The sequence below is a fragment of the Castanea sativa genome, chromosome 8, assembly GCF_040712315.1.
Source record: "Castanea sativa cultivar Marrone di Chiusa Pesio chromosome 8, ASM4071231v1".
Taxonomy (NCBI): Eukaryota; Viridiplantae; Streptophyta; class Magnoliopsida; order Fagales; family Fagaceae; genus Castanea; species Castanea sativa.
Window position 1 is genome coordinate 47327454 of NC_134020.1, and position 71327 is coordinate 47398780.

The window sequence follows — 71327 nt, forward strand, 5'->3', positions numbered from 1 at the left end:
ACTGAGATTGATTCAGAGTTAAAAAAATTAATTAATTAATTAAAAAAGAGAGAGAGAGAGAGAGAGAGAAGGAACTTTCAATCTCAAGAATTGGATAATGAAAATAAGAAAAAGTTAAAAAAAATTAAAGTGGTAAAAATATTTTGTAAGTAGAGGAGGGATAATTGCATTGAATCCTATTTTCACTTCTATAATTTCTGTCTTCTTTTTTAAATTTACCCAATCTTTGCACTCGGACAATACAGATTGTCCTATCTGCTTCGAACCTCGAGGGCTGATAAAGTAATCCATTAATCAAAGAAGAAGGTTTCTTGCGAATATGACATATGTATATCCCACTAAACGTGAAGTCTACATCGAGAGAGATTATGTATATCAGTATATGCCAAATGTATGATAATGGGAAAAACTTTTTAGGTGCAATATATTATGTTTCCTTGTTGTATTCAAATAAATGGTTTATTATACTATATCATTTTACAAATACAGTTAACATTTCAAATTTTATTTTACTATACAATACATTAAAATAATATATCTACATAATAAAATGATATAACCCAATACCTAAATAAAACTCAAAACCCAAATAAAAACCTAACAAAATATTATTTAGAGAAAATACCATCTTGCTTCAAAACCATCATAAGAGTAAGATGGTATTGTAGCTCAATTGTAAAACTATTTATAATCGGAAGTGATGCAAACTTCACGGGGTTTGATGCTAAATTTTAGTATATTTGAAGTTTTAGCATGCCGATGCTTGCTCCCCACCATACATATGTAAATCTCAACGAAAAAGACAATCACCTTTGTTTAATTGTTTCCTTACAAGCCGATCCCTTTCTTTATGTTGTGTGCACGCTAAATGTTGATGGCAAGGTATTGCTAATTACTATTCAACTTTTGGGAAAAAAACAAATGTTTGCATGATCCATCAACAAATGGCCAAAACGGAAAAGGAATAAAGCAAAGACTCATGCTGGGAATCAAAATTCAAAGTGACCTACTGAGATAGTGAAGAATATTCATTCTTCAGAAAGTGGGTTCCAAAAAGTAGTTGTGCAGGAATGTGTATTTTAATATAGCAGGGATTAAAGAATGTTTTTACACTAACAAAAACCACAGGAAAATCCCTATTGCAAATTGAAAATTGAAAAGCTCATCTTTCACTTTCCTGTTGAAGTAGAAATTACAGGAAAAATCCTATTGCATTTTGCAAGTTGGAAAGTTCATCCCCCACTTTCCTGTTGACGTTGAAAACAGCAGGAAAACTCATAATGCATTTTGGCAAGTTAAAAAGTTCATCCAGCACTTTCCTGATAAAGTAGAAGCAAAATTTATTCCCCATATAATGCAAACATCAAAGACAAGGCTGTGCTTATAGCTGGCGAAAAGCAAATTTGAGCTAATATTTTCATAAAAAGTTTCCCCTATTCCTATGTTTACAGAACACAAACTGTGAGATTAAGAAAAAAAAATTAGAGCACAAACGGATTATTTATGAGTGGAATATTTCCATAGTTCTTCAAAATCAATGAAAGTGGTTTCATCCTCAAAAAAAGAAAAGAAAAAAAGGAAGTGGTTTCAATATGATGATTCACTCTGAGAAGCTGGTTAAACACACATAAAGAAACCATAACCAAGATTACATTTTACTAGCATATATAGTAACAGCAGTTAATCCTTCTCCTCATTTCATTTTCCATAGAAATGAAATGAAAGTTAACTTACATTATGGAGAAGGACACATTACACACCTATAAAGCACACGCATTTGTGAACTGACATACTTGAGCTTTGCTTTAGGAGATAAGGCCAAGCAAGGAAGGCTGGTAGGATATGAGAAATAAAAGCAATAGGAGTACAAAGGCCACACCCCAAGGTGAGCCCCCAGCTCGGTGAATGGCACCTGGCTCAGACCCTGGAATTGGGAGGTTAAAATGGCTGCCCGTAGAGAGCCAGTGAACAGCAATGACCAGCAACAGAGGAGAAATCACCAGCAAACGTTGCAATAGCTCAGATGCTGTGGCCATAATTGCATCATAAATTACATAACCCACAAACCCACAGATAAATATAATGGCTGCCATTAGGAGCCACATCTCTGAGAGGCTGAGACTTGATGCTCTTGATCTTGAGGCTGAAGTCATGAGGAAAAAAGGTTAGTGAGCGATTCTTAGGGAGTGAAAAACTGAAAGGGTCAGGACTCAGAAGCTATCAAAAGACATACATATGCAGGGATAAATGGCCACAAAATAATAAAAATAATAGAGGTGTCCTATTGTATTTATCTGGTGGACCTATGGACTTATGCACTCTAATTTCACTAGGATAAATTATTCTGTAGTTTGAAACTTTTGTCAGGCTTTTTACCAAAGGGAATCAATTCAGTGATTCACTGAGCCTTTAACCTTAGTTTTAACTCATTCTTTTGAAAATCCCCAAAAAAAAAAAAAAACTCATTCATTTGAAGGCATGTGGTCATGGAATTCTGCACAGTCACACTAGCATCTCTATGGTTCAATCAGTTACCAATCATATAATTTATTAACTTGCAAGGGCAATGCTGGAATTTCATAAGAATCCGATAATTACTTTGCCTAAATAAGAAAAGGCAACTCTATGATATGCACAACAAAGACATAAGAAAATGTTACTCCTAGAAAGCTTCTATAGTTGCTTTGAAAATTATCATGTGAGCATGTAATGAGATGCTTCACAAGTTTAAAAATATTGTCTTGAAGTAAAAGTAACACCTCTGGGTATTAACAGCTCATAAGATGTGTTATTCCAGGTGCAACCTATGCCTATAAGCACCACTTCTAGTGATTCCAGCAAACCATCACTTGCTCTTGGCAGAAAATGAACAAAAATGGCAACTTTGTGTTCTAGGATTTTACCTGATTTTATATACATCATGATGACTCAGCCAATCTCCACTAGTGCAACAACTTCAAATATCCATAACACGAAAGTTATGCAGCTCAAATTAGAACAAATCTCCGGTTATTGCTTGCAGGAAAGGTGACTGTTGAGAAATTTAACATTTATTTCTTGCACATTTGTCAGGTCTCAGTTCTCACATCCTGGTTCATTCATCAAATAACGGAAAAATTACACTCCTAGGCAAGCTGAAATTTCATTTTACAGTAGCATGCAAGCTGCGTTTGCGTATATTTATGCAGACTGTTAAGCTCCCCAAATAGCCCCCAAAACTCAATTCCATATATACCTTTTAGTCTAAGACTTATTATTGCACCAAGTTCAAAGGAAATAGTCTTTGCACTTCATGTTGGGAATCTTATTTCACATGCTAATAGTGCAGCTGTCAACAAGAAAAAAAATCCTGGAAAGCTCAAGCACTTTGTTACAAAAGATTTCATCTCTCTTTCAGTCTACCACTACGCCTCTTTAACTTCCAAAACTATGTTCTTCATCCCTGAATTCTAAGCAAAATACAGAAATTCAGATAGATTATGACTCTTAATTAGCCAAGATCAAAAGTTACCGTACAGTCTCTTTGATGATTAGTACAACCACTATTTACTCCAACCAACTGTACCCAGGAGCCTTCTTCAATCCCTTGTGTTGCATGGCTACTCTCAGGTCAGCTGCATCATTCCAGAAACCAGATAAAGTAGATACATTAGCTGCAAGTACATAGTTTGCTCCAAGTTCAGGCTCTAATTTAAGTAATAGTTTCCTAAGGTTATCATCTAAACAAAAGTTCCAGCCATAGGTCCTACATGCTCCCAGGAAGCTCCTTATTATTACTGAGTTAGGCTCTATTGGCATGTTCTTGATAATCGCATAAGCTTCATTGATCAATCCAGCTCTTCCAAGTAAATCTACCATGCATCCATAATGCTCCATTGTTGGCTTGATATCATAAATTCTTACCATCTGATCAAAATACTTTTGACCCTCTTCAACAAAGCCCAAGTGGCTACAAGCTGACAAGATCCCAGCAAATGACATACTGTCTGGTTTCAGCCCAGTTCTTTCCATCTCAGTAAACAATGAAATAGCATCTCCCCCATGGCCATGATCTGCAAGACCAGATATCATGATTGTCCACGACTGCAAATTCTTCTCGCCCATTGAATTGAAAACTTGGAAAGCTTTGTTAATATGTCCACACTTAGAGTACATTTCAAGGAGAGCTGTCCCTAAAGCAACATCCAATTCCATAAGGTTTATGATAATGTAGGAATGAATGGACTCCCCTGTGTTGATATCAAGAAGATGAGTACAAGCAGACAGCAAGCTCACCAAAGTGACTGAGTTTGGTGTTACATTTGCTAGTTTCATGTGTCGGAACACCTTAAAGGCATCTGATGGACAGTTGCTGTATAAACATAAAAGTAAGAAAGGAATAATTTAACTGGGGTTAAGGTGAATCTGTATTATATATATGACATGAAAATTACAGAATAAGGGAAATGGCCATCTTGGTAGCAAAGACATAATAAAAGTCAATCTGACTAATTTGGTCATTTTTCTTAACCTGACAATGATTTTAAATTATGATTGGAGGTGAAGCTTTCTGCAGTTCCATGATGCAAGAATAACACTTGAAGCTTAGCCATGATTAAGGCAACTTTTATGAATTTTAATATAAAGCAAAGTCTAAGAGAGGGAGAGCAAAAGCTAAAATAAAAATTAAAACAAATAGTAACTAATTCATATGACAATAACAAAAAGAAGGTTTTCATACTAAAATCTCTCATCATGAGGACACCAAATTAACTAAGAGTAATAGTTAACTTTCTTTTTCTAGAGGATTCACAGTTTTAAGTTTTAACATGTCAAACAAATGAAAGGAACAGAGAAATTTTCTTAAGCAGGGATTATGAGGAAATAGAATGTATGAAGCACATTGCTACATTGGACAAGCATACAAGCCTTAAACCTGAAAACACATGCCTCTAGGAACTTAATCTCCAAATCCCATGGCCCAAGTTAGTTGTAGGAAGTACCCAATCTATAAAGCTTGACTAGTTTATCAATTCTCTACTCTGTTATTGTAAAATTCTAATATGTGGAGTAATTCTAGAGCTCTTTCTGAATGTCAAAGCAATTGAAATCATGAGTTCACAGCTATAAAGAACATGTTTATTTTTCATGAGAACATGTTGGATACCAAGAGTTGAGAAATCACCATGGATAGGTCAGAGAAACTTCTTTTTTTTTTTTTTTTGTGACCAAAAGTTAAGAAAGCACCATGAATATTAAATGCATCTTCATATACGAAAAGTTAGCATACTTGATGAACAAAAGGAGCATATATTAATCCATGGTCGGCATGGAAGTTTAAGAAAATAATTAACAAAGGAACTCTATGTGATTATTATCAGGATTTTATGGTCAGAAGAGGAAGTTTAGTAACCTGGATCTTTTTCATTACATTCAAAAACAACTATAACTCTATGTTATAATTTGGGAAGGTAAACGATAAAATTACTAATCAATTTTTACTGGGTGAAAAAACCGAAAACACTAAATAGCAAGTGCTGCTGATGACAAATCATCTGAAAGCTTTTATAATGCTCTTAATGAAAACACACCCAGCAGTCAGTCCAAACTCCAAACAAGGTTTGCATGAGAGCAGAAGCATTAAAGGGGCATACCAAGCAACATATCCTGCAATCATGGAACTCCAAGAAACCACATCTCTCACAGTCATTTCATCGAACACCTGCCTCGCAAGCCAAACAGCACCACAAGCTGCATACATTCTCAAAAGGGTATTCCCTATATACCGATCCAGATCAAAACCCGCCTTCATAATCATCGAATGCACCGCCCCACCTTCTCCGACCAACGAACACTGGCCGCAGGCTTTCAAAACAAAAGGGTATGTGAAATTGTCTGGTTTGAGCCCAACACTTTGGAGCTGAGAGAACAGCCTCACTGATTGTATTGGAGTTGAGCTCTTGGTAAATGCTCTGATAATTGTGTTCCAAGCAAAGAGCGGTGGAGTAATGGGCAAGCTATCGAATACTAATTTTGCAAAATGGACTGAAACCGAGCACCCAGAAAGGACGAACTGAGAGATGAATTCGGCGTCGTGATCTAGAGCGGTTTTGAAGATCAGAGACTGGAATTGGAGAAGATGGGAGGTAGTTTTTGACCGTTGGATCAGGTTTTGAATTTGGCGGGAAACCATGACACTGACATTAACATATAAGACTTAAAAGTTAAAACACAAAGACTCCGAACTAAAACAGCAGGTTTTGGGTAGCTCCTAAAACAGTCCTCTTTTAATCATTCAAAACATCCAAATTACACTATCGACAATTACAATGAAATGGCCTCTTAAAAAAAAAATGATAGGTTAAAACATGTTGGAATTTGGGACTCATCTCACGCGCTGACTTATGATTAGTTTTTTGCATGCATTTTATGCCTCTATTTCAACGACACTTTGACAAATTTTTGTTGGTTTCTAAATAGTGATAGAAAACTTAATAGCAATACGTGGCATTTTGTAATTAACAATATTTTATAAACTTGATAGTATAATCTATTAATTTGTGATAAATCATGAATTTTCCCTCTCTACAAGAGGTTACCAACATCGGGATTAAAACATTAATTCTACATCCTCTCCCCTACTATTATTTATCTCAAACATAGATCGTAGTTCTATTTTTACTCCATTAAATTTCTTCAAATTACATTAACTTTTTAATATGTCACGTCAACATTTCATTTTCATATAAATAAATACTCAAACATAGGATAAAGTTCTATTTTTATTATATTAAATTTCTTCTAAATCACGTTAACTTTTTGACGTGTCACATCAACATTTTCTTTTTTCACATAAATAATTGCTTGAGTGAGATATTAATAGTTGGACAAAATATTAACACCTCTTGAATTCTTAAGGACTAAATAACAACCTTTTAAATTTTAATAACAAAAAATATATTTAATCAAATTAGAAGGGTAATTTTTGTACCTTTATTCTTTTTTTCTTGTTTCCATTTGTTTTAGATTTTAGTTTGAAATTCCTTCTAGTGTGCGTTTAGATCTTAATTATAAGTCAATTTATTGTTTTTTTATTGTATCATTTGTAAGTCTCAAATAAACTCTCTACTTATTTTATTTAGTATTTATTTTTTGTCCAAATTTATTTAAAAATGAAGCCGTATCAACCTTATTTTTTTAAATAATACTTATCACACAATTAATTCTATCAAATTTATATTAACCAAAAAAATGTTTAAATTTTTTTATACAAGATAGAATTTTACTCTAGCCTAATCTAAGTATATATGTGTGTGAAGCTCCCTCCTGGAGACTTGAACTCCGGCCCTTGCCCCTCACACCCCACAAGCACTTATACTTGTAAAGTGACCATCGCACCAAGAGTGTGGTAAAAAAAAAATGTTTAAACTTTAAACAGCTTGACTGCTGACAGAATTGGACTCTGAAAAGGCGAGGACTAAATTGACCAAAGTTTAATCTTAGGGTCAAATTTTTCAATCGAAGTAAAAACCAATGCACTAAATTGAATTTTAGACTAAATTTTGTATCACACAGTTACAAGACGCCGTCGTTTCTCTCTTCTTTCCGTCTTCTCTTGTGAAAGCAATAGAGAGTAGAGACTACTCAGAAGAGAGAGAGAGAGAGAGAGAGAGAGCTAGGTAACAATGAAAGTTTCAGAGATTTCAATGAAATCCAACAACAACAATGGGCAAAGCAGTTCAGAGAAGCCTAGCAAACCCCATTTTAGACCTGCTCAAGATGACACCAAGCCTGTCCTTCAAGACCCAGTACTCTCTCTCTCTCTCTCTCTCTCTCTCTCTCTCTAAATTTTTATGTGAATATTTGGCCTGTAGTAGTTTTCATTTGACATGGATTTTTCATATTTTGTGTTTTTTGATATCGTTATTCTATGTGTATGTGGTACCATTCATTTTGCTATATATATCAATATAGAAAATTTTCAATATTGTAGAGGCTTTTGGAGATATAATTCTGTCCTCCAAGACCAACTACTCTCTCTTTAAAAATTTTATATGGGTTTTCCATTTTATGTTTTTTGATATATCATTATGTGTATCTAGTTCAATTCATTTTCTTTTTTTTGATAATTGTTGCAAGTGGGAGAGGGTAATTTGAACCTAAGGAGATCAGGTATAGCTGAGCTACAACGTTCTTGGCTACAATTCACTTTCTTATATCAATATACAGATGGAATTTGTTATGGGGTTACTTTTGTTGATTTAAGTCTGTCCTCCAAGACCCACTGGGCCACTACTCTCTCTTTAAATTGTTATTTGGATTTTTGCATTTTGTGTTTTTTGATCTCTTTGAGTGTAGTTCTACTCATTTTTTGTGAGTGGTACAATTCATTTTTGTTAAACTAACATACATTTTTCAATTTAGAGATGGATTTTTATTGATATAAGGGTGTTCATTTATGCTTTGCTTTTTTGTTTTTTGGGTAGATACTCAGGTCAGACCCAATTGAGACGGAAGAAGCAGTGCTCAGATTGCCTCCTTTCCCAGTTACTGGCAGATCAAATCCCAGTTCAAAATGAGTTCAATTGCCAATATATTGTTTTATTGTATCTTTTACCGTGTTTTGGGAATTTTATGTAGAATATGAATTCAGAGCAAATGTGCTTAACTGAAATAAAATTGTTGGAGTTCTGCTTCTATATGTGTATTGCATGGCCATGTATGACTTCTATAATAGCCATGAATGTGTTGGACTTCTTTTCGGTGGCCCACAATGTTCTTCAATTCAAAAAATTGAAAACGAGCTTTTGAATATAGGAGTTTTTGGTTTGCATTTCTCTGGCAAAAATAATGACTAAATGGTGTACTATTCAATTTTTTGAAGATTTATGTGTGTGTGTGTGTAATTGTGAGAAGTTAAAAAAATTTAGTTCTGTAGAGCTTCACCTGTACTTTCCACGTTTGATTCGTTTGAATGCCAAAAAACCAAATGCTTACTCTAGAATGGTTATTCACTCCTGTGTGTTCTGTGGAAACGATTTGTATTTAGAGCAGCACACATTGCTGAAGCCAGGCACAGAGCCAATCTGATCTTTACATTGGGGTCCTGCTCCATGAACAGCACGCGAGTTCTCTCTATCTCTCTAACTTTTCTAATCAAATTGTTTATCTTGGTTTGACAGATCCTCGTATCTTTCTGGCAAAGCATGTTCTTTTAATATGATTTTGATCTGGAAAATAAATAGATCCCCTAAAGCACAACAGTCTATGAGTGCTGTATGTTTTCCGTCATTGCCTGAACAACCTGAAAACTAACAGATTTAACATTTAAGAGATAAATTAGAAATAGCAATTAGCATCAATCCATGAGTGGCCATGCACAGATTTGCTTGAAATTCTAGGTCTGTTTAATGTTTTTACTTTTTGGTTCGATTTTGATTTGTATTAATCAGAATCCTGTTGTGTGTTTGTCAATTTTTTTTTCCCAATTAGATTAATTATATTGGAACCATTTCATAGTTAATTGGTCCAAACAATCATTTGGTAAATTATACAATTGTTTGGAAAGTATGCCCGTATGGATTGGCAGGTGCTTTTGTTCTTAGCCTAACACAATTGCTGGTTTGTTTTAAAAAAAATGAATGAGATATTTTATTAATACCAAATAGAACATATACTATCAAAGAACACCCCCACCTGAGACCAAAAGCCAGCACATATCTAGCAAAAACACCAAAGAAACAGAGGCTACAAGGACAACAGAGCAAACCCAATTCAAGACTCAAAACTGAATGAAAAATTCCACATACAGCCCAAACCTCTGTTAATGATTGAGTGACACTTTCTTACAACAATTCAACTCTACAACTCGCATAAATAACATTGGATTCAACCTTGAAGAATTGCATTCTCGGATCTTATTCTCCCATTGCACAATCTAGCATTACAATCTAACCACAAATGATAAAGAGTGGCAGCCCAAGCTAACCTACAAACAAGATAATCCAACGTGTTTGATTTTTTTTCTTTTGATAAATATGATAGGATTTGAACTTATGACATCCGTTTCATGATAATTGCTTTTTATTATCAAGCCAAGACACCACTTGACTCTTTATTAAGAGAGAGAGGTGAAGATTAGTTGTGTATTTATGTATGATTTGAGGGGTGTTGATTTGTCTGCAATTTTGGATTGTCATCTGTCTAAGGAATTATGATGATGAGATTTTTCCTGGAACTTCTTGCAGAGCTGTGAGCAGGAGAGTTGACTTATAAGGTTGATTTAAAAAGAAAATTACATGTTCTCATGGGTTATTTGCCACATGAGTCGAGGCACAATGAAGTGTAATTATATAGATCTTAGGTCTGTGTATAAAGCTTTCACTCCTCAAATTCAGGCATTTGTGCTCCCTTTTATAAATGTCTTTCCAAACTTGGTGTTGGTTTCATTTCCATAATTAATTGAAGAGTGGATCCTAGCAGTTGTAACGGTTGAAGAAATGCTGAAACAAGGTAAGAAATTAAGAATATGCAGCCCAGATAAGAGAGAGAGGATCTTTTAATCTGCTACAAGTAGAGATTGTGACAAAGATAAGCAGTTGTTCATGAGAAGGGTTGTGTTCAATGAGGGAATTGTGGAATATTAGCCATCTTTACTGGCATTAGATTAGAAGTGGATGCACTTTTCTTTTTTGAATGGTTTAGCAGCTAAATTCTTGTTTGGAAACCAGATGGGAATTCAATTTTGACTCTATTCAAAGATGCGTTTATCAATCTTATTAAAAACACTTCTATTGACAAACTGCTAGCATTTTACACACCAAAGGTAGCACATTCACCTCAAACATAAACTGGAAAATTATTATTTATAAGCAGATTTCGAATATTTATAACTGCTCCATATCTTATTTCACCACATGCACAGCACGAAACAGAATACAGACTAGTAATGCCAACCAATTGATGTAGCCTGTGTAGGTTAGTGAAATTCAGTCTTAATGTTCTTCAAATAAACAAAATTTGAAGCACTTAATAAAATAAAATAAAACAATCCAAATCTGAAGCAATAAACACCACCCCCTCCTCAAAAAAAAAAATTAAAATTAAAATCTTTCTTCATTTTAAGTTGGCTTCTGATTGTGAACATCAATTACTTATATAAATACATAATGACCTAAAATTTAATATAAAAATATTTCCTTATGGTAAATTTCGCATAAAAATTACTTATTTTCTATAAAAACATAATAAAAAAAATCATTTGACCCCACATACGTTAATTTTATGTTTTTCCCGTCTTTTTAATAGGCACCGTGTGTAAGTGCACAATTGCACCTGGACCCAAAGACAACTACGGGCTCAGGCCCAATGAGCCTTAAACAATGAAATTTATAGAGTGTGGGCTTGAAACCTAGGTTAGAAGTACTGAGAACTTGATAACAGGCTAAAAGTTACAAACACTTGTAAATAATAAACAATAATTGCAAATAGACCTCCTCAGACGTAAGCCGAGGATCCTCTCTATATTATTTCTCTTTCTTTCTCAAAGATTACAATTCTTAATTTCTTTCTTTCTTTCTTGTCCCCCCCTCCTTTCCTTTGGCGTTTAAATACTTCTTTTCCTGATACTTTATCCATATGTTGCTCAAACCTCCTCCCCCCTAAATATTTCTCTTCTTAGTGCCTTTGAATAGTGACCAGAAGTTTCAATTCTACTGTTTAGAAGTCACTTCCTCATTAATGCGGCCAGGGAGGTAGGTGCAGAGTCTTTAATGTGGAGGTGGCAGCTCTGGCTCATGATACCTTTCTAACATCGATGTATCCAGGAGGTTCAGAGCTTCCCCCTCTTAACCAACAGTCTTTCCAGAGTTCTGCCTTGACCTTCGTACTGAATCTACGAGTTTTCTTGAGTCTGTCCGAGGAAAAACTCACCCTCGGATGTGTCCTCGGACCCTCGGCGTATGGGCCGATCCGCAGTACTAACAAGTTCTTAACCCAAGAACAGATTGACCCTCCTAGCTAGAGCCCAAAAGGCCCAAATGCCCACTTGGGTTCCTTTACACCCCACACCGTGCAGTGCCAATTAAGCATAAAATTTTTTTACTTATTCTTGACACAATTTTTGTCTTTTTATCAATTTATATCAATTTTTCAGTTTTGTAGTACTGAGATTTTTTTTTGACTTTTTCAGAAAAATTTTGTCTTTTCTGCACTTAACCAGCACCAAGCAGTGCTGGTTAACATTCTCCATTGATAATTCACCTTCCATGCATTTAGGATACTCAAAACATACAAGATCTTTGTTAGCTGGAAAATCTGCTGTCAATGAATCAATCTGCAAGGACAAACTGTCAACTTTAGCCATTCCATGTGAAGATAAAATGTTTGATTTGTTATGGAATAGTTGAGACTTGAGAGAATACAAGACACATTGCAAACCTACTCATTTCAAACAGAACACCAAAATAACAATCACAATAAAGCAACATTTTTACCTAAATGGTGAGAGGCAATTCAATTAATTCATCTAATAATATTGCGAATCAGAGTGACAAAAATACACAAAAATAACCCAATTAGGGCAATTTACAATTCCCATGATAGAATTAATAATATTCAAATATAATGTATCTCTTCCAAAGAAAGAATCAAGCATCATCCTCAGATGCTGCAGAAGAACACACTCCTGAAATATTTGGAAATTTTGGAGGCAATCTAAGCACAGGTTCATTAACACCACTAGAACCTTGAAATGCTGAACCTAATGCATAGCCCAAGGCTCGAGCAACAGGAACCGCAACGGCATTCCCAACTTGAATGTATCTGAAACAATATCAAAGAAATAGACTTAAAATCAACAACTGTATCAATAATTCCAACACAATTAAGCATTACAAATTCATAAAACCAAAAAACCAAATTTTATCTATCAAATATATTCCAAAGGAATGGCGAAGAAACTAAAATTCACTTTTTCTTGCTACAAATAGGTAGAAACACTGGACTTGTCATAAGCATCAAACTAATCAAGAACATCACTTCACATTTGTTTGACAGAAACCTTAAAAAGGTTGACAACTCAGCATGAGATGCAATACAATACCAGCAACACAATGCATTAGAATTGTTCTATTCAAATGATACTACATAACTACGTAGCATGGCAAACCACATCATGTATAACCACAACTGACAGAAACATTAAAAGGGCATCTCCTTCCCCTTTCCCTAATCACTCAAATTCTCTCTCTAAGTTTTGGCCCCAAGGGAAGATGAGAATTGAACCAACAATCTAAGCTTCATAAGGCATGGTCCAGAGCCAATTGTGGAACCCTTCAGGTTTAATCTCTTGTATAGTTTACATATTTACCAAATCAACAAAATTCACTCATGAAATGGTCCTCTTCTATTAACAACTTTAATTTCTCTATTGTAAAGTAACAATTCTGTTTGAAAAAGATGCCAAGTAGAATAAAGTGCCATTTGGGCACCACAAACTCATGAGATTCACTAGTAGAAACATGTATTTGCAGTATTTTCTTCAACCAAGAGTAGGAAAATGAAAGGTACCTCTCTTTTACTGGACCACAAAGCTTGTAACAATCAGGAAAACCCTGAAGTCTGGCATTCTCACGTATTGTGAGTACCCTGTTCTGTACTGGATGTAAAATTGCCTGTAATAGAGAGACATGTTAACCATCAAGAAACACCACATATCCTTTTAAGCTATAACAATTTAAACAAGGAGATGACCTGATTGTGAGGCTCAGCTCGTGTAACAACAGTTGGCACAGTCTCATCCCACCATAAACGTGCAAAAGGTCTACAAGAATTTGAAAGGAGAATATATGAAAAGCAAATCAACAACAAAAATCAACAACAAAAAAATCAGCCAAAAGAAATACTTACTTAGATGACGTCCCTTTGACAAAACTCATTGCATAATCTGGTACCTACAAGGAAATAGGACTTATCAGCCCAAATTGCTGAAAATAGTATATATAAATATATCCATAACCACCACCATTTTAAAAAAAAACAATAGTAGAAAAAAAAAATTACCAAGGGTTTCCCTGACTTCAAATAGACTCTCTCTACATCTGGATCCCATTCTACTTTATTTTTATTCGAATCCGAACAGATCCGAACACCAGGTAGATCTCTGAAATTTGCACCCTAACCAAACATTCAAACAAAGTAAAAATAAGAAAACAATGCACACATAGAAAATATTAATACTTCAATCTAGTTGCATGTCTCCTCCCTGGTTATCTGTTCGCTATTCTTCATATTCTGCTTTAAACATTCAGTCCACTGAAATGCTATTAAGATGAATGAGACCAAACCCTAGGAAGAATCCTCAAGCAAGGGAACCTCAACCGAAGTCCTTGACTCTCAGTGTGGGAACAGAACATAGGCTCTCAACAGAACTTCACTCAATTAGGAGGACAGGCATTCCCTGTGCTAGTCAAAATATAAATACATATTGCATGATATGAAAAATCACCTTTTTCTGAGGGATCTCACAAACACGCTCATAATCATCATTATTCAATGCCAATGGACGATGATCATAAAGGACGCATTCTAATTGTTCTTGCTTTGGAAGACCCAGCAATTCTGCCCAAAAAAAACACCCACCAAAATATAAATTTAGACCTTCAACAATACCTACCAAATTTATTATGAAAGTTGATTGACTTGAAACACCATTCAAAGAAAGAAAAAAAATAAAGAAAATAAAGTACATCATATGATTCATTGAAAATTTTCGTTATTAGATTCTATGAATTAATATTGACCTGAAAAAGGGAGGAAAACCATCATACACATAATTCTATATTTAATAGAACAGTAAATTAGTACACTTGCTAGTTGCTATAAACACAAATTTAATATATGATAACAACACAAAAACTGCATTACTAATCAAAAAGAGTTACTCATTCAATGTCAGTGTATTAAAAACGTTTTCAAACTCACAACATGTAATGAAACAGTTGCATATACGGGTATATGGGAATAGTATCGAAATACGCATCTCCAAATAAATTTTCTTTCAATGATGCACACGCATTGAAAAAGACACTGATAAACAAATTAATTTGAAACATTCTCAAGTTCCTCCTTTCAACAAATTGACACTTCAGAAATGAACATCACACAGGATATAACTCCATGGATTTAGAAAATTTTATGCAACAAACACAGAAGCATACCATCTCTGCCTAATCTAATAAGCTTCTGGAACTCTGTCTGGGGAGGCTCACTGTAGGGCATTTCATCTCTGCATTCATTATTCTCAACCTGAATAAAACATGAATAAATTATATTACAATAGATTGCAAACATATGTAAAAAGACACAAGTAATGATAAAACATACAGCTGGAAGGTCAGAAATTGCATCTTCAAGCAAAAGCTTTTCTTCTAATTTAAGATTATGACCTTCATCATGAGCAACTGTATTCTTCTGCATCAGTACATAAATAAACTTATAAGAAAACCATCGGCAAGGAAGATAGAATTTCTACTATAAAGCAACGTAACCCTCTTATACCTCAAACTCTAATGGAATAACCCCCCTTACAACAACATCATGGGTGGGGAGTGGGAACTGAGGCAGATTCTGCCAAAGGAAAACAACTAATTAGCACAAAAATGCTTCAAGATAGTCATACCAAATAAAAAAACATAACTATTTACAGACCTCAGTAGGCTGTGCCCCCCATAAGAAAACACGCATGCGAAATTGTGGAAGTCCATATGCACCTGCTGCCATCATCCCCATCCGGACTTGATAGTTCATGCCAATAAGACGACCCAATGCATAACGTCCAAGAAAGCCATTTGCAAATTTAACAAGATCAACCACATTTTCCATTAAAACATATCTTGGCTTCAAGTGTTGAACTAAGTTCATATAAACAATTAGTTGTTTGTTTTTGTCATCATCCAATGGATTTTCTTTATTCCTAAACCGATTAAAACCACTTATGCCTTGACAAGGAGGTCCACCACATATCACATCAACATCACCCTACATTATTAAAAATATATATATAAAGTCACATTCAAGTTAGACATAACTTGCATACTAATTCAAGTTACAACAAACATACCGGTAAAGGTAAAATCTTTGATTTGTAACCATTGGTGACGAATTCTTTTATTGTCTTAACACAATTCCTGTAAAATAAACCATAATTAGAAAAATATATAACAAAATAACATATCCATAAAAATGTAACAAAATTCCATGCAATACCCCAATCCCATAATTGGTTCCCATGTGTCTTCATCAGCTCCGTAGCCTTTCCAACGAACCTAAATACAAGAGATGACATAACCCTTGTCAAAAAGAGGCACATTCTAAAAAACTTCAAATTTTAAACCTTAGTACTGCCTTTAAAATTTTACAATATTACATTTTTAGGACCGTTGAACTTAATAGTTAATTACTTTTTTAGAGAGCAAATGTTTGTATTTATTTTAGCTTCTCCATGTAAATATTCTAACATGATAATAGACTTCAGTTTCTTACTCAACTGCATGAATTGGTTTGAAATATCTATAATTATATCTTAAGGTAAAATAATAACTAAAATTAAAATTAAAACAAAAAATGACTAATTCATATGAACTAATTCAAATACCTTAAGATATAATTCCCGTTGTTTTGTCTCGTTAGGGTCACCATAACATATGCCCAATATCTTTTCAACTTCAAAGACCTCCCCATCTTCATCATCAGCCTCATCATTATCATTGTCCTCGCCACTACCATCACCATCATCGGCAACAAACAAATCCACATACACTTGTGGAACAGCATCACTTTTAAGTAAGGAAAAATAGCAGCATAATTTTTCCCACTCCTCTAGCAACAATAAAAAATCCTCAGCGGATTCATTTCTAACCTGATTTGCCAAGGATAAACAAATATTAGAGCTTTGCACTTAAGCATGAAAGTGCCTATATATCAATAAAAGAAAAGAGACCAGAAAATCTACCTCCGTCTCTGGATGGTTTAACCTGAGACTTTCACAAGCATACCGGTTTAAGTCAACAGCCCATCTCTACAACAACATACAAAGGAAACAAATTAGTTCCCAGACATAATGATGATGATATGCTGACATCTAATTCAGGTTTGAATATATTTTGGCTTAAAGAATAGAACTTACGGTAACAAGTTGTAAACCAAACAAATTAGCTCCAAGACATAACCCAGTCGACATAGCACCACAACCGGAGTAGAGGTCTAGCAATGTCACCTCTGTCTTAGAGTGATCTTGAACTTTAAAAACTTCTTCTTGTTCAATCCCATTCATATCACACTCACAAGAAATAGTGGATGATGCCTCACAGCTACTATGCCTCTCTTCTGCAAGTTTATAAGAAGGAAAAAATAAGACAAATAAAAATAAAGTCTTTCATATTTAAAAACACAGATACGATTTAATGCAAATAACACAAAATTCCAACCTGTTGGTAACTTAACAAACGTAGAATATGGCAATAAATACAGCATGTCACAATAATAATCACAATTAGGAATTGTTCTATTTGCCGGATCAACCTGAAAAAGAAATTTTAATTACCACATTATATAAAAATCAGAGAACATATATAAGAACTTATAAAATTCAAAGAATGTATATAATAATTTGAAATCGTACCTCCAAAGGAATCCTAGCAATTGTTAATTTTTCAATTAGACAGTCCAATGGGTTATCATTCTGGATTTCCGAATAGAACACACGCTTATTGTCAATAAGATTGTGACAGTTTTGTACAACCTATGGAAAAAAAAATTAAAAATTTAATTAGAGCTAGGCATTAGCAAGCTAAATACTGAGGACCAAAATCAAGAGAAAGTGTTAAGATGATACTTACCGTATCCTCAGCCCTATAATACCATTGGGCAGTAAAATAAAAACCTCCATCCACTGCCTCAAACATTTCAACAATCTTTCCAATATAACTAGGCACTCCTTCAGGAGCCTAAACATAACAAACATACGAACAAAAACACAAGTTAGACCATCAAAATAATATATACAATAAACAACATAGCATTTCAAATAAAAACTTACCTTAACATGAGCATCATCATAAAGATTATAGAGAATTTGACCATCAACCTCTGCTTGAGTGTAATGGCGTCGAGCCAAAATAATTTCATCAGATTCATCCTTACTTCTTATGACCTAACAACATCATCGCATCACTTATCAAGAAGATTTATAATATTTCATTTCATAACAGTAGGTCTAACCATCTAAGAAATATCTCATTACATTACAAGCCTACATCTATAATTAAAATATATTACATTACTCATCAATGAAACAAAAAGGACCAATTTAAAACAACATAATTTTATTTTAACTCACAACATTACTATTAATTAACGATGATTTGAAATAGAGCTTGATGGCCATCTTCCATCTTTATTCATAAAAAGTCCATATCCATAAGTGGCAGGTCAAGCTTCATGAAACACGATTTTCACTACTCAAGTAAAAAACCAACATAAAAACAGAAGTATTTCTTGTTTTTATTCAAAAAAACCAAAACACATAACAAGCAATATTAACATTTTATAGTTTTGTATTTCAAAACTACTTTTAATATATAAAACATTAATGTCGACGCAATCACAAAAGTAACTTTACAATTTGATGATATAAAAATTTCCCCAACAACCAAATAGAAACTCCCAAGCATAATGTCTCAAAATGATTACACTTCTGATTTGACAATATGGTTTCTGCTCAATAAAACATTTATATCTACCCAACAAAGCTCAAATCTTTACATTAATTTAACTTAATTCAAGTCAGCTCATGACACAAACAAATACATCATAGACCAATTTGTTTTTCAAACTGATTTTTTAAACCAAGCAAAAATTGCATACATAGACATAAAGCCCAACTATTTTGCTTACTCAAAATAAGCTCATTGTCCTCTTTTTTCCATTTCACATTCCTAGCAATCAGACTCCTCCATATTTGGTAATAGAAAGAATCTCGAACTCTACAATTTAATAATAGACTAATTTTCTAGAAAACCAAACAAAAACCCCACACAGAATTGAGTTCAATAAAACAAAAAGTAAACTAATCCTAGACAAATAAAAATATCATATACCTATTGGTCCTTTTTAAAAAAAATTTACATTCTCAGCAATCAAACAGCTCTATCTGGATGTAGACAAAACTCTCAATATACAATGATTTTTTTACCATCCAAATAAAAACTTCATACATAACAAAACTCAACACAACAAAAAGCACACTTATCTCACACAAACCAAATCACCTTTATTTGATTATTGCAAACAAACAAACCCACAAACCCTCCAACTTCACAGTTTACAAATATACTAGTTATACCAAACGAAAGCTTTACACATAACCAAACTCATTACAACAAAAGTAAGCTCATCTCACATCGCTACCCAACCAAAAGCCACATTTTACTAGTACATTGATTTTCTGACTAACCAAACAGAAACTCTACACAAAAATTATCACATCTCACTACAGCTACTGTTCGAGCAAACACAGAAAACTCAAAAAGACAGCAAAAAAAAAAAAGAGTATACCTTTCCCTTTTGCTCGTACCGCTTAGGCCAGCGTTGGCGAGCCTCTTGGTCCGGAACTGGCTCTCCGACGAACTTAGAATCATCCTCATCGTCGTCATCCTCTTTCTTTACCGCCCTCCTCGGCGAACTGCTCTCCTCCTCCTCCTCCTTCGGAGCCGCCGCCTGCGGCTGCTTTTCCACTCTCTGCTTTTTCTTGGTCGCCGACTTTGACCTTAACTTGCGCTTCGCCATTTCCGAGTCTTCCTCTACCGCCCTACGCTTCCTCGGCGAACTGCTCTCCTCCTCCTCCTCCTCTTCCTCCTCCTCCTGCGGCTGCGCTTCCACTTCCTGCTTTTTCTTGGTCGCTGACCTCGACCTTAACACGCGCTTTGCCACTGCCGAATCTTCCTTCACCGCCCTACGCTTACTCGGCGAACTGCTCCCCTCCTCCTCCTTCAGATCCGCCGCCGCCGCCGCCTGCGGCGGCGATTCCACCTTCGGCTTCTTATTGGTCACTGACTTTGAGCATGACTTGCGCTTTGCCATGGCAGAGAAATGTAAGATCGGAGTGTGTGTGAGAGAGCGAGAGAGAGTTGGAGAGAGAGCGAGAGAGAGAGAGAAAGTTGGAGAGAAAGAGAGTTTGAAAAGTAGATTTTGAGAGGGAGAGGAAGGGATTATTAGGTTTTTATGAAATATCGGGAAGGGCGAAATTTTTTGAAAAAGGGCGGAGTGAGCGGGAAACTGAAAATTATTAGAGTTTGGTGAAGTGGATTTTTAAAAAGGTCCACATCTTTTTTTTTCCTTTTTTATCTGAGTCCTACTCTACCAATAATCTTTTTGTTCCTATTTTATCTGAGATATAAAGAGTCCTACTCTACCACAATTTAAGTGCATTACTTGAACCCAAAGGGTGACTACAAATAAATAGGCATTATTCTCTCCACAAATTATGGACGGGTGATTTGGGAAAATTTTATTTCTCTTTTTTTTTTTGAAAAAATAAATTTAACACTTTTGTTGTTTGTTAACAAGTGTATGATTGGATTGCACTGAAAACAGGAGACGAGGGCGTTTACATTTTTCTGTGTGGGTCCCAAGCACTATTTAGGAATTCAGCCTATTTTACTTTAAAATTGGGTCCTACGGTACTACTTACATATTTAAAATCTATTTTGCTACAGTCTTTTCAGTTTTCAGCAATAAGCGATATCCAAACATACCCTGAATGAAAATTATTAGGTGTCACAATAAAAGTGAAGTGATTCTTACACATAAGATGCATGTTTACGTGAAAGGAAGATCTAGATCATTGAATGAACGGAATAATTTATTCTCAACGAGAGCATAATATTAATAAGTTAGTTTTAGAAGGGTATGATAACCAACTCTTTAATGGTATTCGTTACAAAATTTGGAGCGAAGCAACGAACTCCCAAGTATAATTTGGTTTTAGCAATATCAATAATAATATCTGTTAGTTTCAGGTTTTTTATTTTTTGAGAAAGTAATCCGTTAATTTCGTTAACTCACCCGATAAGTCAATTTATATACCATTATAAACGGGCATTATAGGTTCAAATCTTATCGATATAATTAACATATATAAAAATTTTAAAAAAGCAATATCTCTTTTATATCCTTAATGGTTCAAAATTTCTATATAATAAATTAGTTTTTGAAAGGTATGATAACGTACCCTTCAAAAGGGGGAAGAGTTAACAAATGCCCTAAGCGCATTTGTTAGTAAACCATTTTAAGAAAGTTTTTTTATCAAAAATGAAAGAAACAAAAAAGTAATTAATGTTTTGATATCTTTTTCAATTTCTCATCAAAGTATTATAAAATATTTAGAAAGGTATGATAACTGACTCTTTAATGGTATTCATTCAGTTAAAAAATTTGGAGCGAAGCAACGAACTCCCAAGTATAATTTGATTTTAGCAATATCAATAATAAAATCCGTAGCTTCTAAAAAAAAAAAAAGGTAATTATTCCACATTGTTTAAGAGAGTGTGTTGTGTATAGTATAACTTACCTCACCCTCCCTTAAAAGTTACCGTGAATTTTGAGTTGAGTTGTGATGTTAGAACCCCTTTCCCTCCCTTGTGTGCGTGTGTGTTTGTTTCTCAAAAAAAAAAATTCTTTAGTATTAGTTAACTCGCTCGATAAGTCAATTTCTGTACCATTATAAACAAGCATTATAGGTTCAAATCTTATCAATAAAATTAACATATATACAAATTTTTTTTAAAAGCAACATCTCTTCTATTTCCTCAATGGTTCAAAGTTTCCATATAATAACTTAGTTTTTGAAATGTATGGTAACGAATTCTTCAAAAAGTGAAGTGTTAACGAATGCCTTAAACGCATTGGTTAGTGAACCATTTTAAGAAAGTTTTATGAAATAAAAAAAAGTAATTAATATTTTGATATCTTTTTCAATTTCTCATTAAAGTGCTATAAAATATTTGTTTAAATAATTTATTAACAATTACTTTAAAGGCAACGTTAATACGACCCCTTTAAAAAATTCGTTAAAAACTCTCAAGTATAACAAATATAATTTGGTTCTATCAATATCAATAATAAAATTTGTTAATTTAAGTTAATAAAATCCATTTATTTACCATGCAACAGACATTAGGCTAAAAAGTAAAATCTGGTCATAAGCGACTTCCTCTTTCCTTGTATAAGGACCAATATTCAAACTCTACGGCTTCACATAAGAAAGGACTTGCAATCTTGCATGTTTTTATTGACTTGTTAAATCAGAAGTCATAACATCAATTTTCAAATAATGATACCTTGCACGTGCGGGTGGTCTAAAAAGAAATACAACGTGGCAAGTGATGAACGCATAAATTGCCACTAATCACAAAACAGTTTTTCACACAACTTTTGCCATGGCCTTTTTAAGACTAATCACAAAACAGTTTTCACCACAATTTTGGCCATAATCTTTTAAAGTGGTCTACCATGAATAAGGGATAATCATATTTACATCTTACCACTTTTTCTCCGCCATTAACTATGGATCACATCAAAATTATAATAAAAATTGTGTTACTAGATTTTCCTCTCACTAAGTTTCTCCACTGTTAACTGTGGATCACATCAAAATTATAATAAAAATTGTGTTACTAGACTTTTCTGTCACTAAGTATGTGAAGAGAATCCTACTTTAAAAAAAATGAAGAAAGTCAATTTTTGATAATTCAAAGTTACACGGAGAGGATTTAATCTATAGACATCTCCTTTAAAAACATCAAAATGTGTCAATTGAGTTACAAACTCACGATAAAGATAATTAATTACACAATAAAGAATAGTTAAAACATCTAAAATCAAATATAATATCAAATTATTCAAAAATTTTGTTTTTGTGGACTTTTAGGACCCAAAAACTACCAAAGATTGCTTTCATGAGTTGTACAATATTGAGATTGTAATGCAATGAGAAGATGGATTTTTGCATTTTTTACCTAGAGCATTCATATTAACTCATGCAAAAATTGTTGTATATTTTAAGTTTTAAACATTAAAAAAAAAAAAAAAAGCTTCTTCTTTTTTATATATTTTGCGTACTCGCTTTTAAAACAACACACATTACATTATCTATTTTATATTATAGTTATCAAAATTGTAACGAAGGTTGATCCAATTGAAAAATTGGTTCATTAGTTCATTGATTTAACCAGTGATTCATTGGTTGAATTATAGGTTTATTAAATAATTAAATAATATATTTTATAACTAAACAACAACTAAAAAAAATCTATTTAGGTAAATTAATAAATTATAACAAAAAAAATTACATCATATAGAGAATATAAATAAATAAATAAACACATCTAAATCATCCAATAACTTTTTTACTTTTTATTATGACAAATTTTGTCTCTTTTAGTGTAGAAATTCTTCCATTTTTGTCTCTTATTTTTTATTTTTTTATTTTTTTAAGTTATATCACTTTATCCTACTTCTATAATTTTATCAGTCATCACTATCACTTTATCTCTTCAATCTCAACACTCAACTCTTATCACTATCACTTTATCTCTTCAATCTCAACACACGACTCTTATCTCATGGCACAACTCTTACTTTATCTCTTTAATATTTCATCTTTATCAATTTATCTTTTCAATCTTAACTTCTTAAATGGTTATCAAGAAACATTTCAATCTTTAGTAGTTTAGTAGTTAGGTTCATAGTCTTCGGACTTCAAAGTTCAGACAATCCAGTGACTTGAATAGTTCAGTTTGGTCTTTTTCACAAATACACGATTTTTTTTTTTTTTTGGTTTTATCCTCCTGTTAAGAAGATTTAATATGTGCAATCCATCAGTTTAGATGGTTTGAGAGTGTATTATTGCATATACGGTATTTTATATCAAACCATTCCAGATAATGATTTAGCTCACAGGTTTTAAGGTTTAACCAGTGGTTTAGTACGGATTTAATAACTATGTTTTATATTGCAATGCGTTCAGCAAGAAAATTCTAAAAAATAAAGAGATTGAAATTTTAATGTAATATAGTGTAAAATTGATAATTTAATGTGTGGTGTTTGGAAAGTGAGTATTTAAAATAGAAAAAATAAGTTTTTATATTAAAATAGACAATTTTTGCATTAGAAGGCACACCATACTTCTCAACTTTTGAAAATGGGTGTATTGAAAAGATTGTACCAGGAAAAAATTATAGGTTCTAAAAAAGTGTGGGTTTCAAATCGGTGAAGCAAACAGGGCCCTGGGTACTTGCATTAAGGTTTAAGGATAACATTAAAATCAGGCGCACAGCTTTGTAAATTTATCATACATGAGCGCAAAAGTCTGCAGCTGCAGCTAAGCTCCTCAACCATTTTTTACAATTAACATGACAACAGCAACTACATATAATGAAGTTGGGAAAGGAGGAACACCAAAATCTATCACTTTCTTTCGACATGAATTCCTTGCAACTACACAGGAATCAAGATACAGTCCGCCCATAACACAAACAAGCAAGATAGAGATTCTTCGCCCACTTTTCCTGCACATAAACCAAAAACATGGAAGAAAAAATTAGTACATCACTCTCAAAAAATAAAATGAAAAATAATTACTTGCACTTCTTTTTATCAGTAATAAAACTAGCACCCAATGAGTTTTGAACTCGTGACCTCACTCTCCGCTACATCACATCTAAAATAATCACAGATTTTCCAACATTTACCTTCACATGGGTGCTTGGAAATTGGGATGTACGCAAGGTTTCCTGAGTTTCATCACCAGGTTTGCGCCTTGGAACACTCAAAATTAGAGCAGCTTGATCCCAAGTTGCAGCTGTTGATGTAATTCGGTAACCACTATCCCAACGCCTATGGATGCCCTCACTTGGATAGAGAAAATCAAGCTCCACAACCTAAATCAAAATAGAGAACGGATCAGAGAGAAGAACCAGAGGAGACCTAATCTGAATTCCACAGTACAAATAAAATTGACATTGAAACTGTGTAAAGCAGTTGTGGAGTGCACCAATCTGAAATACAAGTCTTGCCAGAAATGAAGTGTAGATATGAAGAAAGAATGTTAGAAATTGCACAAAGAAAATATTTTGTTGCAAATGAAGAGGATATTGAGGCATTGTTAATACGTAAAATCATAATTTTTCACTCCCAAAAAATTATAATCATTAACACAGGCATATGAGACACTTAATCTTCAAAGTTCAAATCAATTGGTTAGAAACTGGGTCACAAGGCTGAAGTTGGCCAAGCCGATCCTTTTAGACCAGTGTGATCAGTCAATTCTAACTTAATAACATTGCACTCTGTAATTTTACAAAATTAAAAAGACAGAATTCAAGTCAGCATAACACTCTAAAAATATAACATTCGCACCCACACAAAAATTTGATCCAGTTACAGCCACAAGGCATTATTAACTTATGCCTGCTAAGACATTGAGCCCAAAAGGACAATAAATTTAAGACAACAAACAATGGAAGTTAACAATTTTAGTTAGCCTTTACTCCCCACCCCCCCAACCCCCAAAATAACAATAGGTGGCTGTCTTTCAACTGTAGGAACAATAAGAACACATAGTATTCTGAAAGAGAGAGAGAGAGAACAGTAAATGCAGAAGATAAGCAAAACTCAACCTGATCACTGAAGCCAGCATTGCGAGACATGACAACACCCCATCGGCTTCCAGCAGTTGCCATCGAGGTCACATGGAACCCTTCTCTCCATTTCTTGTTTATCCACTTGAAAGGGAAAGAGTCACTTACTTTGTAAGACTGCTGAGTGTATTGGGTGCCTGAAAATTTTGGTTCATAACTTAATAAACTAGTAGCTGAAGATGAATGCTAGGAAGAAAATCTATGATACCCAAATATTTGGAGATGCCATGAACTTATTAGTGCACAAGAAGTGTATTTTTTTTTTACCAAAATTACTAACTTAGAAATACAAAGAGGCATCTTAAGACCTGACAATATCATTTAGGAAATGGAAACCCCCCAAACAGGATGCCACACACAGTTTTTAAGAGAAAATTATTTTTATTGGTATGCACCAACCATTCAGAAAGACTATGTAAGTTCACCCATTGATGCCAATTAAACAAACCTTTAGACATAACCACAAGGGAGCTCCCATTGTTGGCACCAGCAATAGAGCTGATGTAAAAGTTCTTTTCCCATTGTTCCATGATCCATTCCTGTGAATAACCAACATTAAATTTGATTATTGCTTGATGAGTATAATTCCTAAGATGAACAGAGAAATAATGTGTGCGTCTGTGGCACAGAAATTCACCTTGTGTAAGAAAAAAGGTGACAGCTCATAAACTTGGTTTGTGAAACCAGTTCCAGCATCCATAATAAGGGCCCAGAGATTGGAGCAAGATGCCACACAACTTATAAGCAGGCCATCAGCAATTCCCCTCTCCACATGTTGTGCCAGCCTTGCATCAGCTACATTATAATGGTACCTAAGCATAAAATAAATGAGCGGGTCATTAAGGGATATTCTACTACATCTCAATTTCCATATGCTTGTTCTGTACAGTGAAGCAAATGCAGAAGTGGCATTTTAACTTCTTAAAAAACAAAGGCATACTCCAGTCAGGAAATAATAATGAGGTGTAGGTCCAATTAGATAAGCAGAAAGAAGATCAGGAACCCTAAGACATTTCCAATAACAATATCACTTCCATAATGTCCGTCAGTTTTGAACCTAGGCTTTGTTTGAAGATATGAACAGTTAAAGTGACACAAAAACATAAAATTAGACTACTTTATCAGGCCTAAAGGTGTAATTGTGGACTAGGCTGCGCCCCTTTTTTTTTGTCAACTGACTTTAGGAAAGTGACATGGATCCAAAAACCCATTCAAAACCATAACCATTTTTCAAATATATATTCAAGCCCTATCCCTTATTAAAATCAATATTTAATAACACAGGCACATGACAAAACAAAACTCATCTATTTGTTCAAAAGGAGAAAAGGCGAAAGTAATGAAACAAAATGCAGTTCTACCTCTGCTTCATTGGTAGCCTGGCATTGTAAACTGAAATCCACTGCGTAGCAGGAACTCCTAAACGAACCTTCTTCCTAGGTTGCCCATCATCTTCTTCTTCAATGTTTAACCTACCCCGTTTTTGGCCAACCTGGTGGTTGCATTAAAACAACGATGAATAGAAGAACATAAAAACAATCATCATTTATCCATAAGCTGATAAAATACCAAAATTACCTTTTGAGCACCCTCGGTGTTTATTGGTCTTAGAGCCGGATTAGGTCCTATCAAGCCCTCAAACAAAGAAATGAGCTTGGCATAGTTAGGCTCTTCATCAAATTTCATATTCACCACGATCTCAAGAAATTGCTTAAGAGGTGGGGGGCAGAAGCAGCATAGCATTTCAGGAGACGTTGCCATCTTTTTTTTGCACACTAGAAAGGATTTGTTATCACCCTAACATAGGGAAGGGAAAAAAATTAAAATTAAAAAGTGGCTTCAATAAAGCAATTCCAGAGACATTAACATACAATCTCAACAGATAATATATGTATTAGTACCTGGTACCCTTGCCAAGGCAACCTGCCTCGATGGAGAAAGATAAGGGTATATGCAAGAGATTCAAGATCATCTCTTCTACTAGCAGTTCTTCCCAAGTGAGCATGAACACTAGCATATCGAACAGTTCCTCTGAGACAATGACATATAGAAGGTATCAAAATCACTAGTAAATAAGTTGCATTGCAAATTGTAGCCTAAAGACACAAACATCAATTCACCTAAACATATCAGGGCGTTGATCGTATTCAACATGCTGCCCACTAGAGCTATCTCTCCACTTTGTTGCTGCAACATCATCAATTCATAAAGAAGACATAAGAAATTGATGTAAAATAGATTAATTTGAGAGAGTATGTAAGTAATTAAATTTACTTGCCTAATCCAAGGTCAACAAGAAACAACTTCTTCTCTTGTGGTGTAGATGGCTGACCAAGTAAAAAGTTCTCAGGTTTCACGTCACCGTGGACATAGCTAATACCAAACAGAATCACGATAAGAAAAAATGAAAAATAGTATTCTGCAGCAAAATCAAGAGATACCAACCTTAAAAATCAATAAAATTAAATTAATACAATCACATACCCTCTTCCATGCATCTTCTCTAGAATTGATAAGGACTCAACTGCTATACAAGCAACCATTTCCGAGGACATACTGTGTACATATAACAAAAGAAGAGAAGAATTAAAATCATATACTCATTGCATTCATGAAAGATCTAGAAACAAGATACGTTTATTGAGAAAGAAGAAGAAGAAGAAGAAGAAGAAGAATACAACCAAGCCTTAAACAAAATAAATCTAGTACTGGTTCTTTAAAATAGACAAAATAAAATAAAATAAAAGGTCACCCATTTCAAGTTCCAAAATTGTTAACAGTTAGTATTTATGGATATTAAATTAAGGGATTTTATAATGTCTCCTACCGTAACAGGAACAAATTAACATTTCAAGAGGTTCTAGCAAACTAATATAAACCCTCTTGTGATTTACATTGACAAAGAAGGGTGCTAAGTCCACATCATGAGTTCACAACCAATATCACAATGGCAAATTTTATTTTGATTAAGTATTGTTGTGTGAATTTGACTATGCAATAAGAGGAGAGGTGAGAACTACATAAAATAGAGGAATTCATGCTGTTCAAAGAAAATCCAAAAGGCCTCTATAAACTCTAATAATCAAATGCTTGTAACATCCTGAGGCTTGATACAGTCATGCCATGAAATAGCATATCTTTGCCCCCCATTAAAACTAATAAATCAGCTTAACCCTCCTCCACTACATATTATATTGAAGACATGAGATACTCACGCCTGCCCTGAGGAATTCCATACATCCCACAGGCTGGGCCCTAGCATGTCCATAACCTGCATATCAAAAAGTATAAAAGTTAAACCATCAAGTTATAATGGAGAGATAAATGAGTTGTAGTTTGTGCGGATCATACCATTACGTAATAGTCTCCTTGCCTCCCTTTGTAGTGTACTTTAGGCACTCCATGACTACCACCAAGAGTGCTAAACAACAAAAATAAAGAATAAAAACATAAAAATGTAAATTTATGGCAAATAAAAGTAGAAGCGCCATTTAAAAAAATAAAAATTATAAAAAGGACTTACTTGTACACTTGCCACTCATATGGAGGGCCATAGTTGCAGCCTTTGCTGTTTCTATGCTCAAATTTGAGAGCTACCTGATATGACCATAAAATCCAGAAGTTAAAATCCAGACAACTGACAGAGCTTTTCTAGTGCAAGAGAATCTGAACTGAGCTAACCTCTATAGCTCCGGGACCTGAGGTGCGTTCAGTTCCACCTGAAACACGACGACCAACGAACACCTGACCAAAGCCACCTTTGCCCAATTTCCTATCTATCTTATATACAGGTGACCCTCCCACCGAGACCTTTACAAAAATTACAAAAAGAGGTATCAATGCACCAAACCAAAATTGAACCATAAAAATACTTGAGTTCTGTAGATGCTTTATTGACAATGAAAATAATGAATCAATCATATTTATACTTCTGTATTTATCCACATAAGAGTGTACAACCAAACAACTGAGAAAAAATACAAGTACATGCCACGTGCAATCAGGAAATGGAAACAAGTACATAACTCGCCCATATACATAAATAGTAAATACATAAACCATTTTACTTGAACCAAGTAACACGCCCACATTAAGTACATAACACAACTACTCGCCAGTCGCCACGTGCAATCAAGAAATAGAAACATGTACATAACGCACTCATATACATATATAGTAAATACATAAACCAACTAACACACTCATATGCATAAATAGTAAATACGCAAACAACAACTACATAACGCAAGTTACTCACACGTGCAGTGAGATCAGACACATTAAATGCTTCAATAACACTAGCAAAAAAATGATTAGTAAGTTACACACACACCCTGCGGAACTCAAACTCACAACCTTGCCCTCCATCCCATTATCATGAGAAGAGGAAGTACCAGTTGAGCTATAGCTCATTGGCAACAACACTAGTCAAAATCACCATATAACAAGATACTTGCAAACACGAAAGGAGACAATACACCATTTACAATATAACATTTTTTATCAATTCAAGCAGCAACCGAATCAATCAACGCCAAAACAACATTCTTTTACAAGTGATCAACACACAAACAGCATTATAAATCATTTACCATATACCCTTTTTGGCAATTATAGCAGCAACCCGACCGATACACGACAAAACAACATTAAACTAGCATGCCAAAGGTCATATCTCTGTAAAATCATAACACAATCCAATTGGGGGACAACCAAACAATATCAGATCAAACTAATGAACAATTTAAACAACTAATTACCAACACAAAGCCCTGAAACACCAAAACAACACAAACCCAGTTCACAGAAAAACTCAAAAAAGTCAGGAAAAAAGTGTATACCCTCTCTGGAAACGGAGCAGTGCTGCCCTCTTCCTCTTGCCCAGCTGCCTTATTAGCACTCAAGCCGCCACTGTCGTCGCCCATCGCAGCTTTCTCTTCTTTCTTCTTCCCTCTCTTCTTGTCAGACCCACTCTCCTTCTCAGAAATGACAATCACCTGCTCCGGCTGCTTCTCTTCCTCCTCCTCCTCCTCCTCCTCTTCCTCCTGGCTGCTGTTGTGGTTGAGGTGGTTGTTGTTCTTCTTCCTGGTAGTCTTCTTGTTATCAAGCTTCAACCTCTTGGCCCTAGCTACGGCGGCGCGTGTCTTGACGTACGTCCCAACCGCGTTGGGCGAAGGAGAGGGAGATGGAGAAGGATCGGATCGCTTGTTGTTGATGTTGTTGTTGTTGTTGTTGTGGTGGTTGTGCTGTGGAGCGACCTTAGCTCGGCCTCTGCGAACTCCTTTGCGAAGCTCCGGCATCGCTCAAACCCATACAATAGGCGTCGAAATCAGAGTCCAACAATTCGATCATTATATTGCTCAGCTCAGCTCCCTGATTGAATTCATCGCCGAGAAAAAAAAAACCCCAAAAATTCCCTTTTGGTTCCCGGGAAAACAGAAAAGAGAGCTCGAGCTGCGATTCGATGTAAAAGACTCCCGATTTTGAATTTTTGAGGAGAAGCTAGGGTTAGGGTTGGGTTTGGGCGTTTGGGTTCAAAAATGAGCAAAAATCAGAAACACAGCGAAAGAGAGAGAGAGAGAGAGAGAGAGAGAGAAGGGGATGGGATGGGATGGGAGCCGTGTTTGTTTTGTTTGGAGAGCCGATTGAGAAAAGTGGTTCTTGCTTGCTTGGTTTAGTGGGACCCGAGTGAGTTCTCTACATATAGTAGTTTTTTTTTTTTTTTTTTTTGGGTTTTTTGGGTGGGTGAGTGGACAGTCAAAAGACTCAAAATGCATGCAATGTCAAGACAGTGGTTCTAGGCTTCTAGCCAATGAGAATGGGATTATGTACATGTGTAATATCTAGGATGGTGGTTTTTGTGTGAGGGATTCAAAATTGTGTAGCCCATGCTGGTGTGAAAGGATGAGATTGATACTCTCGAGGTGAAACTTCCATGATGTATGAGAACCAAATTGGTTTTAGAAATAAAATATAATAAATGAATGGTAAAGGATGGTGGATATAAATCTTGTATGTTTCGATTGAAAATATTTAATATGATCAATTAAATTACAAGGATATTAGCAAATTTTTTTTTAGTGATGCTATTAACTACAAGTTTAATTATATTGGTGTTATAATATATCGTCTTCTAAAGTGCAAAAGAAAAAAATATTTTATGTTGTTGATGTGTTGCCAAATATACTCAATGCCGCATTAATTTGTAAACCCTTTAGAGTAAGCTTTGTAGCTTTAATATATTTTCTTTTTTTTTTCCCCATAAATGCTAATGTGCTTATTGCAATCGATGGTGGTGGTGTCAATGATGAGCATCATAATTTGTTACCTTAACAAGTAATAATATTACACAAATAATACTGGGACTTGTGAATCTTTCATTTTTTTTCTCCTTCTAGGGCTTTCTTTATCCACGCATTCATCCTATTAATGGAATTTTAATCGCTAACTCGTGGAACTACCTTGTTTTGATTTGTTAAGGGGCTCAAGTTCATGTTCATTGCAAATATTTTATGGATAAGTTGATTGCCAACACGAAGAAGTTTAGCTTGTCCAAGCAACTAGTGTGCTTGGAAGTTGAAACAAGAGTAAAGGAACGGTCCAAACTCATGTTGCTTGGTACAATTCTATTAACAAAATTCTTTTTCTCATTCGATAGTTAGAGAGATCATAATGACAGTTGTCAAAACTTTTAATAAGGTAAATATGTAAGTTGTGGATAATAATGTTTTTATGTTCTCCTTCAAACACGTAGCGGACGTTAGAAGGATTTGGGACTATTGTCATTGGTCCTTTAAAGGAGAACATTTATTTTTCAAGAAGTATGAGCTTGATTGGAGCTTTAACGGTCCAAACTTATGTTGCTTGGTACGATTTAGTTAACAAAATCTTTTTTCTCTTTTGATAGTTAAAGAGATCATAACGGTAGTTGTGAAATTTTTTAATAAAGTATATGTTAGTTGTGGATAATGATGTTTTTGTGTTCCCCTTTAAACATGTAATGGAAGTTAGGAGTGTTTGTGACCGTTGTCGCTGGTCCTTTTGGTGGAACATTTAATTCTCAAGAAGTGCGAGCTTGATTGGAGCTTTAACGGTCCAAACTTATGTTGCTTGGTACAATTCAGTTAACAAAATCCTTTCTTCTTGTTTGATAGTTAGAGAGATCATAACGTTTGTTGCAAAAACTTTTAATAAGGTAAATATGTAAGTTGTGGATAATAATGTTTTTATGTTCTCCTTCAAACACGTAGTAGATGTAGAAGGGTTTGGGATTGTTGCCGCTGGTCCTTTTAAGGAGGAACATTTAATTCTCAAGAAGTATGAGTTTGATTGGAGCTTTAATGGTATTGAATTTTTGGGTCAAAGATCATAGACTCTCCATCTCAACCGACAATCTTAATCGAATAATGTTAATTGTCCTTTAATTATGGAATTCCCTTCGGAAATAGCTCATTGATATACAACAACCACAACCCATTAGAGATAGATAAAGAGCAGACATGGAACTAAGAAGATTTGGAACGTATATTAAGGGTCCGTTTTGGAATAATTTATTTAACTGAAACTGAAAACTTTTTACTGAAAGTACTGTAGAAAAAAATGTAAAAGTTAGTTAAATAGTACAATAAGATCCATAAATAATAATAAAAAGAAGTTAAAAACTCAAATAAGCTGAAACTTGCATTACATTCCAAATGGGCTCTAAGTCTGGAATGGAGGGAGGGGGGGGGGGGGGGCGCTAATTATGTGAGGATGTTAGTCAACCCTTTTTTAATAGCTTTCAAAACCCATTACAAAGCATTGTTGTCAATGTAGTTTTAGGCGTTTAACTACCAATCACCGTCACTAATCTTGTAAGAAGCCATCATTTTTCAGGTGGATTGGCTCGGTAAAGTTGGTTCTCATTGGCTACGATTAGTAGGTAGCCTTAAGCACATTCCACCATGATATGTTTCGTTTTTATCACTAACCCACATAAACACACTGCCATTTTTTTTAATAGAAAATATACTTGTCATTCAAAATGACATCATTTTTGGGTGAGTTAATAACAATATTATCATGCATGTTGACAGAAAAGGTACATATTGTCATTGTTGTAATACTCAAGAGTGTAAATTACAAGTTTTCATAATCACGGGATTGATTTAAAGGTGACCCTAAAGTTAGAGGGTATAAATAATATTTTAGCATAATAAATATGAGTTTTTATTCAACCATTTAAGTTGATTATTCAATAAATAATTAGAATCTATACTTCCCAGCATCATATTCCAATTTTATCAAAAGATTCAAAACTAAGTATCTGTTTGAGAACGATTTATTTAGCTGAAACTGAAAAACTTTTTACTAAAAGTCCTATAGATAAAGGAAAAGTTAGCTAAAATAGTACATTAAGACTCATAAATAGTATCAAAAAGTGCAGTAGGACCCATGAATAGTAAAAAAAATAAACTAAATAGTAAAATAAGCTGGCTTTTTAAACCAATACCAAACGCAACCTAAATCCCACAATACCAAAATAAATCAAACTAATAAATATAAACCAAGTCCAAAAATTCAAAATAAATCATATTGATAAATTTAAAATACATATAATTTTTTTTTTACTAAAAAAAGTACATATAATTAAAAAAAATTAAATAGAGTCACTAACTCACTCGACCCAACCCAATAATAAAGCTTAATTAAAGAAAAATAAAAATCTAATACAACCCATTAACCCAACAAAAAAAAAAAAACCCAAGATATTTGGTTGGGTCGGGTCGGGTCGAATGGATCAGCGGGTTGAAAGCACATTCTTTTCTTACAGTTGTGAGTCACTGAAACTTTCTTAAGTCGACAAAGTTCGTCCTTACAACATGTACAATTACTTTAAAAGGCGGAGACAGATTTTTTATTATAAAATTTGGGAAGGCAAAACGACGAGTCGTTTAATATAACAAGACAATGACCGTGGAAAGCACTTTTGAGATTTTTGGTGATGGTGAATGTGAGGTCCTCCATGATCTTGTGTTCCATGCCCACTGTCCCATACAACACAACAGTGTGTGCGTGTGCCTGTGAGAGACAGAAAGAGAGAGAGAGAAAAACATGGCATCTTCTTCTCAGCTCTCAGCTCTCCCTCAACGTTTTGCTTTGGCTTCCACGGACCACTGTGAGTTCTCTCTCTCACACACTCTCTCTCTCTAACACACACACACACTCATTTACAAGTACCCAATAAAGAATTTGAACTTATTGAGAAGTTTCATTTAGCTCCATGAACTTGTTGGAATTGCTTTGAACTGAACTTTCAAGTTAAATTGAGCTTTGGAACATGTTGTCTGAATTTCCAGTTTGGTTCATGAAAATAAGTATAATGACTGTGTTAATATTTACATATTTCTTGAATTTTCAAAAGCTTAAAAAAAAAATTGTGGGTGAATCTTCCAAAAGGGTCCAAATTTGTTTTCCATGTCAGTTGGGCTGCTTTATTTGAGTATGAAATTGTATTTTCAACTAGATATATAAATGGGTTGCTTTTCCTCTTGTACAAATTCATTGTCAATGCAGAAGTGATTCCGTTGTTAGGAATTGTAGAATCAGAATTGAAATATCTTCATGTTTTGAAATTTCAAGTAATGATGATTGATAAACTACCTTTGTCTCGAAAGCTTAAGTTGTAAAGAAATGATGAATTTAACCACTTAACCACTACTCTAACACTCCCCCTCGTGTGAATCCAGACTCTTCCTTAATAAGTGAGACCCAACACATGGAATTTTTAACTTTTTTAAATTGGAGATAGAGTAGAGACATGGTTCCAATTCAAGATTAGCTACTCTGATACTGTGATAAATTACTTTTTGTTCCCCAAGCTTAAAATGTTAGGAAATGATGAATTTAATCTCTTAATCATTATTCTAACAATGATTGATTAAAAAAATGAATTTTATTTGTTTTTAATTTTAATTTTTATGGATATTCAAATGGGTTTCCAAACTCATGGTGATGCAGTCATTGTTCTGATTTTAGTTTGTTGTTTTGCTTGTATTGCTCTGAAGATTAGAATATGATAAGCTTTATATTGTTGGAAGGGCAGTGATTTTAACCAGCATTCATTTCTATCAAATCACAGTGAATTTCAAGTCAGTTAGGATTAGTGTGAGATCTAGTTTGGAACGCGAGAACCAAAATCCAGGAGATTCAGACAACTTATCAAAACCATCAAAGGTAAAAGTTTCGATTTTTATCAACATCTAATGTCTTTTAGGGTGGGCATGATCACTATTTCCTTAAAGCAAAATTTCTAAGAGGGAAGACATGGCTTGCTGGAAAGCAAGGGGAGAAGTGGTACTGATCATCAAATGCTTTCATTTGTGGAAATGTACCATTTGTTGCTCATTCTGTTACGAGTCCCAACGCATTTATGTGCCATGTATGAATACCATTTAAAAGAATGTGATGTGATGGATGGGGTTGCTAGTATATCTCCAAGTGGGAAGCTGCTCTCTTAGTTGGGGCACATTCAATTTGTTGTTCATGTTGCCAATGGTGTAGTAGAGAAGGGAAATTTATCCATTTGCCTTATAAAACTATCTACTAGATGATTTGTCATTATGCTGTGGATGGGCTTCCATGTACTTAATATATAACTTCCATCAATGACGCTCACTTTAGTCATTTGATGGCCACAGTACTAAAAATTTATAAATTTTGCTAGTGCAAAGTTTGTTTTGCTGTAAACACTGGTCTGCTGAATATCTAAAATGACATATAAAGCTCTTTAAAATCTCATAGAAAAGACTTAACTTTAACAAAGTGAGGATTTTTTTTAAAGAAATTTTTGTAAACTGCAGGGATCTCAATCATCAATCTCTCGGCGTTGTTGTCTCTCATGTTTGTGCTCAACTTTATCTTTGATAAACAATTCTGGTACCCCTATTTCCATACAAAATGCAACTGCTTTGGAAGGGAATGAAAGACCAGGATGCCGGAACTGTGGGGGCAGTGGTGCTGTACTTTGTAAGTGTGAAATTCCCTATGTTTTTTTGTTTTATTTATTTCCTCATCAGAATAATAATCTGAATGTTTGTACAGTGTACATATCTTGCAATATATGTAAAACTTGTTGAGAATGTGAAATTATATGAACCTTTGAGAATTTTAGAGTTGCCAGCTCTGTTGCTTTTGTATGAATATAAACTGTGAGACCTATCAAAAAAAAAAAACTGTGAGAAACTTAAACATGGGTGGGAAGACTGATACCTAGATCATGGATCTTGTTTACCTTGTATCTGTTATTGCTGTTGTCTCCTCCTTCCTCCCCCCCCCCCCCCAACCCCTCCCTTAAAAAATATTAGTGGGTGAGTAGAGTGAATATGAATTGTTTCTGTTACCACAATTCCTTACTGTTACAAGGTCTATTGAAGTTTATTGATCTGTTAAAAGTCCTTGTGTTCCAAGAATTTGGCATAGTTATGGAGATTTTATCGTGGTCTCAATGGAAAAGTTTTTCTTCTCTCTCACCTTTTAATCTATTTTATGTTTTAATCATTGAATCTTCTATGAAAACATCACTATTTATTAAATTCTGTTACAAGTGGTACCCCACTCTTGTCTATAAGAAATTCAGTCCATAAGATGTTCATTTGCTTTTTATTTAGGTGATATGTGTGGTGGTACAGGAAAATGGAAAGCTCTGAACAGAAAACGGGCTAAAGATGTCTATGAATTTACAGAATGTCCAAATTGTTATGGTATGTACTTTTTGACTGATACATTTGCATTAGTTAATTAGTTATAGAAGCAGGTATTTGCTGCTTTCAATTGTTTTGTTGCCATTCTGAATACTCATTTCTCTGAATTTTATCTGATATTGGTTCTTTGACTAATGACTTGGGACATTCGGACATTCTTTAACGTTCAATAGTAGTGAACACATTCCATTTTTATTTTCTTGGCATTTTCTGCTGAGGTTATCCTTCCTAATGGAGTCAATTACAGCATTTGAAATCATGGCCTCATATCAGAGTAGCTGAAAGTTTTATCATACATGAAACTGAATAGACACATTCCCCATCTTAATTATGGAGGTAAAAGGCTATCACTGTGAGAGTGTGGCAGGTTGGAGTGGGCTTTACAAAGCATAGCCTGTCCCTGCAGAGAGTGGTGTATTCTAATTATCTGACTGTAAAAGAAACAAACCTTATCTCTTAGCTAGAATGATAGACTTATAATTGAATTTATATTTTTAAAAATTCTACCATTAAAGAGTTGTCTTCTGTCAATTTCACATTTTGTGTTATTTAATATCATGGGTAGATCATAGATGAGTAGAGACTATCTTGGTTCAACACATTGTAAAAAGCTTTGGTACTTTAATTCTTCATGATTTAACACTAGAATTTTTAATGATCATGAATTATAACAAGATGCTCATAAATTTTATTTACTTTTAAACATCATTTACAATAAAAGCTAATGAAATAAATTGCTTGCTGAAGGCATCTTTGATATGCTGACATTAAATGAAAACCAAATGTTGGTGTTACTTTGAAATTTCTAGAAATAAAACTTAACAAATAGAAATAGAAATAGATATAGTTAGTTAGGTTTCAGTCAATGTTTTAAGCTTGCAGGAAAGGATGGTCGAGCCTTTAGTATATATGGTAAGTTGGAGCCCTCTAGCCCTTGGGTTGTAATTTTAGTTAACAGTCTGTTCTTTATTTCAATAATTTGGATATTTTGTGAGTGCTAAACTTAACTCAAGAGCTCTTCATGCTCATAAATGCTGAAGATGCATATAAAAGGTTTAGCAAGAAGTCTTTAGGTAAGGACACACTTCAAAGGGTAGTAGCTACTCAATGCACGATCCCAAAAGGGGGTTCTGACCAACTTTAGCAGCCCCAACACTCCTTATATATATATATATATATATATATATATATATATATATATATAGAAAAGATTGTGATATGTCAGGTTTTCTTGGATGCTACAATGTTCACATTGTTGCGTGGTAAAAGGCATTGATTTTAACCTCTATTCATTTTAATACTGCTATTCCAAATTGTCAAATCAACTTTATTCCTTTTTCTAAAAAATTTCCCTCTCTCTGGTAATGTGGAATCCAAGTACTTCGTATTGTGCTACTAATTTCTTGTTATGGGCAGGTCGAGGAAAACTTGTGTGTCCTGTTTGTTTAGGGACTGGTTTACCAAATAACAAAGGTCTTCTTAGGAGGCCTGATGCAAAACAGTTACTTGATAAGATGTATAATGGTCGGCTGGTACCAAAATCTTGAAGTAAGTTCTCTTCCAAATTAATTCCCTGATTACTTGATGATGTTGTTGGTGTTACACACATAGCATTTATCTTTTAGCAGCGATTCTGTATTGTATATATGGTATTATATACAGTTAATGATGCTTGGACTGCATACATATCATTTAATAGGCCTCCCCTTGAATTGCATAATTTTGATGGATGTGGTTTACTTATTTATAAATTTAAATTTTGAAATGCTGCAGTTAGAGGCTTTTTGATCACAAGAATACACTTCAACTAGTTGGAGAAAGAAGAGGCGCAGAGAGTATAGAGTACTTGTTACACTCCCAAGTGCAGCACAGATATAAAGCTTTTTCCTGTTTAGTAATTATCAGCTTGGTCTAACTAAATACCAGTCTATACTTGTGATAGTTGCATGCAATTTGGGCTTGATACCAAGCACTGGGAAATACCTTTTGTTTACTTTGTTACTATAGTAATTCACTTAGCTGGAGGAGAAAACTACATGGTGCTATGATGCCATGTGATGCATGATTATTGCATTGCCAAGTACAAAAGGTTTTTTTATTGATTTGATCAATGTATGACACTTGTGGACTCGTTGATCACCACAAATTGTAAGTTACATTAGGCACATTTATTTGTTGTGGAAAATGGACTTTGTTACTGAGCTTTACAATGTGTTTGAATCGGGTGCATGTTTTTTTTTTTTTTTGTAGCATTTCAATGTGCCTGTTCTATAAGATCAGTCTAATTGGTTATAGGAAATGGCAAATCACATAAGGAATCTATGAAACATGTTTTACTTGCATTTCCATTTTCAACTCAATAGGACTTCATAATACATGGAACTGGATTACCCATCTCGTGACATGGTAGCCATATGCAAGTAAACGTTTTTATCATAGCCAACAGAAAAGGAAAGAGAGAGAGGTAATGAATCAAATGTTTTAGAGTTTGGGTCTGTTTACTAAGCCATATCCTGAATATGTTCCCAGCTTTATTACATCACTTGGCACAGCCTATGGAATGAATAAATGATTGGGGCACTCGGCTTTAATTTTAATCTTTTCCAATATTTGGTATGTAGGACTTTAGGTTGGTCGGGTCCACCTGCCAAAGTGGGGACCACAGGCTTGGGAAATTTATGATGATCTTGTGATGTGGATTTATAGAACCAGAAAACAGACCAGTGATCCCTACTAAGTCAATGCCATTGATAATTGCAAACTTTTACCGGAGATGAAAACAAGTTTTCTATTAGCTATATGAAGCTAAATTGATCAGCAAATGGAAAGTTTCTTTTAAAAAAGGCAAATAAATTTCTTGAAAATTCCATGCCAATAGAAGAATCCTATCTTTTAAATTCCATGACTAAGGAAGTTGAATATCAAAATTTGAACTTTATGAGGTGGAGAAGTCTGACTAACCAAATTCAAACACAACTACATTGGTCAATATAACACAAATGTTATCTTTCCCAAGGATTAATGAAATTCAATACAATATAAATAGGTAAAACTGAGAGCAAATTCAATTAGATTTCAATTTAAAATTCAATTGAGTCTAATTTTGTGCCACATGTCTCATCTAATCTAAATTTTTAAAATTTTGTACCAAGTTAGTTAATTCAATGTAAAAATTGAAATTCAATTAGACTTAATTTTGCACCATATGTCTCATCTAACGTAAATTTTTTTTAATTTTTGTCCTAAGTAAGTTAATTCAATGTAGAAAATGAGCAGTTTAATATAAATAAACCATAAAAAAACCTAATCATATATATACCATGACTATATACGGTCCATTACTAACTATAATATATATATAACCAATGCTTAGAGAAAATTTAATTAGATTCAAAATTGAATTTTGCTTTTGTTAGCTTTTCATACAAATTAAATTGTTTAGATTTTTGCTATTATTTTTTCTCTAAACTAATGAGTATATTTTTTTTATACTATTTCTATTCAAATATTTTGTTTGCTAAGATCTTGAATGTAACAAATTATAATTGACCTAAACGATCTCATGCATCTATCCCCATTCAATTTAAGAGATATTATTAGACTAATTTATTCTTTTATTTTGTGTTGTATTTAGTAGAATTTCACGGACAATGATTGTGAATTAATATTGTATATATAGTATTTAATAGTGATTTGAAAACTTATATACATAATAGCAGTGTAATGAGAAACTTGATGTAATCAATACATAAAAATTGTAAGAGAAAACTATTTTAGTACCTCCAAATGTCTTGCTTAAAATAATATCTTATATATTTTATAACCCAAGCTAATATCAATAGCACTACTATAATTCATCATACCTGTGTGTAAGCATGACTTACATACTAGTTTAAACTTAATTGGAGAATCGCATAATACTTAAAAGAATTGTATTTGTATCTAAGGTTTATGAAAGGACCACTGGTTATGTTCACACATTCATACCCGAAAAAGTTAACTTCTTATATGCATGTATAACACGTTTACACTCATTAGTAGGGCATGCAAAAATTAACTGCTTAGATTAGATGCATGTTTAACACTTTTACACTCATTAGTAGGGCATGATGCATGTATAACACGTTTTACACCCATTAATGGGGAATGCATACGTTATGAGTTTGACTAATACATATTGACTAATACATATGAAAAGCATGAAAAGTCTGATGATATTACATCATTTTGTTAGGGTTGTTGGATATGTTAGAAACTGCTTAAAATTGATGGGCATATGATACACTCAAAATAATGAATTAATGATCATTTGCACGTATTTTTGAAACCGTAACAAATTTTTCAATGAAAGTTGTTTCTAGGAAAGTAGACATTTGGAGCTTCAAAACAAACACAAATTTAATCTAGTTTAGTTTTAAAATGAGTGGGATATGATTTTTTTTAATACAAAATACAAATTCTACTTTAACCTAATCTAAGTATGTATGTAAAGTTATCTTCTAGAGACTTAAACTTCGGCTCTTGCTCCCCACACCTCACAAGCACTTATATTTGTGGAGTAACCATCGCACAAAGAGTGTGCGGGGTGAAATATGGTTTTTTGAAATTAAAACAATTGTGTTGTTTTTGAGAGTTTGCTCGAGTAAGATTCTTGTTCGATTGAAACTACAATAAATAATAGTAGCCTTTGAGTCAGAGACTCTTCTATTTTTTTGGGTAAATTATAATTATAATTTAAGATTAATATATTTTCCAATCACAAAAAAATCTAGGGGTGTAACGAGTGTTAAGCATTTGTAGTGAAATAATTTTATGTGAAGTGAGTAGTTGCTCAGTATTTTTTTAATTTTACGTAATGTGGGTAGTTTTTTTTTTTTTTTTTGAATGGAAAACTGTTGATAGTTTTTTTTATAAGAGCCCTGGGTGGGTAGCCTTTCTTTCTTATTTTTGGTTAGAAATGTGGGGTAGTGGGGCTAGGAAGTGGGAAGTGGGAAGTGTGAGGGTAGCGGGAAAATTTTAGTTAATTTACCATCTTAACCTTATTTATTTTTTTAAGGAATAAGAATAGATTAATTAAATTAGAGGTATTTTTTACGGTAAAAAAAATAATAACTAACTTTTTGAATCTTTTTAATATATACAGAAAGATAATAAATTGACGTTAAAGGCCTGACGATTTGCCAAATGATTTCCTATGTAGAACCATCCTTACCACACAAATTGAGATGAGAGAGATTGTCCTATCAAGATTACTCTTAAAAGTAAACTTTCTCGAGCCTAAACAGTTAAAAAAAAAAAAAAAAAAAACCATCTCCCTTTAGTGGTTACCTTTTGAGTTCTTTCCAAAGTTCCTCATTCAAACCACAGAAGTTGTTAACTGTTATTATTGAGTACACTAGTGTGGTTTCGGACAAGTTTATTTGTGAACGAAGTTCTATAGAAGGATTCCAAAGTTTTATAGAGGTCACTACAATGGGAAGCAAAAGCTGTTTGTTGAGATTGCATAGAGAGTCTGGGTTATAAAAGTTTGGTTAGTTCTGAATGTTGTGACTGTTTCTTCTATAATGAATTTCCTACGGGTTGTTTACCCAAAAAAAAAAAAAAAATTTCCTACGGGTTGGATACCTAGAGTAGTTTATCCTCCAAGGAGTTCATCAAAGATTCTCCACTTCCTCATCAAATTTGATTGTGCCTTTCATTGCTTTTAGATTTTGGTGATATTACCTGTGATTATGCTCTCTAAAATTTTGTTAACACTAAAATTAATAATAATAAAAATTAGTCACAGTTAATTAATTTATCAGTAGCTTAAGTTATTAGGGGCTAAAGTTTTTTCACATTTTAATTGTGAACGATTAAAAGAGCTTCTTACATAATATTTGTCTTTGTGCTTCAACATAAAGAAAAAGCATTTGAAACCCAATGGCGACCATAAATCATAATTGCACTAGCATGTCACAAGGGGAACTATTAAAGCATTATTGATAGGGAATGAGTAAGAAAAGTGAGCGGCTTAGGTGAAGAGACAACTATTTTCTCAAGGGTTAACACAATTCAGCTGACCACATCTCACGAATCATGACCCTCCCTTACCATAGGGGCCAAACTCACTCATATAATAAAATAAACTAAAAAAAATCAAGCCGAACGATTTAACTCCACAAAGCCATAAGATTATAACACATCTTCTATGTCAGACTTGTATGAGCTATTCAAAATTCAAGTCTGATTGTTGGGTAGTCTGCTGAGTACAATGTGCTCTGGCTTGTGATCACATTCATAATCAAGGTGAACAAATGCCCGCTCAACTTCCGGAAGTCTCTCTAGCTTCTCCTGCAAGGTCTCTCCGATGGTATGTGCTTCTTTTAGGGGTAGCTCTTCGGGGAGTTCGATGTCAACCTGTTTCAACAATATAATAGAGATCATTACTTTCCTAGATATTCAAAACTAGGATGCTTAGAAGAGTCTAATGTAACTTTGCAAAAATTTCATCTGCATAGCATAATATAATTTAAAGAAAATCTCCCACAAAATATTTAATTTGCAATTTCTTCAATGGCATCTCAAAGGGAAGGGAGGATCACAGTTTTGATGTCTTATTGTAGACTCAAAACTTTTTTTTAAAATGAAATAAAAGATTGAAGTTGTGATTGAAAGCTCGCCACTATTTAAATTTACTCAGAAATTTACGTGACTCACCTCTACAAAATAGAGAACACCAAAGGTGTAGGCACGGACAGTGTCAATACGCTTGACTTGAGGGTGCCTCATGACAAGATATGTTAGTTTCTGCAAGACTTCAGGAGGTGCAGACTGTCCCACGAGAGAAACTGCATCAAGAAACGCAGCTAAAAATAGCTCTAATAATGAATATTACAGCCATGTAAAGCATATAAAGCATAGCCAAGCACAAATTAGAATTTATCAATAGTAAATTTTGTAGGACACATGCATTGGGATAAGGAAGTAGGCACTATATTTATAACTTCATTTTCTGCAGAAAATAGATATTTTTGCTTCTTTTCCAAACATTTATTGTTTAGTTCTGGCACCAACCAGTATCCTGAATGCTATGTCCTCGATAAATTAAATATGAAACCAGAATTTATTTTGATATTCTTCTCTTCATTTCTCCATTTTTCTGGGAGGTAAAACTAAAACCTTTTGAAGCATAAATGATTATGATAAAAGAATATCCCTCTTCAACCAAACTAATATATAAAGAAAGCACAGGTAAAAATAAAATTAACAGAAATCAATCAAAATAAAGAGCCCAAATAGCAATCTCTGAAAGCACTGGAATTTAAAAAGCCTCCAACTTCAACAACTATTGTGATGAACAGTGAGAAATTCTTTAGAAGAACAAACATCCAAAGGAAGCATAACCTTTAATCTTGTAGGGATAATATGAGTTGTGGTAAAGGAAGTGGTGGCTGAATAGTAGTGGACACAGAAGTAAAACTTTGACAGAAAACTTGTAAGATTTTAGAGATGAACTTTCTTTTTATTCTTTTTGTTTGTATGTCAGAATCATGCAAAAGATTGTGAGATCAAACAGAATAAAAATGAGGTTGAAGGAGTACCAGCATTTTCAAATACAGTTTGAGACCAATTAAATATTGTGTAAAATGCAAGGATGATGGCACCAGAGGGGTCAATCCACCAGAAAAATGCATCGGCAAGAAGAGCTGCAGCTAATCCAACCACATTAGTTACCACATCAAAAAAGTGATCCTGCACATGGGCATCATTTCAAGAAGTTATGCAGCTGATAGCTAGAAGGATAATACATATGACAGAAGCTTAAGAATATAAAAGTAGAGATAGGAAACCTTTGCATATGCACGGACGATATCATTTTCTGAGTTTTTACAGTATATCCAGAGGGCAAGTTTTACTACGGTAGCAGATATCATGATTGTGCACATCCATATCAATTTACTTTTGGACAGTTTTTCAGAAGGTTCATCTTGAATTAGTTCTTCTGCAGCCTGAAGCAACACCTGAAAGCCTGTAAGAAAAATGGAAGGGTGTAACAATCCTAACCTTATCAAAAGGAATCTATTCCACATTCAGAGAAGAAAACCCCTAATAGTTTCATCAGGGTGTTTATTTTTGAAAAGCATCAAGATTTTTGAATAAGTTGAGACAGAATATTATGACATGAGATGCAAATCTTTTGCAAGTTACAATTGTTGAATGTAAGAAGAAGCCTGTGAGAAACCCAAAGGTCAGATTATCTTCTGCAAAGAAATTAAGCAATATTCTGAGGTTATGAACACAACTGAATACATAATTCTTCTTGATACTACGTAGCCTAGCAAGTAATTAATCAATGAGCTTAGCAGTTGCAATTAATTATTCTTTGAAAAATCTGATTTAGACCCTTATGTGTTCTAAAAGGTCTGATACCAATAGAAAAAAAAAAAAAAAAATTCTGATTTCAACCCCAATCGCTTATACAATGTATTAATCTGATTAGTTCAACAAGTTAAGTGTATTCCCAACAGATAATCCAACATGCAATTCAGCCACAATAATCAATCCCCAAATCTAAAGTTAGTAATAATAAAAAACAGTAAAAAGGTACACAGATTTATTAACGAAGTGGAAAGCCAATAAAAAATCTATACTTTATAAATCTTGTTATTAGAGATTATTATGTATTGTATATGATAGATGAGTGCTTTACTTCAATCTAGCCTGTGCTTGAGCTTTGCACTTTACCCTTAGTTTTAGAGAGGCCTGTGCGCTTGACGCTTTTACCAACACGATATAATGTATTGGTCATAAAGCAATGGTCTCTCCTTCCTTTATTAGAAGGGAACTTCTAAATTATCTTTTGCTTAAGAGCAGTTACCCACTGAAACTTGAAGCAGGTGCTGTCCTTAAACATAGCAATTCACAGAGCTTCTTCATAAGCAGCAGGGAAACGTGATAGGTACATCCACTAACTATATGAAAGTTCTGGTTAAACCCATCTGGAATTATATTAAGCTCAAGCCTCAAGCAGTCTCCAGAAAAATGATAAGAATGACCAATATAACCTTTTCTGGATGCCTAATTTCTCAGCCATTATATCCCCAGGCACTTAGATGTAAATTACAACATCGTGTCAAGTCATGTGTCCAAACAAGAACAAAAATCAGAACATTTTAAAAGCTCTCTGCCTACCTCAAACTTCAAGTGAACATTGTATGTTTTATGCATGTTTAAACTGCAGGAGGAAGCTCTTATTCTTAATCAATCACTAAGAAAGTATGAGTAAGCCACACTTTTCAGGAATAAGTTCCTAATGTGTCTTTCATAAGTCCTTATCTAAATCATGCTTCACATGTATTCAAAAATGTATCAACAAACTTGCTAGTGTTAAATAATGTATTTGGTTTCTAACTGTTTCGGTATTTCAACATTGTTGGGACAAGAAGAAGACAGTTCGTTAAAGCAACCACAGCAGTAATTACTGATATGGGTTGCTTTAGAAAGCTTTATGTATTCTGATTAACTATCCAGAGACCATTCATTACAAGAATACCAAAAACAGTCCCTGTATTTTCTTTTACTTTTGTGTACAATATTTCACCAATTAGGAGTATTCATAAATTTTTTTTATTTTTTATTTTTTATTTTTTATTTCACCAATTAGGAGTACAATATTTCAAGTTCCTATTTCTTTATTCTTAACAAGAAAAGCAAATTATTAAACATTGATTATATTTTGCGGCAAACAGAGAGGCTTTCGTAGAGTCATCTTTGATAGGTCAAGGGGCAGGGGTTAGGAGAACTAGGGATGTTTGTTTCAATCGGGGTCCTAATAATTGGGAGTCAGATGTGGTGGACGAGTTCTTTCGGTTCTTGGCATCCAATGTACCTTCAGGGATTGACGGTGATCGTTTGAAATGGAAGTTGACAAAAAATGGGGAGTTTACTATCCGTTCATATTAGCATAAGTTACATGGCTTTTCCTCTGTGACTTTTCCTTGGAAAGGTATTTGGAAGGTTAAGGCACCCCGACGTGTCTCTTTCTTTGTTTGGACAGCTGCATGGGATAGGATCCTCACGGGAGATAACTTGCGGCTTAGGAGCTTTGACTTCGTTGACTGGTGTATTATGTGTCGTTGCTGTGGTGAGACAGTGAACTATTTGTTGTTACATTGTGGAAAGACTTATCAGCTGTGGTGCTTTGTCTTTAGGAGTTTTGGGATTTCTTGGGTTCCCTCTTGTACGGTGTCAGATTTTCTTTTTAGTTGGTGGAATTGGCTAGGGAAGTATAAATCTTGCATATGGAACTTAGTTCCGCTAAGTTTGATGTGGTGTATTTGGAGGGAACGTAACCGGAGGACGTTTGAGGATTTGGATAGATCCGAGGACCAATTGCTTGCCCTCTTTTCTGGTTTCCTTTTTGATTGGGCTAGGGATTGGGGACTCACATCTAGTAACTCTCTTCCCCTATTCCTTAGCTCTCTTTCTTTGTAATTATTGCCGTTTTTGTTTTTGTTTTCTGCTTTTCCTTCTATTTTGTACTTTTGATATACTGATGCTTATTAGCATTCAGCAGTTTTCTTGAATATACTTTTTCTTACCTATCAAAAAAGAGAAAGCTGATGTAATCTAGCCCAACTATCCAGAAACCATTCATTAGAAGAATATGAAAACTAGTACCCTGTTTTTTCTTCTACTTTGTATTCAATATTTCACTAAATTAGGAGTATTCGGGTCTGTTTGGATAGAACTTATTGCTGAAAACTGAAAACACTGTAGCAAAATAATTTTAAAATGTGTGAATAGTACCGCGGGACCCATTTTTAATGAAAAAGTTGCTGAAAAGTGAAATTTGTGGGTCCGTGAACAGTGCACGAATGCACTGTTCACAGAAGATTGGGTCAACAACTGCGGCTGGAGAAAAAAAAAAAAAAAAACTGAAAACGCAGACGCAGCTTCAGTGGAATCCAAACGCCACCTTCGTAAACATTTTTTTATCATTTATTATAACATATGATCAAGTTCCTATATTTTTAAACTATTAACAAGAAAAGCCAATTGTTAAAAATCAATTACATTGCATTTACTTCGCTTTATATGTCTTCAATAAAATGTAATTCGATAATTGGATAGGTTCAATTAACAAACAAGTTCACCATAAAAAAGGTAGTCAACAATGACATGACAGAAAACCAATGGAAACCTAAGGCAGGTGAAGGTACTGCAACATACCAAGTGTAGCCATGACAGCAGCAAAGATAATTATTCCTACTGGCTGCACCCTCAACTTTCCAATAGGATATTTGTAGATATTTATGTTCTTCATTGCCAGGTGAGTGAACCAAAGGATGCCACCGGCCATGAGATCAAGTAAAGAATCTAGTGTTGATGCAGCAATGGCCAAAGATCCACTCTTTATTGTGGCATAGACCTGCACATTGTAATGCATATTGTTATTATGGGAGTTTGTATATGAGCAATAGGTTATATATATATTGATAACATAGGGAACCTTACTAAAGAAGATCCCTTTGGACTTGCCTCTTGCCAGTAACATATTATATAAAATGGTGATTTAGGGGTGCCTGGATACATGTTAATCAATTTAATACTTTTGTCATATAAAATGAATTATTTTAAGTGCTTTTTAACTTGAAGTATATATATTCTTCCAGAATATTGCTTGGTTAGATTACATTATTTTACAAGTTCCACCTTTGAGCTTTATTAGAAATAAAACTTGGATTTCCCAGAGCTTTTAACAGTTCTAAAAAAAATAGGGGTTTTTTCTTCATCAAACTCAACTGAAAACACATATCCTGTAAAACATGAACAGAAATGAAAGCTCGTCTTCTTTATATATGCCTCATAAAGTTTTAAAACACACCATCCAGGTCAGAGACACCTTGGAGTCTGGTAGACCATGAAAATAAAAAAATTTATATATCTACATCACCTTAAATGCCAGAAGTATTATGTTTGCATAATTAGATATCTTCATTGCTCTTTCATGTCGAGCTTCTTTAGCATCTTCTATAGCCTGTTCCTCCTCATCAATACCGTTAGATGTCGCCAAAGAATCGACTTCTTCAAAGGAATTCATGGTATTGATTTGTCTTTCATAGTACTCCCTTTCTCCTATAATGAAGACAATGCATTCATTCATTGTAAGAGAAGGAAGAAATTTTTTTAACTTCACTCATGACTTTATATTCATAATCTCATTTCTTCTTGTTCCCCAATTTAAATGAAACTTTAAATTCTTCTCCTAGCTACTTCCTAGGCCTACAGTACAATACATATATATGCATATGTCTGAGAATTTAAAAACATATGTAGGCATATATGTACATCTAGCACTAAGGAAAAAAGAAAACCCAAGTCCAATATTCAGTTATAGTAGCTCATGCTATTACACAAAGCCATAGTCCCCATAACGGCATAACATTTACAGTATTCCTATTGTATCAAAATGCAATGCAACTTACAAGTCACGACACTAGGACCTTAATTGTATAAAAAAGATGTACAAAAGTGCAAAAAGGGCAATTTAAGGAAAACGAGTTTTTTTTTTTTTTTTTTTAAATTATAATTCTTCTGCTGTTCTACATAAACTCTTCTATGTGTAATGGGTTTTACATGTGATTAGTTTTATGTTTTTTTTTTTTTGGGGGTAGAAACTCAATAATTTTTTATTCGATGTGTATTTTTGAATAATTTTTTATTCATGTCTGCAAGATCTCACAATGATATCTCATCTATAACATGGTTTAAATTTCCAAATTTTTGTATTTTAAATTATGCATTAAAGATGAGTTTATAAAGGAATAGTAAATAGCATCCGATTAACACAAAAATTTGGTACACATGAATGAAAACAGATAATCTAAAGGTTGAATTTTGTTTAAATATTACTTAAATGAAAAGTTATTGAGTTGGGTAACTTGATCCTTATATATATACACAATTGATTGAGCTAAACAAGCTTTGATTGATCCAAAACATCACCTTTTTTTTTTCACATTCAAATAGGCCTATCATTTACACTAATCACAGCACACACCTCAGCAAGTTGAGAGAGAAAGAAAAAAAAAGTGAAATGTTGTGTAAAAGTGTAAAAGACAAACAAAACAAAACAAAACAAATTCTCACGTTTTCAAGTTAAGAACAATGAGTTAAGTTTGTTCTATCCTATGTACTTGTCTGTATATATTATATGAACCCATTTCATTTCCTGTATTTTTTATTTCTGACAAACCAAACACACGCACATAGAGAGAGAGACAGAGACATAGACCTTTGGATAAGCCGGAGGCTTTGGAAAAGTCAAGGTCGAACGTATCAGACTCAGGGTCAATACCAGACCGAAGCTTATCAGGCAACCTTGACACGAACTCGCTCCTCAGCGAGTTCACCGAGTACCTCCGACTCAGTCTCCCCACTCTCCTACCGCTTCTACTCGCCCCCAGAATCGGCGATTTCAGATCCGTTTCCGCCATATCTCTCTCTCTATATATGTATATATCTTTGTCTCACTCTCTGTGTCTCTGATTCTGTGTGTTCTTACTTTTGCTTTGTCTGTGTCTGTATGTTCGTGTCTTTGCCATATATATCATATCTAACTTCTAGAAAGTAAGTTGTTTCTCAAAAAAAAAAAAAAAAAAAGTTCTACAAAGTAAGTTAAAAGGCCTCCTGGACTTTGAATCAGATTTTGTACGGACTGTAATTAATGTCTCTAATTTTTAATTTTTTAGTCCTCTAATACCTACTTAATGGTAAATAAATATAAAAAGAATTCCAAAACGTACTTTTATAGTAATTAAATTGTAATTAAATTTACCAAAAAAAATAAATAATAAATACTAATTTGTTTTTTTATTTTCTTTTTAAATTAAGAAGTTGGTAAGTAGGTAACGATGGCAAGTACTTGTAGTGCTACGTTATTAAATATTTTTTTTTTTGAGAAGCTCACTACTTTTGTACCTAACAAAGTATAATATTAATAATAGAATAGTAATGGTTATCGGCATAAAAAAACAAAAAAATATCTTTGTTTGGTAACGACATCAAGATCTCTTTACGGAAACACAGTGTCTTGTGCGCCTGTTTTATGGACCGCGTCTCTTCCGAGCATATGTGCTTATATATTTGTGAGAGGCGCGATTCATACTATAGATGTAGTATATATTTTTCTCTCTACAGGTGTTTGTTTGAAACAAGCTGAAAATTTCAGTTTATGTGTAATTTTAATTTACTTTTACTAATATTTATGAGTCCTATTATACTATTCAGCTAATTTTTACTTTTATTTACAGTATTTTTAACAAAAATATTTCAGTTTCAATTAAATAAGTTGTTCCCAAACAGACACCAACAGATATGACTTGTATGAGAAGTGTAATTCTATCTCCTATGAAATTATACCATGAGATTTATATTATGCGAAAAGCCTATTGCATGAGCATAACTTTAAAGCAAAATATAATTCTTGTTTCCTATCATAACATGGTTGTGCTAACTTTCACCTCCACAATGGGAAACACTTTTGATGTTAAGATTATATTTTATGGAATGAATAAATCTTATCTGGGTTTAGTGCTCATTCGATTCCACCTATTTTGAATCTTTTTTTTTTTTTTCCGTTTTTTGGAATATATATTTTTTATAGCATTATATATATATATATATATATATATATATATATGTAGTTGTATCTATTTTTATATAGTATTTTAACAAAATAAATCAATGAAATTAAACACGCATAATTGTAACAACTTGATTCTCAACAATAAAAAAATTGTAACAACTTACTATAAATCATAGGGTCATTTGTTCATCTTAAGTTATGAATGATTATAGTCAACATTCTAATTCAAATTAAGTTACAATGTTTGCCAAATTATCCAAAATTAGTATCAATATTCACAAATTAGTTAGATGGTCAGATGGTGGGGTGCACTAATAGTAAAATGTTAAAATTAGTAAATTTAGTTCTCATTAAACAACAGTATTGGTTCTAGGTGGTGGGTTCATTAGTATTGGTTGTGAAGTAAATTTAGAGGTCTCAAATTTAATTAACTACACAATCCATTTAATGGATTTATGGGTTTGACCAAAAACTAAGATACCACAAATAAAAAATGAAGAAGATGCAATATGTTCATTCACATTAGTTTACAAATTTGATGATTATATTAATGATTTTAAATAATTAGATGAATATTATTATAAAGTAAACTTGAAATTTTTGTTGGCACTAAGTAATCTTTTTTTTTTTTTTTTACCAAATTGGCATTGAGTAATCTTAATTAAGGAGTTGATTGTAAAGATTTATAATTTACAATTAACCTATTTTGACTTTGTATGGAGTATGTGCATGAATTTCGTCTACAGTGTGTATATAATATATTTGCATCTCAATTTTGTATAGTAATAAATGAGAACAATTATATCTTGTATAAAAAACCAAGATGAATTGCACATCCACAATAAGTTCTTATGTCCCACTTGTTATTGGTTGAAGTTACTGATCTTCCTAATGAATGGTCCTCTTAATTGTTTTCAACAAAATAAAAGAAATGAGACCTACCACAAGTAGTACTTGGTTCAGTTCATAAATGCCATTAATGGTGGAATATAAACAACATGATATGGTGGGCAACCTACAAATAGGAGCGTAAATAATACATTGGGCATAGTTTATTAATACTCCTACTCAAATAAATGCAAAATAGTAGTTTTATTTTCCCCCATTCTTTTCAATATCCAAATGGAAGTTCAGGGTGTTTTCTTTATTTTCTAGACAAGTTGTAGGCTCCATATAGATCGTGCAAATAGTGAAGGATTTGAAATTGTCAAATTGCATATAAGGTTACATTCTCTTAAACTATTTTAATTACACAATTTTCCTTTAAAATAAATTTTTGAAAAAACATGACAATTAAAATATTAATCCATTTATAATTTTAATCGCAAGGTCAATTTTAAGATATATATAACTTGTTTAAATTACTTTATGAGTCATGTAACTAAAATATATATGCATGAACATTTGATTGTCATGTAATGGGTTAGAAAACATTTATACAAATCCGTTTTGATGAAAAATTTTGTCCAAAATTTAATAATTCATTATTTTTATGTATTATCTAATTCATGTTAAGTGAATCTAAGAATGGCGACAAATTAATTTTACTAGTACAAACCTTTTCATAATCCAGCTAGGATTGAATGCGTTAAGACATGACACAACCTCAAAGCAGAATGCAGTGTGTGATCATTAGCATGACCTAACAAACAAAGTGCAATCACACAGAAATGTTCATCAGAGCATCACAAGGGGAAAAATTTGTTGTCCATTTATTTTTAATAAATGGACAGAATTTTCAAGTGAATCAATTTTAAGGAAAATGTTCCAATTTATTACATGGCAACTCGAATAAATTAATATGCATGAATTTAATAGTCATGCGATTTGTTCAAATAATTTAATAAATCAAATGATTTAAATATATGGATAAAAGAAATTAAACTTAAATCCAATTTGATGGAAAGTTTTATTATTTTAAATCCCAAGATTAAGAGGAATGTCAAAGCCAAATAATATGTGGGTATATAAAATTGCACTCTTTAATAATTTAATTTTTTATTGTGTAATTTTTGCTTTTATTTTATTTTATAATTTAATAGTTACAATTAGAAGATGGGTGATTAGAACTTTGAATATTTCATTTAAAACCATAAGGAGGTATCAATCAATAGAGTTACAACTACAAGATTACTATTTTTATTTTTTAACGTAACTATAATAACCTATTAAGATGACAAATTTGTAGCTATTGAATTAATCTCACATAAAGGCTTGAGGGGTTTTCTCAAGGGAAGAAAAAAAAAAAAAAGCTTGCGGGGTCATGTTTCCTAGAGTGAGAACGGGGTAGATTATTTAATTAAATAACTATTTTAATCAATCTTGTGTATATATATACATTTGTGTATAATTTGTGACTAAAAAAATTACCACACGATAGTAAAACTAAAATTTAAAAAAAAAAAAAAAAAAAAAAAAAAAAAACTAAAACTAAAACTGGAGGGGGACCCCGGTCACGGTGGGAAAGACATGGACCAGGGTTTATTGTCAAAGCTTTGTCGTGGATTTCTACCCATTCACAGAATTGTATTGATTGAGCCATTGTTATCTGTTGCAAGTTGCAACTTGCAAGGACAGTAGTACTAGTAGGACACTTTTCTTTTTTCTTTTTTGAAATCAGGAAAGTAGGACACTGTAGATAAAAAGTTATGTCAGTGCAACCACACGATATGCTGATTGAGAAAAACAATATTTTTTTTTTTACTCTGTTTGAAAATGATAAGGGCTGGGTCCATGTGGGGTTAAGGTCGAGGGGTTACTCCAATTCTATCCCCCAATTATAAAAATTTATTATTAAAAGTGATACTCAAATAAAAATTAATACAAACTTGTTAATTCAACTGTTGTTAAAATTATTGTTAGTAAGTAATAACGTTACATTTTCCTCTGAACCCACTAGATGGCAACTCAAATAAATTTTTATTTATACTTTTAATCACATTACAAATTTAATAACTATGAGACTTGTTTAAATGGTTTAATGAGTATATAATTTAAAACGCAGATGATTTTAAGAACAGTGATTTAATGAGATAAAGGAGATTTTTACAACTTATAACCAAAGAAACTTTATCTTACTCCTCAAAAAAAAAGAAAAAAAAAAATCTTGAATCTTTTCATTTTCGCCCATTTGTTTCCCTAAAATTTTGTTTTAGTTATAAATAGTTAAAGTCGCATACGTTTTGTTCATGAACTTATAAAATATATAATTTATTTGAGAAACAAAGCACAAAGCTCTACATGTAGCATGGGCAGCTACTATTAATTATTTTTCTCACTATTATTATTATTATTATTATTAATTTTTGAGAAGAATCTTACGTGCTATTATTTTGAATATATATAACCATTATTTTGAATCCATAATTAGGCTAGATGTAATTATTTCTTACTATTATCTTGAATTGGGATGTTTTTCCTCACTATTATTATAGTAAAGCATAACAATATGATTAAATATAAAATTAGTCTATATAGTAAAAAAGTATATCATATTATCATAAGGGTTGTGTTAACGGGCATCGCAAGGTGTCCATTAACCACAATTTTTTTTTTGAATACTTTTTTCGGACAAAATTTTTGTCTTTTTTTTGTAGTTTGTCATTTTTTTAGTTTTGTAAGTACTATTTAGTGTCTTTTTCTAACAATTTTTTTTTTTTGGCACTTACGTGCTTGTTAACATTCTCCTTATCATGATACAGGCAAAGAAATTAGTTAGATGACATAATTAACTCTTTGTAAATAATCCATCATGTTTAGAATTAGAAGGCCTAAAAATTAATTCAAAAGGCACTAACTCATAAATTTTTGAAACATATATTATACATAAGGTACAAAGTAGTTCCTATGACCTTATGGTGTGCAAGGAATACTTTCTTAGTTGATTCCAATACACAGATACTACTTCCTCCAAAGCGCAGAAAGGGCAGTTTAAGGAAAAGTAGTTTTTTTTTTTTTTCTTTTTATAATTCTTCCGTGATATGCATAATCCCTACTATGTGTAATGGGTTTTACATGTTATGATTAGTTTTTTTTTTTTTTTTTTGGTAGAAACTGATCAATAACTTTTTATTCAATGTGTATTATTTTTGAAACATTCAAGGTTGAATTATATTTTATTTTTATACCCTTTGTCTCTATAAAATTTCACAATGATCATATAAATATATCTCATCTATAACATGTTTAAAATTTTTAATTTTAAAATTATACATAAAAAAATAAGTTTATATAAAAAAAAATTATGATCAACACAAAATTTGATACAGATGTTAAAGAAAGAATGAAAATATATTATTAATCTAAAGGTTGAGTTTATAAAATATTAGTTAAATGAAAAGTTTTTGAGTTGTGTAACTTGATCCTTACACATACACAATAGATTGAGTTGACAAACAAATGATTGATCCCAAAAATCACTTTTTTTTTTCACATTGACACCAATCACAGCTTGCATGCACCTCAGCAGCAAAAGTTGGGAAAAAAATGTGAATTGTTAGGTAAAAGTGTAAAAGACAAACAAAACAGAACAAAATCTCACGCTTTCCTTAATAGCAATGAGTGAAGTTTGTTCTAGTGTACGTTTCTGTGCAATGTACAGATTATATACATACATCCATAGATTCCATAAATACACCATTTTCTTTTTGTTCTTTTCCTGCATTTTGTTGATAATAAACCAAACAGTCAAACAGAGAGAGAGAGAGAGAGAGAGAGAGAGAGAGAGACCTTTGGTTAAGCCGGAGATTGTGGAAAGATCAGGGCCGAAAGTTTGAGACTCAGGGTCGAGATCACCAGCAGAGCGAAGCTTATCAGGCAACCTTAACACGAACTCTTTCTTCAATGACTTCACCGAGTACGACCTCCGACTCAGCCTCCCCCCTCCTCTACCTTTTTGACTCGCCCCCAGAAACGACGTTTTCAGATCCGTATCCTCCATCTCTCTCTCTCTCTCTCTCTGTTCTTATTTTTGCTGTGTCTGTGTCTCTTTGTACGTGTCTTCTCACTTCTATCTCTCACTCACATGTCTTACCATATATATAAAAAACAAATACTACAATAAATATCTAAGTTGGACAACAGTTCTAGAAAGTAAAGAGGCCTAACTATAATCAGATTTTGTACAATTATGATTAATTAATTAATATATATATATATATATATATATAGTACTTGGCTTCAAATTAAAAAGGTTAATTTACTTTACTATTTAACTTATCTATGTTACTATTTATTGCTCACTTCACTTTTTGTATTATTCATGAATCGCACTATATTATTTTAGCTAACTTTTATTTTTATTTACAGTACTTTCAACATTTTTTTTTAATTTTAACAAAATAAGCGGATCTTAAATAGACCCAGAATATATAAATTCTAATACATATTGTCTGTTAGAGCATTCACATTAAAATATCTAAAAAATTTAGCTTTTAACAACTCAAAACATTACTTTGTCTATTTTAATAACTCACTTTATAATACATCGTACAACAAATGTTTTATATTAACATTTAACACATTAAAATAATATATTTAATACAATAACCAACAACCACAAATATCAATACATTAAAATACATTTTTTTTCAACACTCTACATTAAAATATTATTTTTTTGTTTTAAGTTTTAACTTTAACTGCTTTGCTGCAGTTACAGTTCTGGAGAGTTGGTTACTAAATTAAATTTTTTGTCAATTTAGCAACCTCACTGGAATGCTCTTAGAGCATTACCATCAGGTGTGCCAAATGCCAAGTGCCAAATGCCAAATATTTGGCATTTGGCACACCAAAAACACACATTCATGAGGTGTGTTAAATGTGTACAAAATATGAGACATGCTACAGTACCGTGATAAATTTGGCACAGTATGAATAGACGTAAAAAAAAAAAAAATTATTCAACTTTTTCTCTCTCTTCTCACATATTCAACTCGTGTTCTCTCTCTCTTTCTTCTTCAGATCAAATTCCCTCACCCTTACCGATCCACTCACCCTCCCTCACCCTCACAAATCAAGCCGCCGCCATCGCCTCTGGTTTGAAGACTCCATTGCCGCCACCGTTGCCTTACAGATCCCTCACAGATTCAACCCGTGTTCAACTTTTTGATGCGCATCTCAGCCACGCCGTAGATCTAAAGCCCGCCGATCTAAAGCTACGTCGTCCTCCACAGCTCTTGCCGCTGATGGTTGGTTTGGGGTTTTGTTGATTGATCTGTTGGGTTAGGGTTTTGTTGAAGATTTTGAGTTTTTTTTTTTTTCCTCTTTTGTTGAGGTTTTTGGATTTGGAATTTGTTGAAGGAACCGGTGATTGTGGTTGTAGTTTGTGGCGATAGTTGTAGCGATGGTTGTTGTTGTGGCAGCGGTTGTAGCGATGGTGGTTGGTTCTTGGGTGGTGTTGCCACTGGGCTGTACATTTATGTATTTGCTGGGTTTTGAGAAATATATTATTTTAATGTGTTGAAAATATTATTATAATGTATAAAATTGAAGAATAAAATATCTGATAAATGAAATATTATAAAATAACATGGTAAAATAAAGAAAATAAACTTTTAATGTTTTAAAATGACATTTTTTATACAACATAATGCTCTTAGTTACCAAAGTTTAACTTTTCTATTGCCTTTGAAAGGAGAGGTAAAACATAAACTGATACCAGTACTGTCAGAGTAGTGGGTAAGTAGGTAATTTGAAGCGTAAAAGAAAAAGAAAAAAGAAAAAAGTAGGTAAGTTGGTAGCGATGGCAAGTACTTGTACTGTACCAAATTATTATAAAAATTTGTGTTTGTAAAAAAAATATTATTATGTACTTGTTAGGACTTTAGAATTTTTGTATTTTGCAGGACAGATAGATTAATACAAAAGTCCTATACTTCTATGTCCTAACACGTATAATATTAATAATTGTATTATAATGATTATTAGTATTAAAAAATGAACCTTGTTTGGTCTTCATATACAAAAAAACAAAAATGAGTAGCTTGTTTGCACATACATCAAGCTCTTTCTAGTAATAGATATCGAATCTGGTGCAATCTTCCTTATGGAGCAAGTCTCTCATAAGTATGTGGGTGTGTAGTCCACACACTCACACTCACACTCACACTCACACTCACATACTTGTGATAAGTGTGCTCCATAAAATGGACACGTAAGATGTATATATTTTTTTATATTTTTATCAATGGATATATCTTGTGATGTATCTTTATCTCATGGAGTAACTCAATAAAACAATATGATATTACACTATTACATAGTGCATACCGCATTGAGATAATTATTATTTTTTATTATGGTTGTGCTAACTTTGATCCCCACATTGGAGATTAGATTTATTGAGTGAATAAATTTTTATCTGGGGTTAGTCCTCATTTGATTCCACTTATTTTTAAACTTTTTTTTTTAAATTTTAAAATTTGGTATATATAGATTTTATAGCATTATATATATATATATATATATATATATATATATATATTATTTAGCTTTTAACAAAATAAATCACTAAAAATAAACACGCTTAAGTGTACCAACTCACTATAAACAATAGGACCATTTTTTCCATCTCAAATTTCAAATGATTATAGTCAATGTGGGGGTAAAAGGACCAAGGTATGTTCTTGGGTCATGGGCTTGATTCAATAATATTGACCTATCCGAGGAGGCGTTTGTGATGGTAAATATGCTAAACTCAAAAGCCCGTCAGATGAGACAATGCGAAAGAGGTTGGTAGGAACAGTCCGATGAGGGAGATCTCCTCGGCTATATGAAATGAAGGTTGTGCTGTACACTTTGATGATCATAGGAATATCTAAGAGGTTTGGTGGATGATTATGTGATTCCCATGACCACAGGTAAAAGGCATGATTAGGAAAATATCTGGGGAAAGATGCTATCACCGCATTAAAGACTCTGCACATAACTCCCTGGCCGCATTAATGGAGAAGTGACCTATGAACAGTAACTATTAGCCTTACAGCTATTGCTTGGAGACTTTAAAAGGGCGGTGGATGAGACAAGTATCTAACTGGGTGATCTAATCCATACGTGGACGATGGCAAAAAGAAGGCAGAAGATATAAAAAGAAAGGAAGGGCATTCAGGGGGAGGGAGAGAAAAAAAGAGAGAGGAACACTGTACACAATACTTCAAACTATAATATAACCTTAGAACAAAGAGAAGAAATACAAATCCTCCTCAGCTTATATCCGAGGAGACTTTCTACTGTGAAAATGTTTTGTTGCATGTATGTTGTCCATCTAAACATGCCATTCATGTTATCCTGTATCCATAAAACCTAGATTTTAAGCCCACTCTCTATAAATTTTATTGTTTTGAGCTCTTTGGGCTGGATCCCTTCACATTGTTGGGTCCAAGTGTAAATTGTGTCCTTACAGTCAACATTTTAATTCAACATTCATTTACAATGTTTGTTAAATTATCCAAAATTAGTATCGCTATTCACAAATTAGTTGGATGGTTAGATGGTGGGGTGCACTAATAGTAATATGTCAAAAATTAGAAAATTTAGTTCCCACTAAACTGCAATTAATATTGGCCTAAGGTGGTGGACTCATTGGTTTGGGAAAATTATTAGCTACTCTTGAAGTACCATTAATGCGTACTCCCTCCTCTCACATAAATAGTGGATCCTACTATGAATTTAATTAGTAGGACCCACCATTCATGTGAGAGAAGGGAGTACGCATTTACGATATTTCAGGAGTACACAATAATTTCTCATTGGTTTGGGGCGTAATGTAAATCTAAAGGTTGATTTTTGGAGTATCTTCTGGGCATGGAGTGGAATAGTTTGGCCAAAGGCAGTACCACTTCCTTATAAATAAAAGGTAAAATACTATTTTGATCCTTAAACTTTACAAAAAGTTTGTTTTTCATCCCTGAACTTTAAGAAGTTCATTTTTTGTCTATAAACTATTGAAAAAATTATCTTTTGTACATAAATGTCCTAACCTATTGAAAATATTGTATTTTTGTCATTAAATTTTACTAAAAGTTTGTTTTTCGTCCCTAAACTATTGAAAAAAGTTATTTTTTCATTATTATTTTTGTCTCTAAACTATTGAAAAAACTCTTTACAAATTTTAGGGACGAAAAAATGACTTTTTAAAGTTTAGGGACGAAAAACAAATTTTTGTTAAAGTCTAGGAATCAAAATAGTATTTTATCCATAAATAAAAATGAAGAAGTAATATGTCCATAGTGCCCATTAGTTTACAAATTTTTTGATTATATTAACTGTGGGGAGTAAAAGGACCCAAGTGGGCATGTGGCCCTTTGGGCTCTAGCAAGGAGGGCCGATCTGTTCATAAGCTAAGAATTTGTTAGTACTATGAATCGGCCCATATGCCGAGGGTCCAAGGATACAGCCGAGGGTGAGTTCCTCCTCGGACCGTTTCAAGAGAACTCGGAGATTCACTACAAAGGTCAAGGCAGAATGCTGGAAAGACTGTTGGTTAAAAGGGGGAGACCCTGAACATTTTAGATGCACCAGTGTTAAAGAAAATATCAAGAGCAAAGGCTGCCACCTCCACATTAAAGACTCTGCACCTACCTCCCTAGCCGCATTAATGGGGAAGTGACCCCTGAACAGTAGGGCTGAAACTCCTAGTCACTGTCCAAAAAGCATCAGGGAATGAAGTATTTAAAGGGGGGGGGTGGGTAACAAAGAGGAGGAGGAAGAATTGTAACCTTTAAGAGAGAAAGAGAAATAATACTGAAGTAGTCCTCGGCTTACGTCCAAGGAGGTCTATTTGCAATTATCATTTGTTATTTACGTGTGTTTGTAACTTTTAGTCTGTTATCAAGTTCTTATTACCTCTAACCTAGATTCCAAGCCCACACTCTACAAATTTTATTGTTTAAGGCTTATTGGGCCTGAGCCCGTAGCTGTCTTTGGGTCCAGGTGCAATTGTGCACTTACATTAACTGTAAGGATAAATGGCCCATAAGTGTATATTAGGTCGTGGGCCTTGTCTGATGACGTCTATTAGTCCAAGAACCAGAAGATAACAGGGAAGAAGTGCAAATAAGAGTGCCATGTACAATATTTTGATGGAAAGACTTGGGGAGGTAGTCCGAGGAGGAGTGCCTCCTCGGCTAAGCAAGGCAAATGTTAGAGGGATTGGTCTGCCCTTAAGTGCAACACTTCGAAAGATTCTACTGGTAAGGATAAACATCAGGAAAACATAGCACAGAGGGAAACTAAGAAATATCTAAGGAAAAGTTGCTATCACCGCATTGAATGCTCTACAGCTAATCCTCTGACCGCATTAATGTGGAGGTGATACCTGAATAGTGGTAAGTAGCCTTACAGTTACTCCTAAAGACTTCAAGAAGGTACAGATGAGACAAGGATCAAAGCCAACAGCTTGACCTACATGTGGATGGTGGAGATGGAGAAAATAGGGATATATAAGGGAGAGGAAATCCCTTTACAGAAGGTGGATATCGAAAAATGGAGAGAAAAACACTGTAGGACCAAGAACTGGACTTGTAACCAAATTCAAAAGAAACATATATAAGATCTAGTCTCCTCAGATTGTGCCGATGACGATTTACTTTGAGCAAAACCATTTTATTCTTGTTTTCTTTTCATTTGAGCCCACTATAATTATTATTTGATTTATTAGAGCCTAGTTTTTCAGCCCACTCTCTACAAATTTATTGTATTGGGCTCTTTGGGCCTACATCCTTTTCCCTTAGGCTTGGGCACCAAATCGGGTCCATACATTAACGAATTTTAAATGATGAGATGGATATTATAAAGTAATCTTAGTTAAGTTAAATTTTTTTTTTTGAGAATAAACGCTTAGTTAAGTTAATTAAGACATTGATTGTAAAGTTTTATAATTATGCGTGGAGGATGTGCATATATAAATTTTCATCCCAATTATGTATAGTAATAAATGAGAACAATTGTATCTTATATTTTAATTACAAAATAAAAATGAGATGTACACCCATCATAAGTTCTTAATTTCCACTTGTTATTGGTTGATGTTACTGGTCTTCATAAATCATAATCAATGTTCCTCTTCATTGATTTTAGTTCATAAATGCCATTAATGGTGAAATCTAAACAAGATGGGAGCATAACACAGTTGAACAAGTACAACTCTAGAATAATTAAGTGTAATAAAATGTGTATTTTTAATAGTTAGTTTGTTTCTTAAAAAAAAAAAAAGTATAGCTCCAGATTAGTTCAATACTCCAACTCAAATAACTGTAAGTTTTAGGCTCCATATAGATCGTGCAAATAGTGAAGGATTTGAAATTGTTAAATTGCACATAAAGTTACATGCTCTTCAACTACCTTAATTAAAATAAAACCATGACAACTAAAATATTAATTCATGTATAATTTTAATTACATGCTCTATTTCAAAATGGGTGACTTATTTAAATAACTTAATGAGTCATGCAACTAAAATATAGTTGTATGAACATTTGATCGCCATGTAATAGGTTAAAAGATATTTATGCAAATTTGTTTTGAGGAAACTTTTATCCAAGTTTTAGTAATTCGTTATTTTTATGTATTGTCTATGACAAGTTTGTTGTAGCTTGTAAGTTGAGGGAAAAATTTGTTCAAATTCTATTAAGTTCTTCTTTTATTATGTATTCTCCATGACAAATTAATAATAGCTAAGGTATATATAGGTAATTATCCAAGCTTTTTTTTAGTTCCATGAATGAAACTGAACGCAATTCTTGTAATGTTAATCTAAGAAAAGTTTATTTTTCAAAAAAAGAAAATAAAAATAATGCCGACTAATTAATTTTACTAGTACAAACCATTTCATACTCCGGCTAGGATTGAATGCATTAAGGCATGACACAACCTCAAAGCAAAATACAGTATGTGATCATTAGCATGATCTAACCAACAAAATGCAATCAGACGAAAATGTTCATCAGAGCATCATAATTTATAAGGAAAAAAAAATTGTTGTCAGTTTATTTTTAATAAATGGGCAGAAATTTCTACTGAATCAGTCTTAAGGAAATCCCTCCAATTTATTACATGGCGACTCAAAAAAAAAAAAAAAAAAAGCATGTATTTAATAGTCATGTAATTTGTTCAAATAATCTAAATACAGAGTTAAAAGAAGTTAGACTTAAATCCAATTTGATGAAAAGTTTTGTCCTAAATAATGATTTGTGCAGTATATTATAAAAAGAATATATACCACAATTCTTGCATCCATATACATACATACATACATATATATATATAACTTCTTATAAAAAGAATATATAAAAATTTATTTTAAACCCCAAGATTCAGAGATATGTCAAAGCCAAATAATATGTGGATATATAAAATTGCATTATTTAGTAACTTATTCTTTTCTTGAGTAATCTTTGTTTTTTTTTTTGTTGATAATTTAATAGTTACAATTAGGAGATTGGTGATGAAAAGTCTAAATGTTTCATTTGAAAACATCAAAAGATATCAACTGTTAAACTAAAATGTTAATAATTTTTATTTTTTTTACATAATTTTAATAATCTATTAGGATCACAAATTTGTAACTATTGACCTACCCATGTTCGAGTGACCCCAGAGTACAGAGGAGGTGGGGTTATTTTATACACAAAAGATGATAAATAAAAGTATAAAACTATCAAAATCAATTTTTAGGGGAATGCCGGTCACGGTGGGAGAAGATATGGACCAGGGTTTATTACATTATTGTCAAGGCTTAGTCATTAGTCGGTACCCTTTCACATAATTGACTGAGACCTATATAATCGTTGCAAGGACAGTAGGACACTCTCCTTGCTTTTTTGTTCCACTATTCATAAAGTAAATAAAACATGCCAGGAGGATTTTTTTTTAAGAGTTTTAATTTATGACATTTGTTTTTGTGATTTTTACTTTTTATTATTAGATTAAGATATTATTTTTTACTCTTTTTTTATTAGATTAAGATGCTAATAATTTTTTAGTGTAGGTTAAGATTGAACTCAAATTTCTTATCCAACCATTAAAAATATTATTAGTTAAACTAATAAAAAACCACAACATGTCATTATTGCTGGTTGGATGCAAATTTATCTCTTTGGAATTTATGATTGTAGCCTATAATTATTGCATTCATCAATAGGAAGATGACAAGCAGCGGTCAGATTGAATTTCTCTAATTGTAGATTCAGTTGGGTGGCTAGAGAAGCAAATGTTGCTGCTCATGTTTTAGCCAAGTGGTCTTTGTCAAACAGCTACTCTGGCTCTTTTGATATGGGGTTGGGGCCTCCTTGTTTTGTTTCTATTATTAGAGCACAGACTCTTGCTCTGCCTGTGTAGTTTTGTTTCTTGGTTAATAAAATTTCTGGTTCATCCCAAAAAAAAAAAAAAAAAGTGGTCAGGAACGTCATTGTTGGAAGCCTCGTCATGCTGCGCAAATTGTGTCTGAAAACCCGCAGAATAGTTAGATTTAAAAAATATTCCAGATTGGACTTCCAAATTTTATAGTGCTAAGAGCATTCACAGCAGTGGAGCTAAAAATTTAGCAATTTAGCTCCACCAAAAATTACTTTATCTATTTTACCTACACACATGCTGCAGCAGTGGATCTATTTTAGCTTCAACACAATAAAATAATATAAACATCACAATAAAATAATATATCTATCACAATAAAATAATACATCTCACTACAATAAAAACACCACAATAAAAAGGTAATGTGAACACAAAATAAAAAATTAATTTTTTTTTTAGCTCTCATGAACAGTGCACATCTATCTATAGATGTGCACTGTAGCAATGAGCTAAAAAAATATAGATTTAGCTCCACTGCTGCATGCTTCTTTTTGGTGTTTTGGTGAAGCTAAAATAGCTATATAGCTATTTAGTTCCACTGCTGCAAGTGCTCTAAAAAACAACTCAATTAAATAAAATTTTAATTTCACCTATAAGTAACTTTCACTTCAGTTGTTACAAAAATATCATGCTAATAATAAAATGTCATTATATTTTTATAATATAATACCTTTATTTTAAAATGTGCTAAATTCCCATTTAATATTTATTATTTTATTTAACCCATCAACTCAATTGTTGTAAAAATGATTGTACATAGAGTGCATTTGGAAATGGATGCAAGGTTGGCTTTTTGCTTATTTCCTCTGCTATTCAGACTTCAGAGGTCCCGTGAATAAGCATAAGTCAAAAGGGAGAAAAAAGCAAGCAAAAAGCTAACAGTACCAGCAGGTCTCACTGTTGGCAATAACTTTATTATCTGTGGGTCTCACATTTTATTTTAATAATACTTTCAATAACAATTAATTAGTTAGCTTTTAGTTTTTTTTTTACCGTAATTTTAATAAAAAATTTTAGTAAAAAATTAAATAAGTTGTTCCTAAATAGACTCATAACATTACTCATTTTTTAACTCTCTAGGTGGCTGTGTGGGGCAAAAGGATCCTGGTGGGAATGTGGGCCTTTTGGGCCTTGTTAAAGAAGGCCGACCTGACCCTGGGGTTAGAGATTGTTGGTGCTATGGGTCGGCCTATACGCCGAGGATCCTAGGATCCAGCCGAGGATGGTTTTTCCCTCGGACTGACATCAAAGAACCTGAGACTTCATGGTAAAGATTAGGGAATGATACGGTCAAGACCAACGGTTAAAGGGAGAGAACCCTTGAATGTCCTAGAAGCGCCGATGTTGGAAGAATATCAAAGGTAAAGGCTGCTACCTCCACATTAAAGACCCTGCACCTACCACCCTGGCCGCATTAATGAGGAAGTGACACTTAAACAGTGGAAGGGAAACTTCTAGTTACTGTTCAAAGGCACTAAGAAAAGAAATATCTAGGCTAAGGGAGGAATTGGGGGGCAACACGTGGATAAAGTATTAAAAAGAGGAGTATTTAAGGAGGGACCGGGAACAGAAACGAGACGGAACTTTTTGTAACCTAAAAAGAAGAAGGAAAAAGAGAGAGATATAATATAAGAACAGCTTTCGGCTTACGTCCGAGGAGGTCTATTTACATTACTCCTTTTTGTCTCTAAGTACTTGGAATCTTTAGTTTGTCATTTCATCCCCATACACTTCTAACCTGGGTTTCAAGCCCACACTCTACAAATTCTTATTGTTTAAGGCTCATTGGGTCTGAGCCCATAACTATTCTTGGGTCCAGGTGCAATTGTGCACTTACAATTGGCGCCGTCTGTGGGAATCTAGTCTAGAAGTAGTAGGGATATTATGGCAGGCTTAGGCTCTCATCATGCAGAGTCACAAGGGTCACAACCTGAAGATCATTTCGAACGTCTTGAACAACGTAGGGATCGTGAGGGAAGCGTCCATACAGAATATCCAGGGGCTAGCCATACTCATGGAGGGGGTAGCACTACCCACGATGAGGGCTCTAAATCCATGCAGAAGGAAATCAATCGTTTGAAGAGGAAGTTACGCCGTGCTAAACGTAAGGTTTCCCCGTCCTCATCTAGTTCTTCCTCAGAGAAGGATGGGGGACATGGCTACGGTTCAAGGTCATATTCCCCCACCAGTGCAACATCCTCTGGTGAGGAGAACGACCAGCCAATCCGCAGACGTAAGAAGCTTCGTCCTAGGGGTTTAGGCAACGATACCATGAGTAGGGCGTTGCACCAACTCTCTAAATCTCCGTTTTCACGAAGGATTGAGAGGGGGAGGCTCCCCAGGAGGTTCACCCAGCCCACGTTTACCATCTATAATGGCCGGACTGATCCGGTGGAGCACGTGAGTCACTTCAACCAAAGGATGGCAGTGCACTCTCATAACGAGACTTTGATGTGTAAAGTCTTCCCCTCCAGCTTGGGACCTGTGGCTATGAGATGGTTCAACGGTCTCAAGTCGGGGTCTGTAGGCTCGTTTGGGGAACTAACTAGGGCGTTTGCTTCTCGGTTCATTACTTGTAGCAGAGTCCCTCGGCCACTGGACTCATTGCTATCCATGGTCATGAAGGAAGGGGAGACACTGAAAGCATACTCCGACAGATATTGGGAGATGTTTAATGAAATAGACGGCGACTTTGATGAGGTGGCGCTAAATACCTTTAAGGTAGGCCTCCCTACTGATCACGACCTAAGAAAGTCTTTGACGAAAAAGCCCGTCCGCAGCGTACGTCGTCTTATGGATCGTATTGATGAATATAAAAGGGTAGAGGAAGACCAGCAACAGGGAAAAGGAAAGGAGAAGGTTATCCCGCAGGAGAGAAGGGATTTCAGGTCGGACAGATATCACAACAACAAGCCGAGGAGGGATTACTTCGGACAATCCGGCTCGGCAGCACCCCAGGCTGTAAATACTGTGTTCCGAGAACCAGTGCATCAGTTATTAGAAAAAGTTCGTAAAGAGCCCTTCTTCAGGTGGCCCGGCAAAATGGCAGGTGACCCTGCGAGAAGAAATCAAAACCTTTTCTGTCAGTACCATCAGGATGTGGGCCACACTACTGAGAACTGTCGAACCCTGTGGAACCATCTAGAGCAGCTCGTCAGTGAGGGAAAGTTAAAGCAGCACTTGTGTCAGCCCACTGGGCAAGTCAGTCAAGTTGGTTCAAACAACCAGCGGAATAGTTCATCTCGGCCAGCATTGGGGACAATTAATGTTATCTTCGCTGCACCTGGTAGGACAGGCTCAGGTCCTACTAGGGTTATGGCGGTTTCCCATTCGCAGGCCGAGGATGTGGGTAGCAGGCCGAAGAGATTAAAGAGCACTTTACCTGTCTTGGGTTTCTCCGAGGAGGATAAAGTAGGGACTATCCAGCCCCATGACGATGCTCTTGTGGTTACCCTCAGAATAGGTAATTATGACGTGAAGAGGGTAATGATAGATCAGGGCAGCGGTGCAGATATCATGTACCCTGATCTATTTAAGGGGTTAAGGTTGGAGTTGGAAGATTTAACTCCTTATGACTCACCTCTTATTAGCTTTGAAGGGAGAGCCGTTGTGCCAAAAGGACAGATCCGTTTACCCGTTCAATCCGGCACAGAAACGGTTGAAGTAGATTTCATTGTGGTTGACGCGTACTCTCCATATACAGCCATCCTCGCCAGGCCATGGCTGCACGCCCTGGGAGCCGTTTCCTCTACCTTGCACGTTAAGGTTAAATTCCCCTCGGGGGAACATGTTGAGGAAATCCTCGGCAGTCAGGTAGTGGCCAGGCAATGCATCTCCGCTGCAGTACTTCGTCAGTCAGAAGTCGAGTTATCAACCTTGCCCATCCAGGAGTCATAGCAATTAACAGCTCCGGAGGCACCTGGAGCGATGACAGAAGATGAGGCTGTTTGCGAGGAGTTAGAGAAGTTTGTAATAACCGACGATCCAGAGAGGTTCTTTCAAGTTGGCATACGATTGCCACACCAAGAAAAGATGGAGTTGTTGAAATTTCTGAAGGATAATCTAGATGTCTTTGCATGGGACCCCTATGAGGCTCCATGTGTGGATCCGAACTTTATTTGTCATCATCTAAACGTCAATCCGGCCATTGTTCCGAGGAGGCAGCCACCTCGGCGATCTTCCCGAGAACATTCTGAGGCTGTGAAGGAAGAGGTTCTTAAACTCAAAAGGGCGGGGGCTATCAAAGAAGTTTTCTACCCTGAATGGTTGGCTCATACCGTTGTCGTTAAGAAGAAGAACGGCAAGTGGAGAGTATGTGTAGACTTTACTGATCTGAACAAGGCCTGTCCTAAAGATTCATTCCCAATGCCACGGATTGATCAACTGGTAGATGCTACTGTCGGACATCCTCGGATGAGTTTCCTGGACGCCTTTCGGGGTTACCACCAAATCCCCTTGGCATTAGAGGATCGGAAAAGATCGCTTTCATTACTCCAACGGGGAACTATCATTATAAAGTCATGCCATTTGGGTTAAAAAATGCCGGGGCTACTTATCAAAGAATGATGACCCGAATGTTTGAACAGAATCGGGGAAAACCATAGAAGTATACGTGGATGACATGGTGGTAAAGAGTAAGACGGTACCTTCGCACATCACGGATTTGGCCGACACCTTCCAAATGCCGAGGAAGTATAAGTTGCGCCTTAACGCCTCCAAGTGTTCTTTTGGAGTGGGATCTGGAAAGTTCTTAGGATATATGATCACTCATAGGGGCATAGAGGTGAACCCAGTGCAGGTTAGGGCTATTCAAAATTTGCAGCCGCCTCGGAACCCAAAGGAGATTCGAAATTGACCGGAATGATTGCTGCGTTGAAAAGATTTATTTCTCGGTCGACTGATCGGTGCCGTCCTTTCTTTCGGTTGTTGAACAAGTGGAAAGGGTTTCGGTGGACCGAGGATTGTGAGTCGCCTTTCCAACAGCTTAAGCAATATCTATCTCGGCCACCCATTTTATCTCGCCCTGAGGTGGACGAGGTTTTATTCGCTTATCTTGCCGTGGCTATTCATGCGGTGAGTCTAGTCCTTATAAGGAATGAAGATGGAGTGCAGAGGCCGATCTACTATGTTAGTAAGTCCTTGAATGAAGCCGAGGTGCGCTATTTGCCCTTAGAAAAAGCACTTCGTCGTAGTCCACGCCACGCGCAAACTTCCTCATTATTTCCAATCTCATACTGTGGTTGTTTTGACCCAGTTGCCGCTCAAGGCTGTGTTGCGTAGTGCTGATTATTCTGGCAGAGTGGCAAAATGGGGAACCATTTTGGGAGCCTTTGATGTTAAGTACAAGCCTCGCACCTCGGTGAAAGGTCAGGTCCTCGCTGATTTGGTGGCAGAGTTTGCTGAGCCATTATTAGAAGAAACTTCAAAGGTAGCGCACATGGGTGAAAAATCAGTTGGTGTGATCACAGCCGTATCGCCCTCGGCTTGGAAAGTTTATGTGGATGGGGCTGCTAATCATAAAGGGTCTGGCGTTGGACTTGTTCTAATGTCCCCTGAAGGAATTGTCTTTGAAAAATCTTTGAGATTGGCTTTCTCGGCTACTAATAATGAGGCCGAGTATGAAGCGATCTTGGTAGGCATGCGAATGGTACATAAGATGGGTGGCAAGGAAATCCATGTGTTCTCGGTCTCTCTATTAGTTGTCGGCCTAGTCATGTGTACCATGGAGGCTAGAGATTCCGGAATGCAGGAATATTTGGCCCAGGTCAAGCGTCGGCGGCCGAATTCGACTCCTTTGCCTTAGTTCATGTCTCTAGGAGTGGAAATACTCATGCAGATTCTTTGGCTACGTTGGCAACATCCTCG

The 71327-nt window shown here is 34.2% G+C and overlaps 6 protein-coding genes across 8 annotated transcripts; 2 read left to right on the forward strand and 4 right to left on the reverse strand.

The window, feature by feature from the left end:
* Positions 1–1582: 1582 nt before the first annotated feature.
* On the reverse strand, positions 1583–6230 carry LOC142607500 (pentatricopeptide repeat-containing protein At5g66520-like). Its single transcript, XM_075779020.1, has 3 exons — positions 5634–6230; positions 2904–4351; positions 1583–2143 (listed from the first exon to the last, which is right to left on the reverse strand). The coding sequence occupies exons 1-2, from the start codon at positions 6170–6172 to the stop codon at positions 3547–3549; spliced, it is 1344 nt and encodes a 447-aa protein (XP_075635135.1). The 5' UTR covers positions 6173–6230; the 3' UTR covers positions 1583–2143; positions 2904–3546.
* A 1334-nt stretch (positions 6231–7564) lies between these two features.
* LOC142607501 (uncharacterized) lies at positions 7565–8827 on the forward strand. Of its 2 annotated transcripts, none has more exons than XM_075779021.1 (2): positions 7565–7787; positions 8466–8827. In XM_075779021.1, the coding sequence occupies exons 1-2, from the start codon at positions 7665–7667 to the stop codon at positions 8556–8558; spliced, it is 216 nt and encodes a 71-aa protein (XP_075635136.1). In that variant the 5' UTR covers positions 7565–7664; the 3' UTR covers positions 8559–8827. The 2 variants fall into 2 exon arrangements, 1 of the variants encoding a protein (XP_075635136.1); XR_012839341.1 differs by lacking the exon at positions 7565–7787 and adding an exon at positions 8117–8151 and having other exon boundaries at positions 8466–8678.
* A 3639-nt stretch (positions 8828–12466) lies between these two features.
* Positions 12467–20222, reverse strand: LOC142607499 (DNA (cytosine-5)-methyltransferase CMT3-like). The gene is made up of 20 exons (XM_075779018.1): positions 19594–20222; positions 18077–18190; positions 17877–17984; positions 17660–17779; positions 17466–17559; positions 17165–17364; positions 16991–17056; positions 16634–16897; positions 16246–16304; positions 16100–16166; positions 15688–16017; positions 15538–15606; positions 15364–15450; positions 15198–15285; positions 14486–14598; positions 14041–14154; positions 13888–13931; positions 13732–13801; positions 13549–13652; positions 12467–12801 (listed from the first exon to the last, which is right to left on the reverse strand). The coding sequence occupies exons 1-20, from the start codon at positions 20116–20118 to the stop codon at positions 12627–12629; spliced, it is 2811 nt and encodes a 936-aa protein (XP_075635133.1). The 5' UTR covers positions 20119–20222; the 3' UTR covers positions 12467–12626.
* A 4085-nt stretch (positions 20223–24307) lies between these two features.
* Positions 24308–31398, reverse strand: LOC142607502 (casein kinase 1-like protein HD16). Its single transcript, XM_075779022.1, has 16 exons — positions 30578–31398; positions 29418–29546; positions 29260–29333; positions 29088–29157; positions 28952–29007; positions 28221–28292; positions 28015–28109; positions 27857–27923; positions 27638–27767; positions 27315–27533; positions 27098–27228; positions 26374–26548; positions 26185–26275; positions 25716–25873; positions 24789–24977; positions 24308–24605 (listed from the first exon to the last, which is right to left on the reverse strand). The coding sequence occupies exons 1-16, from the start codon at positions 31034–31036 to the stop codon at positions 24546–24548; spliced, it is 2175 nt and encodes a 724-aa protein (XP_075635137.1). The 5' UTR covers positions 31037–31398; the 3' UTR covers positions 24308–24545.
* Positions 31399–34723: 3325 nt separating this feature from the next.
* LOC142607007 (protein PHOTOSYSTEM I ASSEMBLY 2, chloroplastic) lies at positions 34724–39687 on the forward strand. Its single transcript, XM_075778412.1, has 6 exons — positions 34724–34893; positions 35857–35951; positions 36578–36743; positions 37385–37477; positions 38894–39025; positions 39251–39687. Exons 1-5 carry the CDS (start codon positions 34830–34832, stop codon positions 39022–39024), a joined length of 549 nt encoding a protein of 182 aa, XP_075634527.1. The 5' UTR covers positions 34724–34829; the 3' UTR covers position 39025; positions 39251–39687.
* Positions 39688–43432: 3745 nt separating this feature from the next.
* On the reverse strand, positions 43433–57114 carry LOC142607455 (metal tolerance protein 4-like). 2 transcript variants are annotated; one of them, XM_075778960.1, is made up of 7 exons: positions 56838–57114; positions 49416–49597; positions 48692–48890; positions 45310–45488; positions 45061–45211; positions 44177–44307; positions 43433–43876 (listed from the first exon to the last, which is right to left on the reverse strand). In XM_075778960.1, the coding sequence occupies exons 1-7, from the start codon at positions 57046–57048 to the stop codon at positions 43697–43699; spliced, it is 1233 nt and encodes a 410-aa protein (XP_075635075.1). In that variant the 5' UTR covers positions 57049–57114; the 3' UTR covers positions 43433–43696. The 2 variants fall into 2 exon arrangements, with proteins under 2 accessions (XP_075635075.1, XP_075635076.1); XM_075778961.1 differs by lacking the exon at positions 56838–57114 and adding an exon at positions 50757–51034.
* Positions 57115–71327: the final 14213 nt, after the last annotated feature.

Excerpts from the sequence above, each read along its gene's own strand:
- LOC142607500 (XM_075779020.1), bottom strand. The coding sequence starts at position 6,172 with ATGGTTTCCCGCCAAATTCAAAACCTGATCCAACGGTCAAAAACTACC. Across the intron at positions 4,352-5,633 it reads ATTGCAGGATATGTTGCTTG|CAACTGTCCATCAGATGCCT; the intron begins GTATGCCCCTTT and ends ATGTTTATACAG.
- LOC142607501 (XM_075779021.1), top strand. The coding sequence starts at position 7,665 with ATGAAAGTTTCAGAGATTTCAATGAAATCCAACAACAACAATGGGCAA. Across the intron at positions 7,788-8,465 it reads AGCCTGTCCTTCAAGACCCA|ATACTCAGGTCAGACCCAAT; the intron begins GTACTCTCTCTC and ends TTTTTTGGGTAG.
- LOC142607499 (XM_075779018.1), bottom strand. The coding sequence starts at position 20,118 with ATGGCAAAGCGCAAGTCATGCTCAAAGTCAGTGACCAATAAGAAGCCG. Across the intron at positions 16,018-16,099 it reads CAAAGATTTTACCTTTACCG|GGTGATGTTGATGTGATATG; the intron begins GTATGTTTGTTG and ends TTAATAATGTAG. Across the intron at positions 15,607-15,687 it reads GGGGGGCACAGCCTACTGAG|AATCTGCCTCAGTTCCCACT; the intron begins GTCTGTAAATAG and ends TTCCTTTGGCAG.
- LOC142607502 (XM_075779022.1), bottom strand. The coding sequence starts at position 31,036 with ATGCCGGAGCTTCGCAAAGGAGTTCGCAGAGGCCGAGCTAAGGTCGCT. Across the intron at positions 27,534-27,637 it reads TGCCTTGGCAAGGGTACCAG|GGTGATAACAAATCCTTTCT; the intron begins GTACTAATACAT and ends TCCCTATGTTAG. Across the intron at positions 25,874-26,184 it reads CCTTGTGGTTATGTCTAAAG|GCACCCAATACACTCAGCAG; the intron begins GTTTGTTTAATT and ends CAAAATTTTCAG.
- LOC142607007 (XM_075778412.1), top strand. The coding sequence starts at position 34,830 with ATGGCATCTTCTTCTCAGCTCTCAGCTCTCCCTCAACGTTTTGCTTTG. Across the intron at positions 34,894-35,856 it reads TTTGGCTTCCACGGACCACT|TGAATTTCAAGTCAGTTAGG; the intron begins GTGAGTTCTCTC and ends ATCAAATCACAG. Across the intron at positions 37,478-38,893 it reads AGAATGTCCAAATTGTTATG|GTCGAGGAAAACTTGTGTGT; the intron begins GTATGTACTTTT and ends TGTTATGGGCAG.
- LOC142607455 (XM_075778960.1), bottom strand. The coding sequence starts at position 57,048 with ATGGAGGATACGGATCTGAAAACGTCGTTTCTGGGGGCGAGTCAAAAA. Across the intron at positions 49,598-56,837 it reads AATCTCCGGCTTAACCAAAG|GAGAAAGGGAGTACTATGAA; the intron begins GTCTCTCTCTCT and ends TCTTCATTATAG. Across the intron at positions 43,877-44,176 it reads GTGTTCTCTATTTTGTAGAG|GTTGACATCGAACTCCCCGA; the intron begins GTGAGTCACGTA and ends TTGTTGAAACAG.